Genomic DNA, 72,089 nt, shown 5'->3' with positions numbered 1-72,089 from the left:
GAGTCTTCTTCACATACGATGCTGCTGTTGACACCCTGTGAGGACTGGGAGACAGGCTATCCCAGTGGGGTGTTTTATTCTGAGAGGTGTTTGGATCTCCCAGAGGGAGAAGGCAAACTGATCTTCAATGCTCACATTTAGAGAAACAACCAGGAAGAGGTTCGTGCCATGTTTTCTTCTAATCTAGTTCTTGACGTTTCATTTCTATAAGCACAAATCATAATGGTTGGCCATTTATTTTAAAATTCAGGCCTCTTGTTAGAGTAGTGTGAAAATGAAAGAAATGCAATCTGACATGTCAAAATAGTTCTTAAATTAATAGGATTAATTATATATGGAGTATGTGTTATATTATTATAAATAAAATCTAAATTATACACTAAAGACATGGCTTAAATGAATATTTGGCAATGTTTTAAAAGCACTGATATTTGACCTCAGGTATAATGCATATACTGTCTCCTCATGTCAAATTTGGGATGAACATTAAAAAAAAATCTTTGGCCCATATAAGCATTCCAAATATGGCCGTTATCCAAGTCTCCTCTGAAAATGCAGAAAATTAGAAATCTGGGATGTTTTATAAGAGTTCTAGCAGTTTCTGTTTCTGGTTAAGAAGTGAGTGGTGGGGGACTGGTCTCGTGATGTTCTCCTGCTTCTGGTTCACTCACTGAGGGGTCCAGAGGGCGGGAAGGCTCTCGAGGCATTGAGAAGCTTAAAAGCCAGCTTCGCCCAGACCCGCAGACGTTCCTTGCTGGTGGATGGCGTGCGGGAGGCTCCCTGGGGCCGTAGCGTTTCCCAGTGGTGTGTGATCTACCCTGCATCCATTCTGTTCCCCTCCTGGGGTATCAGGATTCCTGCCAACTTCAGGCAAGGTTTCTGCCTCAGGACAGCCACTGGGACTTTTTCAGTCCCTGTCAGCCCATTTGCATGCCCATCGCTTGGTCCCACAGCTGACCACAGCTGTTTTGCCAGGGGGCCAGCTTTCCCAGTGGCCCATTAAGAGTCCTGGTGACAGAACCCTGCCCACAGCGGTGCTCAGTCTGCACAGCGGGAAGGTTCCCTCCTCCTTTTCAGGACTGTTGAGTGAGAGAATGCATCACCGCAGAGACGTACAGAAGACAGTGAGCAGAAAGCATTCAGGGACAGACCCAGAGGGAATCAGAAGCAAAGGCTGACGTCAGAAACAGCTGGTCAGAGGAGAAGAGCAGGGACAAAAATTACACGGACCATCACATGGTGCAATGCTCGACTGAGGCCAGACGCGGTCTACCAGAGTCCCCGTGCTTACTGAACGTCTGCCATGTGCAAGAGCAGTGCCAGGACCGTCCCTGGGGACAGTGATTTATGTGGATGAGGCCCTGGGGGTGCGGATGCAGGAGCAGGGCCAGTGAGACAGAGACCCAGGCCGCAGGAGCGGTTAAGGAGCAAGGCTGCGTCTCCCACCGTTCACACCCAGGCTCTGACCCGCAGCCCTCACAGGAATCGCGTTACCTCATTCACTTTAGCTAAGCTATTGAGACGATTCGTACGAACTTTTATGCCGTTTATCTAGATGTAACTCACATGTCATCACAATTGTCCAATTACAGCATACAATTCAAGGCTCTTCATTACGTTCAAAGAGCTGTGTGACCGTTTCAGTCAATTTTAGAACATTGTCATCATTACCAGAAGAAGCCCCATATTCTGTAGCTATGGTCCCCCTCTCTGCTCCCCCTTTCTGCAGGCCAGAACAACCACTAAACCTTTGTTTAATTGCCCAGCTGGACCCTCTAGCACGACACAGAAGCTGTGCAGCAGACATACCTCTCCTGATCCTGGTCTTCAGGAGAAAGCGCCCAGACTTCCACCAGCGAGTAAACTGCTACCTGTGGGACTTGCACGGCCGCTCATTATGCAGCTGAGGTTTTTTTCATACAATTCCCTGTTTTTTGAGTGTTTGTTTTTTAAGTCATGAAAGTGTTAGATTTTTGTCAAAGGCTTTTTCTCTGTCTATTGCCATGATCATGTGGGGTTTTTTTTATTCTATTGATATGATGTATTACATTAATTAACTTTCAGGTGTTGAACTAACCTTGTATTCCTGTAGTTGATCCTACTTGGTCATGGTATATAGTTCTTATATATTGCTGAATTCAATTTTCTAGTACTTTTTGTGTGTATTTTTGCATCCATATTCATAAGGAATATTGACCAATAGCTTTCTTTTGTGTGATGTCTTTGTCTCTTTTTGATTTCAGGGTAATATTGGCCTTAAGAAGAACCAGACCACTGGTCTCTCCTCTTTATACTTTGGAAGAAGTTGTATCAGTTCTGCTTTAAATGTTCAGTAGAAGCCAGTGGTGAGGCCTCTGAGCCTGAACTTTTCTTTCTGGGTAGTTTTTATTACTATTAATTTAATCTCTTTGTTATAAGATTATTCAGATTTTCTGTTTCCTCTTAAATAAGTTTTCTCAGTTTTTGTCTCTATAGATATTTGTCCATCTCATGTAAGTTATCTGATTTTTATGCATGACGTGTTCACAGCATCCCCTTGTTATTCCTTTTATTTCTGTACGATTGCTAGAAATGTTGCCTCATTCATTCATGGTTTTGGTAATTTAAGATATCTTTCTTTTTTGTTGTGGATTTTGTTAAATTTTTTAAACCTCAAACTTTTGGTTGTATTGATTTTTCTCTATTGTTTTTCTATTCTCTATCATTCATTTCCACCCTGATCTTTGTTATTTCTTCATTTTGTGTGTTTTAGGTTTAGTTCACTAAACGAAGATCATGGCATCTGGTTCCATCACTTCATGGCAAATAGATGGGGAAACAATGGAAACAGTGACAGACTTTATTTTCTTGGGCTCCAAAATCACTGCAGGTGGTGACTGCAGCCATGAAATTAAAAGACACTTGCTCCTTGGAAGAAATCTATGACAAACCTAGACAACATATTGAAAAGCAGAGATATTACTTTGCCAACAAAGGTCCATCTAGTCAAGGCTATGGTTTTTACAGTGGTCATGTATGGGTGCGAGAGTTGGACCATGGAGAAAGTTGAACGCCAAAGAATTGATGCTTTTGAACTGTGGTGTTGGAGAAGACTCTTGAGAGTCTTGAGATCAAACCAGTCAATCCTAAAGGAAATCAGGCCTGAATATTCATTGGAAGAACTGATGCTGAAGCTGAAACTCCATACTTTGGCCACCTGATGTGAAGAACTGACTCACTGGAAAAGACCCTGTAGCTAGGAAAGATTGAAGGCAGGAGGAGACGGGGATGGCAGAGGATGAGATGGTTGGATGGCATCACCGACTCAATGGACATGAGTTTGAGAAACCTCCAGGAGTTGGTGATGGACAAGGAAACTTGGCGTGCTGCAGTCCATGGAGTTGCAAACAGTCAGATACAACTGAGCAATTGAACTGAACTGAACTGATCAAGCTCTTAATTCCATTTAAATTCATCTCTCAGTGATTTTGGGGGCTTCACTGGTGGCTCAGATGGTAAAGAATCTGTCTGTAATTCAGGAGACCCAGGTTTGACCCCTGGGTGGGGAAGACCCCGTGGAGAAGGGAATGGCAACCCACTCCAGTACTCTTGCCTGGGAAATCCCATGGACAGAGGTGCCTGGTGGGCTGCAGTCCATGGGGTCACAGAGAGTCAGACACGACTGAGCCCCTGACACTTTCACTTTCTTTTTTCTGCGGTGTTTTGTCCGGTGTCCTGTGGTGGAAGGACAATGGCTCTGAATTTCCCCGGGTGCCCTGCTTTTGCCGAGTCCCACAAGCTCTGAGATGCTGCGTCTTCACACTTAACTATACGCCGGGAACATGGTCTCTCCAGGAGCATGTTCCGTCCGCACTTGAGAAGAGTGTGACTTCATTCTGCCGCTGCTGGGTCCCGTGTTCCTTGGATGTCTGTTAGATCTAGTTGGTTAATAGTACTGTTCAAGGATTCTGCTTTGCCTTGTTGGTCTGTCTATATTGGAAAGTGAAGTATTGAAGTTTCCAACTATTACTATTGAATCGTCTATTTCTCCCTTTAGTCTTGTCAGCTTTTACTTCATGTATCTTGGAGCTCCATCATTGATCTTAAAACTATCATGAATTTGGCTACTATGAGCCGTATTAATATTGTTAACTTGAAATATTCCACATCCCTGTAATTCAGGGCTCGCTGAATTGCTTTGGGGCAGGAAGTGTGCCTTCAAGAATTAGTGATGTTGTGGGTTATCTGACCTTGGTTATTGCAACATGCGTTCGTTGCCTAAGGTCTGTTTTCTTGTTTTATCTGAAACACAGTATATATGTTTCATGTGGAGGCTTTTATACCAGCTGTGTTTTGTGGTGGTTAGAAGGGTTGTTTATATTGCTTCCAATCATTCAGTGGATACATGACTAATGAGACTCTTAAAAGGTGAAGTTTTTGTTTCGTATCCTGATTAGAGGCTTCCCAAGTGGCTCAGTGGTAAAGAATCCACGTGTCAATGCAGGAGATGCAGGTTCACTCCCTGGGTAGGGGAGATCCCCTGACCAAAGGAAAGGCAGCTCACTTCAGTAATCTTGCTGGAAAATCCCATGGACAGAGGAACCTGGTGGGCTACGGTCCATTGGGTCACAAGAGTCAGACACGACTTAGAGGCTAAGCCATCACCACCACCATCCTGGTGACGATGGAGGTTATACACATCGGCTCATAGGCTGAAGGTTATAGAGCTGCACATGACGGGAAATTTCAAAAGAGGACTTTGAACAGAACGTCTGTTAGCTCATATTAATGGTTCTGCCAGAAAAGCACAGCTCTTTTACGTATGTGAGTCTGTAAACTCTAAAATTGCAAAGTTAATAAACAGTTACGAAACGATGAAGGGTTTATGAAGTGCTAAACAAATATCAAGTCTATTTAACGCATCTTGGGTTATAGCTTTAGAACAGGTGTTCTTAAGAGTATGAATTAATGACCCAAAACACAGTTCTCCAAAACAAATAGAAAAAAAAAAAAAAAAAAAAGCAGGATTGTCAGGGGAAAGAAGGCATCTCTTAGTGATCCCATCTTCAGGGTCAGATGGCCTCTCCGGGTCTCTTTCCTGTCATCTCCAGGGGACCAGTAGGAAGGGACCTGCCGGAGCTGACCTGTTGTCCTCCTCAGGGCTGGCGTCCTGGCCTGTTTAATCTCCCCTTCCCCGCCGCCAGCCCCCATCCTCACGCCCTGGTGGGTCTCCCTGTCCTGAGTGTGGCTGAACCGGGAGCCATGCTTTTCACGGACAGAACGTGAGGTGATGGCGGCACAGGTTACCGGCAACGCCCTGGCTCTCTGCAGCTCTGCTCACTTGCTCCGTCCGACAGAACAGCTGCTTTGGGAGAGGCCCACAGGCCAGGAGTTGACGGCAGGTTCCAGGCCATCATCCTGGACGTACAGAGTCCTCAAATGACCACGTGGGCGAGCGTGGGGCCAGAGCCGACGGGGCCCACCCTCACACGTCCCCGGGGCCGCGGTCCTGGCTCCACCCTGATTAGGGCTTTGTGAGAAGCCCGGCCGGAGCGTCCGCACCCGCAGAAGCTGTGAGAGCATAATGGTGCCTCAGGCCTCTGTGCTTTGGGGTGGCTTACAGGCCTCAGCTTCCAGGAGGTCTTCCCCCTGCTCCCCGAGACTTCACCTCCCTGCTTCTCCAAGGTAGGCCCTCCTCACAGCCTTTCTTAATGCTTCAGCCGCACTTTCATCGATGTGCTACTGTTTCCCTTATGCATTCCCTGACTCACTCACTGTCTATTTCCATCTCATTTCTTTACTGTGCTGTCAGTGTCTAGCTAATGTACAGGTTCAGTAAATACTAATTGCACGAGTGAATGAATGGGTAGAAGACTCCCAACCTTCCCATCTTACAAAGTTAGATCTCTGTGAAAGGGTGGATGTTTAGTCAGTTGTGCTTCAGAGGAGCCTGGATCACAGGAGATCTTCAGCCAGGCGGCTGATGTTGGGGGCATCCGGGAGGCAGTTCAGAGCTGGGGGCTGGCTGCAACACCCCCCCGAAGGCTGATGTCTGTCACACACGGCTGGAGTCCTCCTGTACCTGTGCTTTCCTGCCAGGCATGGGGAACCAGGGAAGGACATCTCCTTCTTTGCTCTTGACTTAACTTCCAATGTCAGACAGTTTCGTGACTTGTCAGGAGCCACATGACAAGTGACAAAGTGACAAACACGCATGCGTGTACATGTTCCGGTTCTTCCCGGCAACTCCAGAGCCCTTCAGCCCGAGACGTGCAGGTCTTAGCAGCAGGTATACTTTAGAATCGCACGGAGGACCCTGAAGAGCCTGAAGCAGCCATCCTACTTTAGTAGATTCTTATTCTGAACGTCATTTTAGAGTCCACTTTGCGTCACTCTTCTACAAACTTGGGGATGAGAGGAAATTCTATTTTTAACACCACGGCAGCAGCTGAAGCTGAAACTGCAATAATTTGGCCACCTGATACAAAGAACTGACTCATTGGAAAAGACCCTGATGCTGGGAAAGATCGAAGGCGGGAGGAGAAGGGGACGACAGAGGATGAGATAATTGGGTGGCATCACTGACTCGATGGACATGAGTTTGAGCAAGCTCCGGGAGTTGGTGATGGACAGGGAGGCCTGGTGTGCTGCAGTCCATGGGGTCACAGAGTCGGACACGACTGAGCGACTGAAGTGAACTGAGGAGGAACGGAGATGGTTGACAACCCAGGCAGGGAGGGTTAAGCGTTCCCAGCGAGCAGGATCACAGACATCCCGCGAGATAGGCCTGGTGAGCGCTTCGGCGTCTTCCTGCACCAAGAGGCCTCAGATTCACAGCTCAGCATCATCCGGCAAGACTCTCATTCTTCCAACAGACACCCCCCTTTGTTACGGTCAACACCGAAGTCTCCATCCGTTAACCCAGAAAATTGCTCACACGGTACCCTTGTGAAAATTCGGTAGAGGTTTTGGTGCTTAATCAGCAGCAGTTAGGACTTTGTTTTTCATGCAATAAGGATTCTTTTCACCTTTTGATTTTCCTCAGCATTTCTATTTCTCCTTCTTAAAACTAAAATGTGGTACCAAGAAAGCCTTCCGCTTTCCTCATTCTTACTGACTACTGACGCAATGAGAGACCTCTAGAGATTTCTGCCTTTAATGATGGTCAGGCTTCACCTGGAAAGCCTGGTCCGCCTGAGAGGGTCTTCCAGCCCGGGTTCTGTCTTACACAGGCTTGTGGTTTTAGAACAAAGTGAAATAAATGAGAGCATCTCCAGAAAGCAGCCCTGAAGAATTAAAGCTTCTGTGTGGATCAGCTGTCATCTCAGTTTATGAGACCTTCCCAGAAAATTGAGTGTGGTGACAGGGCGAGAGAAATAACACCGCTCACACCTCCAGGGTCTTAAATTACCCGGAGAAAGCGTTTCACCCAGGCCAAGAGCACAGAGCGAGAGCCGGGGCTGAATCGAAGGATTTAGGGGCTGGAGACAGAGCTGCCTTGCCAAAGTCTGTGCCAAGCCGCGCGGCCGGCCCGGCCAGCGGTCAGCACACAGGCCGCTCTGTGCCTCCGCTGGCAGGACCCCTGCGGCGGGGCCGGGCACCGCCCACCTCTGACCCCAGGTGCCCTGGCGGGGCAGCCGCCGTCGGCCCGAGAGCCCCGAGGTCCCGTCGGGATCTGACTTCTCGCTCGGCCCCGGGCGCTGGGCCTGGGGCGCGGCAGGGAGGGACGCAGCGTCGCGTGGACATCAGGACTGGGTTCTCCGGGCTCCTGGAGCAAGCGGGCGGCTGGGGGAGACTCGGGGAGCGCGGATCCGGGTGCCGGCCGCATCCATTTTCTTGGAAGAAGCCGCGGGGATTTGGAAGCAGCTCCTGGGCCCCTGCTGTGTCGCACATGGCAGGATAAACATGGCCCTGAAAGAGTCTATTAGGGATAATTAATCATTTTCGCCCGAGATGGTTTCTGGAAGGGCTCCTATACCTTCACTGCAGGAGGAATTTCTAAATACCTAGCAGAGGCACCATTTTTTTTTTAAACATTTAACAAGGACTGATTCTTCAGAAAGCATTTTCTATCTAAATGCACTGATGGCTGGACCTCAAAAAATGATTTAAGTGTTTTTCTCAAAAACAAGGCCAGCATTTTTCAATGCAACTGTTTTCAGGCAGAACACACTGTGCTTTTTGTGGACTGGGTCTTGATACTTACAGAGATTTTAAAAGAAAATATTTGGGCTGTGGTTTAAGAATCAAACAGTCTTAAGTATGTCAATAACGAGAGGCTGGAACTCTTTCTAAAAAAATATATACTGACTGCTGAATGCAGGGCCAGCGTCTAGAAGCCAGGCTGTGCCAAGGCCCAGCACCCTGACCCTGCTCTGCTGCATAGGCAGCCGGAGGGGTGGGCACGGGCGGGCTGGTCCCTCACGTGGCACCGTCCCCAGAGCGGGGACACAGCCCTGAGGGGAGCATCCCCCTGATTCAGCTCCGCGTCGTCCGTGGAGTGAGCTCTGCCATTTCACTCTCTTCCTACAGGGTACTGAAGTCGCTCAGTCGGGTCCGACTCTTTGTGACCCCATGGACTTGTCCACGGAATTCTCCAGGCCAGAATCCTGGAGTGGGTAGCCTTTCCCTTCGCCAGGGGATCTTCCCAACCCAGGGATGGAACCCAGGTCTCCCGCATTGCAGGTGGACTCTCTACCAGCTGAGCCCCCAGGGAAGCACTCCTGTAGGGTGCGTGTGGGTTAAGACACCTTGCTATCTGAGAGGGACGACTGACTTTTCCTCCTAACCTCGTGGCCGAAACTGATAGATCCCTCTGCTGCGTCACCACTCACGGGAGCCAGGCTGGCCGGTCTGGCCTTCTCCTGCTTCCCCGGGGCTGGGCCCGCGGCAGGCTGGTGGAAGCGGCGATCTGCCTTGGCTCCCCCAGGCCTCCCTTTTGTAGACCCACTTGCCCGAGGGTCAACCCCGCCACTGGCAGGAGGGTCCGCCCCAGTTGCTACTGGCCTTCTGGGTCTGGGGGAGGGGCGGGCGCTGGATCTGCAAAGTTGCAGTGTCTTCAGGTTAGTCACCACGTGGTGATTCAGACAGATCCACACGCAACGCTCCAACAAAACCGGATTCTCCCACAAAGGGGGACGTGGTGGCGGTCGACGGCCCTCACCGGTGTCCGGGGGGAGGGTGTTTGGGTAAGTTTGGGGTCCGTTCATGAGGGCATGACCCTCGTGGCAGGAAGATCCTAGTGGTTAGGATGCTCAGGCCACAGCTTTGTTATAAAAGACAGCCCATTTCGTTCCTCTTCGTAACTTAATTTTGAACCCTGGTTTCAGGATGGGTGAAACAAGATCTGTGTTTACGGAGGTCGCCTGTGATCTCCACAGGATGGGCCTGCTCACGAGGTGCCAGGAGGGGGAGGTGCCTGCCTGGCCGGGGCGTCACCGTGGGCTGGCCATGTTTGCAAAGGTGACCTCGCTCTTGCTGAGCCTCGGGTCCAGCCTTGTCTGCAAAGATGGTCTCCTGCTCGGCCTCAGGTTCGGCCATGTCCGCAAAGATGGTCTCCTGCTCGGCCTCGGGTCCGGCCATGTCTGCAGAGATGGCCTCGCTCCTGCTCAGCCTCAGGCCTGGCCATGTCCGCAAAGATGATCTCCTGCTCAGCCTCGGGCCCGGCAAGCCTGCTCCAGCCTCCTCCTCTGACCAGCTGCCAACCTGTCTCTGACGGTGCGTCTGCCTGCTCTCGGCTCTGGGCACCAGGCCACCCCGACTCTGAGGCTCTGGTCAGCCCGTGACCCCACCTTGGTCTCTACTTGTGGATCAGCTGCGGGAGCTCCAGTTCTGTCTCCAGACCCTCAGTCCGCCCAGGACTCCAGCTCCTTCATCTGAACACGGGCTCTCGGAGAGGCAGGGCCGAGGTCCCAGGGCCCTGCTCAGGGACATGCGTCAGCATGTAGTTCTGGGTTCCCCTCCTTCCCCCCAATTCTCAGGAAACCTTAGCCAGTCAAGGCCAAACACAACTGTTCTGACTCCTCTATCTTTGGGGTCTTGCTTTCAGGATCCAGATTTGAAATTCAAATGTCAGGACTTGGCACATTTCCTTGTTAGGCTTGCTTCAAGAAAGGAACGTGTGTTGGGGGGCTGAGAGGAGGTGGGCACAGAGGAGAATGCATGGTGCTGAATTTACCGGGGGGCCCACCTGGGTCCCCAGATTCACCTCTGGGAGAGAGATGAGTAACGGTTACAAGCACGCTACAAGGACAGAGAGCCTCATTTCAGGTTCTCATGTGAGCAGAGCCTCCGAGACCAAGAGTTAGGCAGGAAACCTGGAAAACAAGCTCCACCTGCCAGGAAGCCAGGCCCTGGGACAGCTGCAGCAGCGCCGGGGAGGCCACAAGCAGCTCAACTGAGTCCTGCTCCCCTGGGGTCGTCACATCCCGCTGGGTGAAGCCAGGCCTCGCAGAGAAGAATTGACCCCTTTCAGCCAAGGGGCGAAGGGCAGAAAGGTGGGAGTCCCCGTGTTCCGTGACAAATTGAGATAATCGTGCAAACACCCACTGTGCTTTGCCTTGCCCTGATACAGCGGTTGTTTTGGAATATATAATCGGCCAAATGACTCAATTTTCCACTTTAGCTTTATTTGTAGATACATTTTAAGATAGGTTTCTAGTTTATACACCAATTCTCCTTGGAGAAGAGAAAAAACAGTGAAGTATGTTTTATGAAGAACACCAATTCCTAGTGACTTTGATCCATATGTGTATCAAAATAGAAAGCTATTTATTTTTTTTGTCCTGCATTTTTAAAAAAGAAAATCAATATTTATTCTTTATCAACATCCAGGAGTCAGCAAGTTGTGAAATTATGTACAAGTCAAGATTGACAACATTTACTTTCTATTAATAATGCAAATAACATAAAACAAGGGAAGCCAAGTGGTATGAGTTGTACACTCGGATTTCAGCTCCAAACCTTTATTCACGCTGACCGAAGTCAGCAACATAATTCCACAGATGGAGAGTAGGATGCGGACAGGGTCTGATGCTGGCAGAAAACAGCAGTGTCTTCAAGGAGGCAGGGAAAGCAGGATGGTGTCATGGTCACAGCCAGACTCACAAGATGATTCATTTCTGCTCTCAATACTAGGCTTTCCAAAACAAGACTTGTAGTATCTTTTGGTTTATGATATGGTTATGACCAAGGAAAGCCAACATTTTTTTCTGATGTCACTGCATGACGAGTCTTCGGGTTGTGTTTTTTCCCTGGAATTCAAGCTCTACATTTCTACTGTACTTCAAGGTTGAAACTCAGATGTACGTTTCTATTTACGAAATGGATTAGAACTTTCAAGGAACACAGATTCAGATATGTTGCCTCCAGTATCACATGCTTAGTTGCGACAGTAAACCTCTGATGCAACATTGTTCTGCACCAGCCGTGCGATGAACCAGGAGCTCAGTGGTCAGATCAGCCTGCTCGTCCTGACCTCCCTGGAGATGAGACAGCAACAGAGCGGCGTCATCACACGGCAAGGCGCAGGCATGCAGAGGAAAGGCGCCTCGGAGAAGAGAGCAGGGAGGGAGAGGAGGACGTCTTCAAAGACAGACCTTCTACTCCGGTTCTAAGACGTCTTAACTCATGTGCCTCTGTAGCAAGTTTTCCTGAAATTAATTCCAACCCCTTTGTAAGAGTCCCATGGACAGCAAGGAGATCAAGCCAGTCAATCCTAAAGGACATCAACTCTGAACATTCACTGGAAGGACTGATGCTAAAACTGAAGCTCCAATGCTTTGGCCTGATGCGAAGAGCCGAATCATTGGAAAAGACCCCGACCCTGGGAAAGATTGAAGGCAGGAGGAGAAGGGGGTGACAGAGGATGAGATGGTTGGATGGCATCACCGACTCCATGGACTTGAGTTTGAGCACACTCCTGGAGATGGTGGAGGACAGGGGGCCTGGCGTGCTGCAGTCCCTGGGGTCACAAGCAGTCAGACGCGACTGAGTGAGTCAGCTACAACAACCGGGGCGAGAGGCTCTCCCTGCTCACGGGGAGCTTCTCCTAGAATGCGCTGCAGCTTCAAACCAAAGTCTAGCCTGCCTCTGCCACTCTATGCCCCCAGGTGCCTCTTCCAAGGAAACCCCTCACCCCGCTGCATTCACATTCCTGGGGAAACATCCCCTGATCTTATGAGGCTGGCCACCACCACAGAGAACAGGCATAGCAGATACATATAAGAGCTCTTTCTAGCGTGAAAGGGTTAGAAACTAGTTTATGCTCATAAACAGCATCTCCAGCATCTAGAAATGGTGTTGGCAAGAGAATATGAAAACGCACACTGGACTTACGGAGAAGTCAATTAGAAAGTAATTAGGACTACAGGGCAGTGGTCAAAAGGCCGAGCGGAAGAGGAGATGAATTATGGCGAGGGTGATTCACGTGTAATCTGTGCTCTGTACAACTTAAGGGCTTCCCAGGGGGCCGGGGGTAAAGAACCCCCTGCCAATGCAAGAGATGCAAGAGACGTGGCTTCAGTCCCTGGATCAGGAACATTCCCTGGAGCAGGAGATGGCAACCCACTCCAGTATTCTTACCGGGGAAATCCCGTGGACAGAGGAGCCTGGCGGGCTACAGTCGATGGGTCACAAAAAGATGGATGTGACTGAGTGAGCGCTAATCGTTTTTAGATGCGTCACTTAGAGACGTGCACACCTTGCAACGCACACAAGTGAAAATGGATCTGATGAGGCCACAGAATTGTCCACCCAACACAACACATGAAGCGAGTATGGTTTCTTCATTTCTCTGCTTTTCTCATGACCGGTCCTTCCAATGTTCCAACAGATTCTTCAGCAGCCTCTCCTCACGCCCTCGGGCACGTCAGTAACGCTTTAATTCCATTTTTCTCCTCTGCATCTCCCCTTCCTGGCCCGCTCTCGCTCTGAGGTGCCCTCGTCCTGCTGGACCTGCCCTCAGGGGCCACCGGGGACGCTGAGCATCCGAGAGGAAGCAGCCCTGCGCCGCGTGCTCCTGACTGATGGAGATGTTGGTGTGGGAAGCGGGTTCAGCCATGGTGAGAATGGCAGGGAGTGGACCCCTGGAAAGAGGGCCCCACCCCACTTGTCAGGAGTTTTGGGGCCCCCAGTAACGGGGGCGATGGAGGCAGCACTTCCTGTGGTCCCCAGGCTTCCTCGTGGCCGGGCGCTGTCAGCTGACTGCCCGGGGGAAGCGGAGGTCGGACAGAGCGATCCGGGCAGACACAACTGGGGATCTTACCAGGGGTGGCCAGGCACTGCCGGGGGGACCTGCGGGGAGGGGCGTGCATGCGTGCGTGTGTGCCTGTGTGTGTGTGTGCCTGTGCATGTGTGTGCGTGTGCGTGTGTGCCTGTGTGTGTGCGTGTGTGCCTGTGTGTGTGTGTGATGACAGAGGGGCTCTGGGTCTGGACAACATCTACATGCTTACAACACGAGTGTGGGTGTCAGTTTATTTATTCAAAACCACACACTCAAAGACTGATGACATCGGTTTATACAGAGTTCCCTATTACTAAACTACCTTATAATGCACACACCACTGCTTTGGCAGCTCAGACCAGCTCCAGTTCCTCAAGGTGGGACCCACCAAAGGGACACTCGGGATCTCAGGGGCTGCTTGGGTGCTGATGACCCTGGTGAGCTCCACTGGCTCCCACACTCCTGTGGGAGACCCCAGCTCCTCTTCTTTCTCTGACCTGGTTCCCTTTGCTCCAGCCGTGCCGTCCCCCTTTGCACACCAGACACGCCTGCCCGGGGCCTTTGCACGCGTCCTTCCTGCCCGGGTCATCTCCCCAAAGACAGCTGCACGACCATCCGCACGCTCCTCGTGGGCGCCCGCTCCCGCCGCTCACCTGCACGCGGCTTCCCAGGCCTCATGTTCACCCTGAGATGCCAGCCCCACCCCAGCGGACTGCCGCCCTCCCCCTCCTGTTTGTCTTCAGTTCTGATCACCAGCGCTGTCCCAACACAGAACAAACGCCGCTGAGTTGCGGCACTTGCATTTCCTCCCATAAACGCTGTTCCTGGAAGGCAGGCTTGTCCCACCCTTTGCTGGGCCGTCACTGATGCGGCATGGGGAGAACCTCGCCGATTCGCCGTCCTGAGCTGGGATGCCAGCCGCAGCTCTGCCCGTCACCCCCAACACGCTTTGCTGAGCCCCTTTAGGGCCCGTGGGGCAGATCTCGGGGTCCACTTTGTGTCCTGCTGGATCCTCCATGTCTACAGCTCGGCCTTTGTGCAACAGGCGCTTGACCAATGCCTGATGGATGAGCAGCGTTGGAAAGCCTGCCTTGGTCTCCAGGCAGCGACTTCACCCACGCCTCTGCGATGTCTGGAAGAGGGTGGGGGAGACAGCGCCTGCTCAGCAGTCGTTTCACCGGCGACCACACCCCATGCTGCAGGAGAACGCACAGAGGCACCTCGGGCTCACAAACGAACGGTCGCCACGCGGATGATCGGGGAAGGACAGAGGGTGAGTGACGAGGCTGCTGACTCCTCTAAACGCAGCTCCGCGCTGCTCAGGATTCCAAAACAGCGATGACGTTTAATCAGAGCACAAATCAAAAGAGTGGACAACTCTTCGTGTATTCAGACATGCTTTTCACATATGAAAGAATTGCTATATTTCACTTGGAAGAATCAGGAAGGGATCACTCAAGAAATTGTACTGAGAAAATATGGCTTTTTATACAAAAATAAAATCTATTTTTAATGCCATTCTTCAAAGTAAATCCCAGACCAAGATTAAGACCAAAAACCTTTTCAGAACCAGACACAAATATGGGAGAATAATCATCTTAAATCAAGATGTGTAAGAACTTCCCCCAAATAAGCTCAAGGAGGAGTAAGAAATATTCATCAATTTAATTTTACAAACAAAAAAGTTTTATATTTAAGTTTTAGTCATCAAACTATCAAACTATAACTGGAAATAATTTCCAATGATATCTAAATAAGTAACATGCAGTAATTATTAAAGATAATAAATCTGCATTAAAAGTTGACAAATGTCATGAATAAAGTATTTACAGAAAGTGCGTAAGCAACTTAAAATGGTTAGAAAGAAACAAAATTCACAGCAAAATGTGCAGAAAATGCAATCTAATACTGTGTGTACCTATGAAGTTAGCAAATAATTGAAAATTATATTCCTCATGGCTAGAGTGAGTGTGTGTGTGAGTGTGTGTGAGTGTGTGGGTGTGTGGTGAGACAGGTACTTCATTTTTTCAGTGGAAAACTTGTTACCATATTTTCTGGAAAATCATTTCACAATGTGTGTCCATTTTCATTAAAAAAGCCATATTCTTTGACCTAATGGCTTCTAGGAAGCTATCCAAATAAAATACCAATACATGAAGAAAAACGCTTATTCACTCAGATGTATATTACAACATTATTTGTCATAGAGCTAATTTTGAAAGAATATGAATGCCTAAATTGGCAGAATATTGTATAAATTTTACTATAGCCATATTATAGAAGACTGTAAATATTAGAGCTGATGTGTTCAAAGGAACTCTAACGTTGTAGGAACATCCTTATGAATATATTAGTAAGTGAAAAGTTTAGACAGAGAACAGCCATGTAAACTTCACTTTCAGTATTGAACTTCATCGGATGTTAGTAGCCATCCTAGCAGAGTTGTGGAATTTACAAGCAATGCTCATTTTCTTCTTTACTTCTGTTTGGTTTTCTATGAAGAGCACTTGTTATGATTTTACTCAGCAAAGCCGTTTACTGTCAATAATTAGAAAGCAGTGAGTCTGTGTCCTCGGCGGGGGGAGGAGCTCTGAGGGGCTCCCCCCCACGTCCTCCTTGTTGCCTTTTCTACAAACGCCTTGGTGACCGTCATGGGCTGGGTGATGGCCCCACCGCACCCCAGAACCTGGCCAGGTTAGAGCCTGGGTCTTTGTGGCGGTGATTAGGTTAAAACAGCGCCATCAGCGTGGGCCTTGATCCAGCAAGACTGGTGTCCCTGTAGGTGGAGGGTCTCAGGACAATACACTTATGCTCACGTTAGGACACGGGGAGAAGGTGGCCGTGTGCACGCCCAGCAGAGAGGCCTCGGGGAGCTGACCTCTGACCCCCGGATTGCGGCATTCCAGTCTCCAGGCTCCGAGACAGAAACGTGCGCTGGTGAAGCCCACGCTGCGCAGTCTGTCCTGACACCCGAGTTACGTTCTGGAATGGCGCGACCTCTGTAGGCAGATGCTTCTGACATCAACAGCATGGCCTGCGTTGGTGAAAATGTTAGTGGCCTCCACTGTCTGGAAGGGGTTCCTGTTTTATTGAGGGTGGTATCTTGAATAAAACTGTTCAAGCTGATACGTGTGTAAGGCTAAAAATGTTAAGCGTGGATATTAATTTTCACCGTTCTGGGCTGAAGAAACAGTGCAGAATGGCCAAACGGATAAATTGCAAGTACTAAATTGACATTCGTGGAGTATTTGCTTTCAAACTTGGGAAAGGGGGGAAACGCAAACACGGGTGCAGAAAGATCAGGCCCTGAAGGCACCGCGCCGGCCGGGTTTCCATTTGGTAAGTCAGTTGGCAAACACAGCGGAGAGATCTGCGGGCAGGTAACGGGTTAGGTTACGGCTGCCGCCGGAAATCTCCAGCTGCGAGGAGACGGCTGAGCAGGAGGGCTGAGCAGGGACCCGCCGGCATGGAATCGCCCTGAAATACGGCCTGCAGGGAAGGAGGGCCTCCCCAGGGCGGGGCGTGGGCCCATGAGCCGCTGTGGTCCTTTCCAGGAGCCAGGGCCAGCGCACTCCCAGACCACTGCGGCTCCAGGGACGGCCTTGTCTCCGCGGCTCTGACCCTCCCTGAAGGTGTGGGTCACCGCCGCGGGGCAGCGTCTGGCAGTTCACCCTCCTCGCCCTTTCTCCCCCTCCCTCACCCCATCAACTGCACGGACGGTTATCCGAACTTCCAAACACGGGGACCGGGGAACACAGCACCACCGTGACCCCCGCAGACCCAGCACGCGGCTACGATGAATGCGCACGTGAGGCTGGTTGTTCCGACACCCCTCCCACCGCCCCTCCCACCCCTGGATTATCTTTAAGCATATTCCAGAAATCATCCTTTGATTTGCCCCGATGCCGTGGCCTTGAGCAGGTGAAGTGGGCTGCAAACCAATGAGCTTCTCCAAGGCAACCACCCCATCAGTGCCAGGTGGCGCCTCTGGGCTCTGACACCTGACTTCTCACTCGCCTTCTGGAAAAGGTGATGGCAGGTGGTCTAGCATGAATGCACTTGAGCTGGTGTTCAGAGGGTTGAGGGTCTTTCTCAGAGGGGGGAACCTTCTTTTAGGGGGCTTACGATGTGTACGATTGGTGGTGTTCTGAAGATACAAACACATGGATGACAGACAGATGAACAGATACACAGGTAGTGTGTGTGTTTAGTCACTCAGCTGTGTTCAACATTTTGCGACCCCATGGACTATAGCCCACCAGGCTCCTCTGCCCGTGGGGTTTCCCAGGCAGGAATACTGGAGGGGGTTGTCATTTCCTCCTGCAAGGGGTCTTCCTGACCCAGGGATCAATCCTGTGTCTCCTGAATTGCAGGGAGATTCTTTACCCACTGAGCCATCGGGGAAGATACATAGATAGATAATTGGAAGATGATAGGTAAATGATAGGTGGATAGAGATAGGTTCTAAGAACCTGTATGTGTATGTCTTTGTACTAAACTCCGAATGCTTTCTATAAAATATTCCTCAACTTTAATTCCCTTAAGCCATGTTCCATTGCCACTTTGCCCTAGAAAAACCATTTTATGACTACTACTTAACAAACATACAGTTGATGAGTTCATTTTTGGATTTGGTGCTAACTAAAATCCATTGATTTCTAAAGTGTTTTCAACGCACAGCATTTACTAATGTTTTTGTGATGTAGGTACAGACCCGCAGCCCACATGGACTGCAGCGTGGCGTGTTGCAGTCCATGGAGTCGCGAAGAGTTGGACACGACTGAGCAGCGAAACAACAACAGACTGACAGGTTTAAATTTGTGCTTTTACAAATCACCTAAAAAGTGAAAGTGAAGGTCGCTCAGTCGTGTCCGACTCCTTGTGACCCCGTGGACTGCGGCTGTCAGGCTCCTCTGTCCATGGAATTCTCCAGGCAAGAATACTGGAGTGGGTTGCCCTTCCCTTCTCCAGGGGACCTTCCTGACCCAGAGATCAACCCAGGTCTCCCACACCGCAGGCAGATTCTCTACCGGCTGGGCCACCCTTGTCAATCAATCGACCCCTCAAGGATGAGGCTGTTCTAACAGATTCCTAGTGATTCCTCCTGTCTCTCCCTTGGCCCATCCCTCCTGTATGCACACACAGATACCTCGTAAAGAGGGGGATTTTATCACGACAGCCTGCTCAGGCTTTCAATGAGGGTGAATGCAAACATAGACAGGAGGGGTCCGTGCAGATGGACACCCAGCTGGGGCTGGACTCCTGCCTCTCTCCGACCCTGAGAACCTCTTTCCCTTCTGACACCCCAGTCACACTGCCTTTATTCCACACTTGGCACTCACGGCTTGATGTTTTAATACAGTGTCCTAGAAGCTGAACCTTAAACTCTCAGATCACAAACCTCTTGGTATCAGAGATAGTACATCTTTCTTTAACTTCTCTACAACAGTCAGTGCATCCAATGAACGTATGTGGTTCATCTGCTGTAACCAGTCAGAGGATTAGAAAACAGGAACCTCACACATGGTGACATCACTAAAAATGTTTAAACACTAGAACTTCACAACTGGTTTGAAAAGAGTGAGCAAATGGTTAAAAGAGAAGGACAGATGACCCAAGAGATGACCACAGAGAAGGGCCAGGCTGGATTAGAGAAGCCTTCCTCGAAGAATTGGCATCTCTCCTGGGATGGAATTTGGATAATTTGAGAAAGTACAGAGTTTTATTTCAATCAATAAAAATAAATGTGTGGTATTCTGAGGAAAAAGCAAACGATCTGTTCTGCTCTACAGGGATGACTGGGTTTCTAACAAAGCTTAATTTGTCAAAAGCAAAGTTTAATGGGATAAAAGGGGCTAGATTCAGAGAATGTGTGATAGGCAATCACAAAGTAGTTTCTCTTCCAGGTATTTTAGCAACAATTTTTAAAATATTAGAAGTAGTTTTAAGCTGCATGGATTCACACTGAAATAATATTTGTTGATACAAATGAACAAAAAATCCTAAAAACATCTGTTGTCCTTCAACTCACACGTTCAGGTGCTCTGGATTCTGCTATTTTGGACCTTGACCTTGACAATGTTTTGTGGAAGAATCCATAGACTCCAGTGATAAACCGTGAAGAGGAGAACCAGATGGGATCAGACCAGAACCTACAGACCAGATCAACACCTAGCCTTGGATATACATTGAAACCTCTCACTGTTGTATAACCGCTCATATGTTTCTGCACTAACTTCAGTGTGAATACTTCAAGGACAAAGAAACAAACAAAAATCTTACCCTTAAAAAATAGCTTAAATATTTTATAAAGAATAAGATTGGCCTTCCATCCTGGCCTTCCAACTTCCTGACTTAAAATTCAGCATTCAAAAACTAAGGTCAGGGCATCTTGTCCCATCACTTTATGGCAAATAGATGGGGAAACAATGGAAACAGTGACAGACTTTATTTTCCTGGGTTCCAAAATCACTGCAGATGGTGACTGCAGCCACGAAATCAAAAGACACTTGCTCCTTAGAAGAAAAGTTATGACCAACCTAGACAGCATATTAAAAAGCAGAGACATTACTTTGCCAATGAAGGTCCTTCTAGTCAAAGCTATTGTTTTTTCCAGTAGTCATTTGTGGATGTGAGAGCTGGACTATAAAGAAAGCTGAGCACCAAAGAATTGATGCTTTTGAGCTGTGGTTTGGATAAGACTCTTGAGAGTCCCTTGGACTGCAAGAAGATCCACCCAGTCAATCCTAAAAGAAATCAGTCCTGAATATTCACTGGAAGGGCTGATGTTGAAGCTGAAACTCCAAAACTTTGGCCGCCTGATGGGAAGAGCTGACTTATTGGAAAAGACCCTGATTCTGGGAAAGATTGCAGGCAGGAGAAGGGGAGGACAGAGGATGAGATGGTTGGATGGCATCACCGACTCGATGGACATGAGTTTGAGCAGGCTCTGGGAGTTGGTGATGGACAGGGAGGCCTGGCCTGCTGCAGTCCATGGGGTCACAAAGAGTCAGACATGACTGAGCGACTGAACAGAACTGAACTAATGAGACTTTCAAAGCAATATCATCTTCTCAAAAATAATAATGCTAATCTGACATCCCTGAAGGTTGGGAGAAGAAAGAAAAAAGTTAAAGTTAAAGTTAACTCTATGAAAGCTCAAAATGGCTTTTACTTAAGAATCATGACTAAGAGCATTTGGGGTTTTGGGTAGAGTTGGGGTCTGTTTCAAAAACTTGCCCTATCACATTTCAGGGTATAATTGAATTGAAATAACAAAGACATGTGTGAATTCAAATGCTAAAATCAAATTATTAATCTTTTGTCTTACCTAAATATACTTCATTTTTTGATTAGTAAACAATTTAGGACTTAACTCTTAAAATGGATTTCTTTCTAGCTATTTTGGGGTTTGTTTTAGGGTTTAGAATTTCCCTATAAGAAAAACTATAGTTTACATTTTGCTTTGCTGGTTTAATAGTTATTCATGCGCAAAGCACAAAAACAGGCCTCAAAACCATCAGCAAATTAACAGGAAGAAATCAGAGAGACCGAAGATTGTAAATGCATCACAAAAGAAGTACCACAGAAAATAAACTTAATGGCATCAAGATGAGCATCCCTAGATGAAACATATTTTAGGTCTGTTTTTTAACTCATTTTTTTAGTGACAAGCGTAATTTGATTTGTTCTCCTTTCTGCATGGATAAAATACTAGGTGAATGTACAAATATGTTACTTAAGTATTTGAGAAATTTAAGAATATGGTGAATAAAACCATATTTTCAGTTTCCTCAAGTTATTCTCTTGTATTGAGCCTCAGGGAAATTTTAGCTCATGGGACTAAACATCATTTACTTCCCTGTTCCGTTTAGTGAAAAAGTCTAAAGTGAAAGTTGCTCAGTCGTGTCCAACTCTTTGTGACCCCATGGACTCCATGGAATTCTCCAGGCCAGGATACGGGAGTGAGTAGCCTTTCCCTTCTCCAGGGGGTCTTCCCAACCTAGAGATCGAACCCAGGTCTCCTGCATTGCAGGCCGATTCTTTACCAGCTGAGCCACAAGGGAAGCATCTCAATAAATCCCAGCTATAGAAGGTGAAACCTCGGAGGGCTAAGGACCTTGATCCTAAATCTGTTTAGTCTCCACAGATCGTTTGACGGCACCATGGGGCTAGTGAAGAGTGCTGTTTATCAAAGCCTCACTAAGCGCTCAGTGTTTTGCATAAATTATTTCCCAAAAGACACTCTTCCAGTCGTAAAAAGGAAGACGCTGAGATCCAGGAAAGCTGTCTGCCCAGGCAGAAACTGGCAGCACGGACTCCGTTCCAGCCAGGCGACTCCAGCTCCAGCTCTTCCTCCTCGCCTCCCAGACCCTCGAGGCTGCAGCTCGCTGCTGTCTCTCCAGTTTAGACGCTGGAGTCTCGGTTTCCCGGCCCAGCGCTTTTCCAGTTATACCTCCATCTCAGATAAGCACACAGTGACTTGGAAGCATGTCACGTCATTGTTCCTCTAGACTATTCTGAAATAACATTAACGCACCTTTCCTGTTTTAAGACAAACCTAAGCTGCTTGCTCCTTGCTTTGAACTAGTGGCTCTCTTACCCACATTGGTGTGAAGGACGTCTCCAAAGAGACAGAGAAATCACACGAAAGAGTAAGACAAACAAGCCAACATAAAGAAGGAAAAATTCAAGCAAACGCTTGCATGAGAAGATGTGGATGGGATCCAAGCCTGTGAAGTAGCACTTGGCATCATTATTTACCAGGGACATGCAAATATAGAAGCGCAAGGAGGGAACACCTCATATCAGCTATCAATGAACATGGCCAATATTAAAAAGACTGACAATACTGAGAATTGAAGGGTTAAAATAAGGAACTAGAATTCTCATTTATTCCCAGTAGAAATGTAACTTACTGACATCTCTTTAAAAAAATCAGCTTGGTAGTTTCCTTTAAAGCTAAAAATACACTTAAAATGTGATCCAGCAATGACCTTCCCAGTTACTTAACAAAGAGGAAAAGAAACAGCATCCATACAAAGGTCTGTATACAACGGCCCATGGAAACGTTATTTATGAGCTAAAACTGGAAGCGCTGCAAGGCCTGTCTGCAGCTGAATGGATGAGCAGGCATGCTGCATCCACATGGTGCGCTGTTACTCACAGAGATTTCTACTGAAACAGGAGCAACAAAGACACATTTCTAAATCATAAGGATGACAGAGAGAACAGAAAAGAGCGCGCACCATGATTCCATTTACATGAGACTCCAAGGTCAGTTCTAATCTCTGCCTGTAGAGCAGGTGTCCATGGCTTCTTGGAGTCAATAGCCTGCAGTGGTGATTGGCTAGAGAGGAATTTTTGAGGTTGGTGAAAAATGTCTCTATCTTCATTTTAATGATGTTTATGTAAATACATACATTTGTCAAAATACACCAAACTTTGTACTTAAAATAGGTACATTTTAGTGAATAAAGCTACCTCAGTAATATTGAGTTAAGAATAAAAAGGAAACGTGTTTATTTGGAGACTTTACTGAGGACGGTGGCCCAGGAGACCTAGGCCAGATGCCCCCAGGAAATGTTCCAGAGAGGTGAGGGGGCGCATAGTGCCTTTTGGGAATTGGATTAATTTGCTAGAGCAGCTTGTAGAACTCAGACCAACATTCCGGTTACTAGATGACTGATGACTGGTCTGTTATAAAAGGGTGAGACCTGGGAGCAGCTGAGAGATGCGAAGGACAAAGTGGGGGAAAGCGTGTGGAGCGTCCATGCGCTCTCGGGGACCCACCCTGCAAGTCCCCCGTGTTCACCAACCTGGAAGCTCTCCAACTCTGTCCTTTTGGGTTTCTACAGAGGCTTTATCAGGCAGGGACAGTTAATCAAGATTAGCAGTTGGTGCTCCAACTCAACCTCTAGCCCTCTGCCTTCCCCAGAGGTTGGGTGAGCACTGGGAGGTGGGATTGGGTTTCAGCCCTCTCTGCTGGCAACAAGCCCCACCCCAGGGGCTTTCCAAAAGTTGCTCTATTAACATAACACAACACACCTTTATAATTCTTATTAGAGGAAATTCCAAGGGTTTAAAAATTCTGTGCCAGAAACAGAAATGAAGACCAAATATATATATGTTTCTTACTGTATGTGTGAGTCACTCAGTCGTGTCCAACTCTTTGGGACCCCATGGACTGCAGCCCATCAGGCTCTTCTGTCCACGGAATTCTCCAGGCAAGAATACTGGAGGCTGGTCCCATTCCTTCTCCAGGGGATCTTCCTGACCCAGGGATTGAAGCAGGTATCCTGAATGCAGGCAGTTCTTTACCATCTGAACCACAAGGGAAGCCATATTATTGTCAGCTACAATCAACGCCCAATGTGAGAGTTGAGAGTTAAGTTTTATTTGGGGCAAAATGAGGAGTGTAACCTGGAAGACAGCATCTCAGCTAACTCTGAGGAGCTCTTCCAAAGTGGCAGCGGGGAGGGGTTCAGCATTACATGCGATTTTCCTGGAGGGGGTGCGTGCCATCAAGCAGCTGGCTTTATCAATCACAGTTTCACAAATCCCAATAGCTCTTCAGTTGCCCCCATGGGGTAGGACTAACAAAGCCTGGGCTTTCCTTTCCAACCCATCTCCCACTTGGTTGCAAAATCTTCCCTTCTTTTGCAGGGACAAGGTACCCTGATATTGAGATGTTTCTAAGACTGGATGGTCAGATGAACCTCTGCAAAACGTTTTATATTATCCACCCTGGAGAAAACAACACTTGAAATAGGTTGTTTGAGACATTGCTACTGACATGGTTGAAACTTCAACTAAATTAAAGATAATATGTCAGAGTTAATTATATATCCATGAAACTTGTATTCTTTCCTAGAAACAAATTCTCTAACTTGATGCAACCTTTACAAATTTCATTTGCAAAATACTTTGCATTTTGACAAATATTGTGTCTCAGTCTAATCCTTCTGTTGCCAAATTCGGGATGACCACCGCTCTCTCATTTTATCCACTTGTCTCCCTGGGTTCAGCTGACGGGCCTTCTCTTTCTTCATAAGTTGTTTGCGATGCTTACTGCAACATTAACTATAATTAAACAACATAAGTACAGACAAATTAGTGTGCCAATCATTACATTTTAACATGACATTCCACTTTGCAGGAAAATGCCTTAGCATTTTGTTTGCTATTTTCGAAAGTTAAATACTGCATTTGAAAAAAGTTGACAATTTTGACACGTATTATACAAAAAGCTCTGAGGTTCCTACCTAAGGGTTATATCCTCATTTGACAACTAAACCAAATCTGTGGAATTTACATGAAAAAAGGAAGACTAATTATGTAATCTGTCACCAATAAACTGCCAGTAGGCAACAAGCAGCCACGTTTTGTGGAGAAAATGACATTACAGAGTCCCAGCTCTTACAGCCCCCAGAACTGCATCCAGTTTTGCTCACAACTCCGCGGGCCTCACCTTTAGCAGGGGTGAGCACACATTTCTAAGTTTAAGGATCCAGAGATAAGAAAGGGAGCTGCAAACAGCAATGAAAAACAGATAGAGTCAGCTGGGACCAAGATGGCAAGGAATCGGACCTCCAACAGACCCCGAGTCTCATCAAGTGCTGGTTTCACTACATTAGACAATTACATGACACACCCACCTTGGTCAGGACCAGGCATTAAAGACCAAAAACGGATAAAAAGGCGGTGGCATCCCACTCCCTTAAAAAGCCTGCCCCTTCCCAGGGTGAGTGTCAAACACATCGGTCTCCCGCGAGCGGGCTCACTCATCCCGGTGTCCTCACGCCTTAGAACCAAGCCCCCTCACCGGATGGGGAGTTGATCTGGCTGAGTGCCCACGTCTCCGTGCTCTGGCCAGTGAGCAGAGCTTGAGCCACGCTCTCTTCGGCTTCAGTTTCCAAGCAGAAAAAGGACCCTTCCCCACCGAGGCGGGGAGCGTCAACTGGGGCTGCGGCAGAGGCCAGTAAGACTGATTTGGTAACATAGGTCCCTCATTTCTATTAAAAGCCTGAATTTTAATACACCATAATTTGAAGAGTATAACTTTGATCCTAATTGCTTTCTCCAACCTTAGGTACCAGAATTAAGGACCTCTTTGTATTTGTGTATTTTAGAAATACATCTCAGCTGTTTGGCCCTTCCTGTGTTTACTTTAGAAAGCTTCCCGATGACTGACTCTTGCGGCTTTGCCAGTATCCCTCTGTTTAGTCTAATGGAGATGAAAAATCAAATTAACCAGGTGCAAGTGTTATGGCAATTAATTGTTTAACAAGTAAAGGTGAAACCTGCAATCAGTGAGAGAGGCCTGGTTTGGAATGATAGTAAAATCAAAGCTCCATCTCATCACTGAAATACATTTTGTCTGAGCTTCAAGAAAAGAAAAGTTAAAAAATTTTTTTCTAGCAAAATGGTAGATTAGATATTCCAATTAACTCTCCCATTATAATTAATCAAAAATTCTAGATAAATATATGCTTGTGCATTAACATGGGCATAAGTGTGTGTGCGTGTCTGTGTGAATGAGCTGACACCTGCTTAGTCACTCAGTCGTGTCTGACTCGTTGTGACACCATGGACTGTAGCCCTCCAGGCTCCTCTATCCATGGGATTCTTCAGGCAAGAATACTGGAGCGGGTTGCCATTTCCTTCTCCAGGGGATCTCCCGACCCAGAAACTGAACCCAGGTCTCCGGCACTGCAGGTGTATTTTTACGATCTGAGCCACCAGGGAAGCCGCCCCCCCACTCCCACACCACACACACACAAAGTTGGAAATACTGGGAAACTCAGAAGCTGGACTTAGTTAAATGCGTCCCTGAAGCCAGCTTTCCCTGGCCCATCGACCGGCCCCAGTGAAACATATGCCTTGGTTGACAGCCTGTCTGTAGTCTGGTGCAGAAAGGGCCCCGCACAGAACCTCACTGCCTCCTTGAGACGGGGAGCGGGCTGGACATTCAGGGAGACTGAGGCAGCCGGAACTTGCCGGGCAGTGAAGGGGGTGCTGCAGAGCCCAAACTCTGGGGGTCTTCACGGGACACGTGTTTTTATGTATGTATAATATATCTTTTTGATTCTGCACCTGAGTGACGGAGTCGCTTCCAAACTGCCTGAGACTGACGGAGGGCAGAACTTTTCCCCCTGTGCTGACTGGCTGGGGGCACGGACTGCTCCCCAGACGGCCGTGCCAGCTTTGGCACCAGATCTGTTTGTCAGAAGGAAACTCCCCGCAAGGGGCTTTGCTGGAGCTGCCAGAGATGGATCCCACCGGCAGCTCGGGGGATGCAGGCCTCGGTCCTCAAGCTGAGCCGTGGGTGAAACAAGCATCTGCCATTGGAATGAAGGGTGATGAGAGGTGTGCCAGGCACACGGAGACTCACAGGAATGTTAGAGTCAGCAGCACATGCTGGTGTTAGTACTGGATAAAACAGACTTTAAATAAAAGAAGATGCATTATTAGAGGAATGGTCGCTATGTAATGAGTAATGCTTAAGTTACAAGTTACAAATAACAATGTTTACATTGAAAATTGTATGCATTGAGTAAAATAACCTCAAACTACATAAAACAAAAATTGAAAGAATTCCTGACATAAACTGGAGAAATACCAATGTAGTGGAAGATTTTAGCATAAGTTCCAGAGAACAGAAAACCAAGTAAGAATATAGACGATACGAAAAACATTCAGAAACAATAACCTAAAGAACACCCAGAGTAATGAATAAACCATAACCATAGACCATTAAAAAACTGACGACATATCAGTCATGAAACAAATCTTTAATAAGTTGAAGGAATTGATTTTATATAAATAACATTATCTACCAGATATATAACTGTTTGAAATCGTATCATATAAAATCTCATAGAGTTGGAAATTTAAAAGTACATTTTAAAATAAATCATGGGTTGAAAAAGAAATCACAAGGGAAAATTAACAAATATTTTGCATGGAAAAACAAACAAAAAAACCCTACATACTAAAACTTGAGTGTTCAACTAAAACAGTACTTTAAGGAAAATGTATAGGCTTAAAGGCTTACAAAAATATAAGAATGACTAAATATTAATGAGAAGTGCATGTAGAATAATCCTGAAGAAAGGAAAGGAAAGTCAAATAGAAAGACAAACAGAAACTAATAAACAAAGCGACCTTACAATAGAGAAGACAAACAAAGCTAAACTAATACATGTGATTTTAAACAGCCAGTAAATAGATGGAGAAAAATATAGAAATGGTATAAATAAACCACAAGATTATTAAAAAGAAACACAGTTATAATGCTGCCCAGATTAATGTTATGAAAAGCTTTATTACATTAAATTTGAAAACATATTAAATTGACAACTTTCCAGAAAAGCGTAACATAAGAGACTTACTGAAAGTGAAAACAATCTTCTGTAAAGATGATCTAACCCGCAGTTAAAAATCCTTCAACAAGAAAAGAACATCACTTTAAATAAATATACTGGTAAATTCAAGGAAATATTCAAAAAAGAAATAACCTTACACTACCTAGAATGTAGAAAGTAAGCTCCCTGTTGTAATTGACAAGGCTAACAAACACTGCACAAAGATGTCATGAAAGTTGAAAATTAAAGTCCACCTTGGTCAGAAACTCAGATGCTAAAATCCTTTGCATCTAGTAACAAACAAAGCAAATGTATCCTATAAAAAATAAAATACATAAGGACCACATACAGCTTATCCCAGGAATGCGAGGTTACCAAAAATCAGTTAACGCTGCCCATGGGATTCTCCAGGCCAGAACACTGGAGTGGGCTGCCGTTTCCTGCTCCAGGGCATCTCCCCAGCCCAGGGCCCGAACCCAGGTCTCCTGCCGCTCTCCCGCACTGAGGGCCGAATCTTTCCCGCTGAGCCACAGGAGAAGCCCCAATTAACTACAGACCAAGTTTAAAGGAGAAATTCCATATAATCAACTCAATTAATGCTAGACTCAATTGTGTTTGATGAGTGTTTAATAATAAAGCATCAATATCATTATAACCATACACTCTGCCTTATTCAGGATGGACCTGCTTTCAAATGCTGCACTTGTGAATCAAAAGGACCCTTTTCCACTGAAAAGTGTCCGGGTTGATGACAACACAGCTTATGGCAATCCAAGTGGAAGACAGCTTTCTAAACCCGCTACGTCACATCCCAGAGGTCCTACAGCAGCTGTCGCACACGGGAGCAAAAATCTCAGGGCTACTCGCTTAAGTTGAGCATGGCTGGCCTCACGTTTCCATTCAGCCTTGCCCTGAGATTTTAACCTGTGAAATTTGGTTTGGGCTTGTTTTTAAAGTGTATGTATAAGGATCGGAAAGCAAGATTTTAAGGTATCATACTTAAGAAGGATGCAATTGTCTACATATAAAACTCAAAGAATCTATAAACTTATCATTAATAAGCCATTGGTCTGGGTTTTGGTAGAAAATCAGTGCAGAACGTTAAGTGCAATGTTATATACCACACATCGTGAATGAAGGTCACTAACGATAACATCTTTTTCTTAAAGACACAAGTGCCTGGGGATAAATATGACAAAGTGTGCCAGTTAGCATAGTGTTGGAATAGGGAAACATTAATAAGAAAATCCAGAAACTGACTCATGGAATTATGAAAATGTTATTTAACACAGGGGCTTCCCAGGGGGCTCAGTGGGTAAAGAATCTGTCTGCAATGCAGGAGACACAGGAGCCACAGGTTTGACCCCTGGGTGGGGAAGAGTCCCTGGAGGCAACTCTTTCCAGCATTCCTGCCTGGAGAACCCTACGGAATAAGGAGTCTGGTGGGTGACAGTCCGTGGGGTCACAAAGAGTCGGACATGACTGAGCAGGACCTCCACACACATGTCTTGCTAGAAACTTCCATCTAAATACATGTGCTTAAAAGAGAAACCTGCCTTTTACAACTCAAAATAAATGACAGCAGGCTGCCAGGATGCGGCGGGCAGGAAGTCTCAGCTGCCCGGGGCGAAGGGCCGCGTGTCAGAGACGCGAGTGGCCAGAGAAGGCTTCCCTCCCAGTGATGCCGCCGGACTCCAAGAGACACCGCTGAAAGCCCCACACACCCGGCGACTCAGCGTGTGGTTAAAATAGAAAGAAGCACGCCTGGGAGGTACATGCAGAGGCCAAAGGACTCATCGCACGGGGGAGGGAAGGCGGTGAGCAGAAGGGGCGCGCGGTCCACGCTGAGGCTCGCTCACTGGGGGACAGCAGACCAGGGGTCAGTGCGGCCGGAGAGGCCCGCCCCAGGGGACGGCGGCCTCCGGAGCTGGTTGTCCTCCCTCTCAGCCCCTTCCACGAGGTGCAGCATGCACGCTGGGTTTGGGAGGCCCAGGGTCACTGTCCACCTCCAGGAGTTTGGGGGAAGTTGACCAACACCCCGAAGGCGGGACGGAAAAGACCCTGCGTCTAGTGTGGCTCCCAGCAAGCCGTACGCCAGCCTCATGGCTCCAGCGGCCCCGGTGGCCGCCGGTAAGGTCACGCTTTGGGTGGAAAACCCTTTGGCCACTGGACCAAGCCCAGGACAGAGACTCACTGGCAGAAGCCCAGGGGAAGGCCGGCTGCAGCAGCGGACCTGGGGGCTCCTGTCAGCGGCGGCAGCACTGGAAAGATCCAGCCAGTTCACACCGTAACCCTGCCAGCCCCCCGGGCCAGGCCAAGGGTCTCCAACCCTGGACGGGGTCTTGTGCTGCTCCGGGGGCACCCCACCAGCTCTGAAACCTCTAACCCCAAATCCAGATACCGCCCACCCTCCTTGCCGGAGTAACCCCCCACACAGATGGAGGAGGCGTGAGTCGGGAAACCTGGGGATCTCCTCTCACCTCCACGAGGGCCTCTGCACCCCCGTCCTGGATCTCCAAGCCTGGTCTGCACGCTTTCCTGAGTCTCCAGCCTCACTGGACGTGGTGACTCAGGAGGAGAGAGCCCCAGGGGCCGTGGTTTCTCATCCTCCGTGTGTCAATATTTGAATGTGTCTCTGTGAAGAAGCCCCAGATCCTCTAAAGTTGGATTCACTTGGCAAGTATCTTTTCTCCAAGACTCCTGCAAGGGCTTTATGGACACGGGAACGTTTGTGATAGAAATTAAGGAAGGTCACACATCATCTGCTTTCTCCGATTGCATTTCCTGTGTCCCACTGACCCCCACATGGGCATCTTTGGTTGGTCTGTAGGCCTTGGTTGGTCCCCATTACCACCCCCCCAGCACTTGGCAGCCAAAATGTGCTTCTGGCCCATGGTTCCTCCAGGGTCTGGACATCTTGGCAGTGTCTGCAAAGCCATGTGCCAGGTGGCAGAAGACAGATTCCCCTTCAAGGACGTTGGGTTGGAACGGATGGATGTGTAGTGAACTTCAGAGTTAGACAGAGGTTGTCAGTCCTCTGGGGGAAGAGGCTGGGGAAATAGGCCCTCTGCCCACTTCCCTGGGCTCACGGCTCTGGAAGAAAGTCCTGCTGGGACCTGCACGTCCCGGGGGAGCAGGTGGAACGGGGATTCCCACCAGGGTTCAGCCTCAGCACTACCCTCTCTCCGGGAGGCGGCGGCCAGGCCCTGTGTGTTGACGTGCAGGTACTCTGGTTTTAAAGCCCCAGAATTAAGGGGGAAACAGTGAAAACCAGAGAGATCAACACTTTTGGCTACAGTCATCATTTTCCTCTTTTCCTTCCTCAGATAACCTTGGTTTTATTCAAATACCTACCCCTCCCCATCCCCGATCTCAGAGGATGCTGACCCCACTGACTGTTCCCTACCTGGGGCTGATGAAGACGATGCTACAGACGGAAGCCTGAACCCTGGAACCCACAGCTTGGCATCTTCAGAGCCTCGACTGCATTTAGAGTCGAGGCCTTGAAGAAGTAAGGAAGGTAGAATGAGGTCGTTAGGATGGCCCCTAACGCACTGGGCTGTCCTTATAAGGTGGAGATCTGGACACAGATACACACAGAGACAATTCGGTGAGGACACGAGCAGCGGACGGCCGTCTGCATGCTCAGGAGAGAGGCCCCGGGGACCCCACCTGCCTTGCCTGGACTCAGCCTTCAGTCCCGGAGACTGTGGGGCGGCCGCATCCGCTGGTTCGGCTGCTGGCACCGTTACAGGGCCACACGGACCACGGGGAGGGCAGGACGCGGGCCACCCCTCCTCCCGTCGCCCACGGCCCGGCACGCTGCCCTCCAGCATCAGAGCCGGCCGGGACGCACGGCCGTGTCCTCTGAGACGGAGCGCTTCACCGGGAGCTGTTGTTACGTGCAGCTGAGCACCTCTAGTGAGTCCTCCTGCCGGGACCAGCGCTGCCACCATCACCGCCCCGACCGGTGCCGTTGGCGCCAGAACGTCACCGCCTCGACGACCACCGCGCTGGCACCGCAGCTGCTGCTCAGCCCCTGCCGCCGCCTCTGTGACTCTCCCCGCTCTCCCTGCTGTCAACGCCACCACCCCTGCTGGCCTGGCCTCACGGGTCAGCTCAGTCGCTCAGTCGTGTCCGACTCTCTGCAACCCCCGGGCCCGGAGCATGCCAGGCCTCCCTGTCCATCCCCACCTCCCGGAGCTTGCTCAGACGCCCGGCCAGCGAGTCAGTGATGCCATCCTTACAAAGCAGGCACCATTTCAAGAACTTGAACTCCAGTCACTCCTGCCTCTCCTGGCAGGCGCCGGCGCTGGGTGCTCTGCTCCGGCTTCCTGGGTCTGGAGGGGTGAGTGATTGTCCCGGGCTGACTCAGAAGAGCCGGCCGCTGGTTCATGGGAACCAGGAAACCTGGGGTTTGGCCACGACCCCTGCTAGTGAGGGGTCCGTGAGGGGACCCAGGGCCCGAGTTTAAAGGCAGGGCAGGCGCGAGGGCGGGGGCCAGAGCGGGGTGCCATTCCTGATGGGGGCCGAGCCAGGACCGAGGGGCGCGAGGACAGAGGCGCGGGGCCTGCCAGGGGCAGCGGCGGGGCCTGCCAGACGGAGCCCGAGGCCTGCGAGCGCCGGCGGGCGGCGGGGGTCGAGGGAAGACGCGCTTGCAGCCCCCTGGCCTGTGGGCGTCCTCGTCCGACGCGTGCTTCGTGGGCGTCTTCCCGACCTTGAAGCGGGCGAGGTGCTCCGGGCTGAGGACAGGCCTGCAGCCTCTTCCTGCGGGAATGAACCGCGATTTCCGCCCCCTCGCGCCCGCGGAAAGGCACGGTGAGGTCCGGCTGCCGCCGCAAACGCTCCGCGAGCCCCGCCTCGGCGGCTGCTCCCGGCCACGGTCCCCGCGGGGGCGGCACTCGGCGCCCACCCGCCCGCGCCGCGGGTCAGCCGGCTCGGCGCCGGGCCGCACCGCGGTGCTCCCGCGAAGTGTCGGGCTGCCCCGTTCTTTGCGCGTGATGTTTGCATGTTTGGGGCCCTGAGCAGAAAGCCGCAGGGACCCTCCGCGGCCGCCGCGCCCGGAGGCCTTGAGGATGGCGGCGGGCACGCGGGATGCTGACCGCAGCTCCCGGCGCGGAGCTCGGGCGGCCCGCCTCGGCCTCCCGGGCGCGGGGACCAGGCTGACTGCACGTCTCCGGGCTGCGGCCGCTCTTTCCGAGGGTCCCGGCAGAGACTTCATAAAGCAGCCGATGGTTCTATCCGGGCTCCCAGCCCTGGTCAGACGCGTGGGAAGCCGGTGTCTTCCCAGCCATCCAGAGGCTCTTTCTGAATATTGGTGTTCAGCACTTGCAAATCAGCTTTTTAGAAGGCCTTTTAAGTGTGGTTGTTTATTATGGGGAAGAATAAACACCGCATTTACAGAGATTCTTCAGAACTGTAAAATATGACATATTTAATGGGGACGGGACAGTGTGATACAACCTCCAAGGCTTCATAAAACTTTAATAAAATTAACACGCATAATTTTTCGTATACCCATGTCAAAGTGCCTTCAGCTTGCCAGAAGCAAGCATATATAATCTCAGCCCTTTTTAAAACCGCACTAAAGTTTGCATTCTTATCTCAGTTTATCAAGTGCTTTTTATGAGGCTGGAATGAAGTCAGGGATGATATGCTTTAATGACACAAACGTTCCTGTTTGATGTTCTCCATCCAGGGAGGTGGGGGGGCAGGCCCTCCTCCAGATGGCTCCTTGGGAGAGTGACTCAGCTGGTCCTCCTTTATCTTGGGCGCTGTTTGCTTGGCCTACTTTTCCCATCCTTTTGCTTTCAATCTGTTTGTGACCTTGAATCTCACGTGTTCAACATCCAGTCTTATCCCACTTCCTTCCCTCCACGTGCCAAGAAAAACAGACAGAGCCCACGGCGGCTTCTCGGTCTCCAGAGGCGGGAGGGTGGCCGGGCTGCCCTCACCCGCGTCTGTGCCGCCGTCTGCCCAGACCCCTTCCCACTGCCGGGCCCGTTTGCGCAAACGCCAGTCCTGTTTCCCGTGTCACAGTCATTCTATTTCTGCGTGAGGACCAGCACTGGGCGAGGCTCAGGTAACAGAGAGAACAAATGAACTGTGTCACCTGGGATTCAGGTGATGGGCTCTTGCCATTCACCTGCACCTGGAACCTTTGTTTGAACAGCTTTTTGAAGTTTACATAACATAAAATTCACCCCTTTCAAGTGTACAAATTAAAGATTTTTATAAATGTACAAACTCATTTATGTTGTACAGCCGTAACCACAATCCAGACCCCCCCCCCCACCCCGCCAAAAGATCTCTTGGACTCAATTACAGCCAACCCTCATTTCCACATAAAGCCCAGGCAATTATTAATATACTTTTTTTATCACTATAAATTTGCCTTTTCTGGACATTCCGTATAAATAGAACACAACACACCGTCTTTTGCATTTAGCTTCCTCAGCTTAGCACAGTGTTTTTTTAGGCGTCTGCCTTGTTGCAACACGTGGTTTATGCTTTCAGTACTGAATTCTATCCCACTGTGTGGACATACCACAAACTTTCTCCATTCACAAGTTGATGATCATTTCGCTTGTTTCCATGTTTTATTCATTATGAATAAAACCACTCTGAGCATTTGTGTGCAAGTCTCCATGCAGACACAGGCTTTTACTTCTTTGGGGGTGAGTAGATTGGAGTAGAACTTCTGGGTCAGATGGTAGCTTTGTATTTCATTTCTAAAGAAACTTTCCAACTGTTTTACAAAATGGATAAGCCATTTTACATGCCAATTGACAACGTGTGAGGGCTCCCCTTGAGCATTTGTGGACTGAGAACCTTTCTTAGCCACTCTGCTGAGTGTAAGGCAATATCTCAGTGTAGTTATAATTAGCATTTCCTTAATAACTAATGAGAGAAGATACCCCTCCTCCAAGGTAAGGAGCAGCAGCCGCACCTTGCTGGAGCAGCCGTGAAGAGATACCCCACGTCCGAGGTAAGAGAAACCCAAGTAAGACGGTAGGTGTTGCGAGAGGGCGTCAGAGGGCAGACAGACTAAAACCATAATCACAGACAACTAGCCAATCTGATCACAGGATCACAGCCTTGTCTAACTCAATGAAACTAAGCCATGCTGTGTGGGGCCACCCAAGATGGACAGGTCATGGTGGAGAGGTCTAGCAGAATGTGGTCCACTGGAGAAGTGAATGGCAAACCACTTCAGTATTCTTGCCTTGAGAACCCCATGAACAGTATGAAAAGGCAAAATGATAGGACACTGAAAGAGGAACTCCCCAAGTCGGTAGGTGCCCAATATGCTACTGGAGATCAGTGCAGAAATAACTCCAGAAAGAATGAAGGGATGGAACCAAAGCAAAAACAATACCCAGTTGTGGATGTGACTGGTGATAGAAGCAAGGTCTGATGCTGTAAAGAGAAATATTGCATAGGAACCTGGAATGTTAGGTCCATGAATCAGGGCAAATTGGAAGTGGTCAAACAGGAGATGGTAAGAGTGAATGTCGACATTCTAGGAATCAGCTAACTAAAATGGACTGGAATGGGTGAATTTAACTCAGATTACCATTATATCTACTACTGTGGGCAGGAATCCCTTAGAAGAAATGGAGTAGCCATCATAGTCAACAAAAGAGTCCGAAATGCAGTACTTGGATGCAATCTCAAAAACGACAGAATGATCTCTGTTCGTTTCCAAGGCAAACCATTCAATATCACGGTAATCCAAGCCTATGCTCCAACCAGTAACGCTGAAGAAGCTGAAGTTGAACGGTTCTATGCAGACCTACAAGACCTTTTAGAACTAACACCCAAAAAAGAAGTCCTTTTCATTATAGGGGACAGGAATGCAAAAGCGGGAAGTTAAGAAACACCTGGAGTAACAGGCAAATTTGGCCTTGGAGTACGGAATGAAGCAGGGCAAAGTCTAATAGAGTTTTGCCAAGAGAACCCACTGGTCATAGCAAACACCCTCTTCCAACAACACAAGAGAAGACTCTACACATGGACATCACCAGATGGTCAACACCGAAATCAGATTGATTATCTTCTCTGCAGTCGAAGATGGAGAAGCTCTTTATAGTCAGCAAAAACAAGACCAGGAGCTGACTGTGGCTCAGATCATGAACTCCTTATTGCCAAATTCAGACTTAAACTGAAGAAAGTAGAGAAAACCACTAGACAATTCAGGTATGACCTAAATCAAATCCCTTATGACTATACAGTGGAAGTGAGAAATAGATTGAAGGGACTAGATCTGATAGACAGAGTGCCCGATGAACTATGGACGGAGGTTCATGACATTGTACAGGAGACAGGGATCAAGACCATCCCCATGGAAAAGAAATGCAAAAAGGCAAAATGGTTGTCTGAGGAGGCCTTACAATAGCTATGAAAAGAAGAGAAGCAAAAAGCAAAGGAGAAAAGGAAAGATATTCCCATTTGGATGCAGAGTTCCAAAGAATAGCCAGGAGAGATAAGAAAGCCTTCCTCAGTGATCAATGCAAAGAAATAGAGGAAAACAACAGAATGGGAAAGACTAGAGATCTCTTCAAGAAAATTAGAGATATCAAGGGAACATCTCAGGCAAAAATGGGTTCGATAAAGGACAGAAATGGTATGGACCTAACAGAAGCAGAAGATATTAAGAAGAGGTGGCAAGAATACACAGAAGAACTGTACAAAAAAGATATTCATGAGCCAGATAATCACAATGGTGTGATCACTCACCTAGAGCAAGACATCCTAGAATGTGAAGTCAAGTGGGCCTTAGAAAGCATCACTACGAACAAAGCTCGTGGAAGTGATGGAATTCCAGTTGAGCTATTTCAAATCCTCAAAGATGATGCTGTGAAAGTGCTGCACTCAGTATGCCAACAAATTTGGAAAACTCAACAGTGGCCACAGACTGGAAAAGGTCAGTTTTCATTCCAGTCCCTAAGAAAGGCAATCCCAAAGAGTGCTCAACTACCACACAATTGCACTCATCTCACACGCTAGTAAAGTAATGCTAAAAATTCTCCAAGCCAGGCTTCAACAGTACATGAACCAAGAGCTTCAGCTGTTCAAGCTGGTTTTAGAAAAGGCAGAGGAACCAGAGATCAAATTGCCAACATCTGCTGGATCATTGAAAAAGCAAGAGAGTTCCAGAAAAACATCTATTTCTGCTTTATTGACTACACCAAAGCCTTTGACTGTGTGGATCGCGATAAGCTGGGGAAAATTCTTAAAGAGATGGAAATACCAGACCACCTGACCTGCTTCTTGAGAAACCTGTATGCGGGTCAGGAAGCAACAGTTAGAACTGGACATGGAACAACAGACTGGTTCCAAATAGGAAAAGGAGTACGTCAAGGCTGTATATTGTCACCCTGCTTATTTAACTTATATGCAGAGTCCCTCATGAGAAATGCTGGGTTGGAAGAAGTACAAACTGGAATGAGATTGCCAGGAGAAATATCAATAACCTCAGATATGCAGATGACACCACCCTTATGGCAGAGAGTGAAGAGGAACTGAAAAGCCTCTTGATGAAAGAAAGTGAAAGAGGAGAGGGAAAAATTTCGCTTAAAGCTTAACATTCAGAAAACTAAGATCATGGCATCTGGTCCCATCACTTCATGGGAAATAGATGGGGAGACAGTGGAAACAGTGGCTGACTTCATTTTTTTGGGCTCTAAAATCACTGCAGATGGTGACTGCAGCCATGAAATTAAAAGATGCTTACTCCTTGGAAGGAAAGTTGTGACCAATGTAGACAGCATATTAAAAAGCAGAGACATTACTTTGCCAACAAATGTCCATCTGGTCAAGGCTATAGTTTTTCCAGTGGTCAAGTATGGACGTGAGAGTTGGACTGTGAAGAAAGCTGAGCGCCGAAGAATTGATGCTTTTGAACTGTGGTTCTGGAGAAGACTCTTGAGAGTCCCTTGGACTGCAAGGAGATCCAACCAGTCCATCCTGAAGGAGATCAGTCCTGGGTATTCATTGGAAGGACTGATGCTGAAGCTGAAACTCCAGTACTTTGGCCACCTCATGCGAAGAGTTGACTTGTTGGAAAAGACCCTGATGCTGGGAGGGATTTGTGGCAGGAGGAGAAGGGGATGACAGAGGATGAGATGGCTGGATGGCATCACCGACTCGATGGGCATGAGTTTGAGTAAACTCGGGGAGTTGGTGATGGACAGGGAGGCCTGGTGTGCTGCGATTCATGGGGTCGCAAAGAGTCAGACACTAATGAGCTACTGAACTGAACTGAACTAATAACTTATGATGTTGAACATCTTTTCATGTCTATTATTTTGTAATCTCTTTTGATAAAGAGTTTATTTATACTTTTGCCCATTTTTAATGGTAGTCTGTATTTTTATTATCGATTTGCAAGCGTTTCTTTTATATATTCTCAAAACAACCCTTTGTAAGAAATAAGATTTGCAAGTTTTTTGCCCAGTCTTTGTGTTGATTTTTATTTTTTTCATGATGTCTTTAAAGCACAAAAGTTGGATTTTGAAGTCCAATTTATCAATTTTTTTCTTTTGCAGATTGTGTATTTGATGCTATATCTAAGAAATATTTGTTTAACCAATTAAAGAAACTTCTGCTTTCTTTAAAAAATTTTATAACTTTGGCTCCTACATTTAGCTCACTGATTCATTGTATTAGGGGCTAATATATGGTCTATGAGCTGAAGAGAGACATTTGAGAAAAGCTCAACTCCTCAGGAAATTGCAGAATCCAAATACTTGGTGCTCTGTGAGCACACATGATGGGCTCAGAACCGTTCCTCGATGTGTAACACCGTGTCCTCTCCTGGGGTCCTGCTGTCTCTGTGTTCGGGGTGCTCCTTGTCTGTTGCTCTGAGTACGCAGGTTTACTCTCCCATCTGGCCGCTCTTCTTTACCATGAAGATGACATATGTGTGTGTATATGTCCTGCAAAGGTGAAACAGTCCATTCTTAATGTTAATTGAGACCCCCTAGGAAGCTGAGACTCAAGGTACTCTGATTTATAGGTCTGGGTGTTTCAGCGGATGTGACACAGTATACACACACACACATACAGGGACATCCTTGGACCGCTTACTGTGGAGGAAGGTGAGTCAGATGGGCCGAGTCTCTCTAGGAGGCAAATGATGGAAAAGAAGGCAGTTACCAGATAAACTGACCTCTGAAGTGATCTACCGCCAGGATCAGAATCCCTGAGGTCAAATCATCGTGAGGGGCCAGCCTGTTAAGTCGCCAAGTTCTGCAGTAAGGCACTGTAGCCGATGGCTGCGTTATAGCCATGGTGAAGCCAGTAGTGTCACCCATGTTCTAGGGAAATCGCAGTCCTGGTTTGAGGGTGAGAAGTTCCCCCTGACACCACCGGCCCTCCCAGCCTAGCGAGTCTGGGAAGCGGATGACGCTGAATGTGGCCGAGCAAACATTTCAGCAGCAACCTGCCCCCAAGCAGAAACACATGTCTGATTTATGACCCTAAAGTTATAGGGGGCTGGCTTCTCATCAAAGACTGTGGCGGTTGTCACCGGGACCCCTGGGGCACCGGCCTCCTGGGGGTCACACCTGGGGTGGGGTCCCCACCATGAATGGGCCTCGGTCTGAGCTCCCAGGTAGAATTCAGGTAGGCCCCTGCTGGAGGGACCACGTGGAAGGAAAGGCCCCAAGAGTGACTTGGAGGGAAACTGAGGAAGCACAGGCAGAGGACAGAGATCAGCTCTGGGCCGGGGGCGGGAGGCTGCCCGCACCCTCCTCCTCCCATGGTGGGGGGAAGACGGGGCCCAGGCACTGCTCGGGGCTTGGCTGTCAGCTGCTGAGAAGCGACAGGAAGCTGGTGGCTTAAGCCACAAGGTGTTGGAGCAGCTTGTTTGCCTCAGCAAATCATAAAACTTGCCTGACGCTTGCCAGCAGGAATTCTGGCCAGGTCAGTGCTTTTGTTGATCCTTAAAGATGATGAAGACTTTGTTCTTGAGATGCTCCATCCTCAAAATGTACCGCAGCTTTCTTTTCCTTTCTTTTTTCTGGAAAGGTTAAAGATTCTCTATATAAACAGAACTAGTCAAGCATGCTATAAAATTAGTAAATGAAATGGGAGGACATTCAGCTTAGATACTAGAGTGTTTTGACTCTAAACACATTTTTCATGTAGCCTCTCTATTCCTGGGGGTTAGAGTCCAGGGCGCTCGGCTGTTCCTGACTCTCAGTTAACTATGCAAACATGTGCACGGCTTTCTGTCTGAGCAGCACAGGAATGCAAATATCAGCCGTGGTACCTCCGGTAAAACCTGCGCGATAAAGCCCCCTGTGTTCAAAGGGGCTGCGGCAGACGGCAGCTGGGTCAACACAGGGGCAAGAGGAGGGTGGGGCCCAGGAGCCGGCCAGAGACCTCCGAAATCAGTGTGTGTGCACGTCGGAAAAGAGGTTCGTGAGTCTACACCAAGCGGGAGCGGCTGAGAGCATCCCAGGAGGGCCTGCATGTATCACCCACGGGGTCCTCTTTGTTGTGAAGAAAAGCTGTAAATTGTTCAACAGTTCCTCCCTCCCTTCTCTTTTTAAAAGCCCGTTTGTGTTTATTTATTTAAGTGATGCTTTAGTGGTCCTCTTAAAGTTTCACAACCTGCTCAAGCCCCCTTCTTAATGTAAGCTATTTTTTTATTTTTAACCTGTAAACCCAGTATTTCATTCCATTTGGTTAGGTCTTAACGTTAGAATTGTGCATTATAAGATGGGGTCCTGGGTTAACGTGAGTCTCTGTGAGCTTGAAATGGACTCAAAGGTCAGTCTGAGTGAAGGCGTCCCGGGCGCTCCTTGTCTCCCGTGAGACCCAGGGGTAGACTTGAGTGTTCCCCTGCGTGCTAAGTCGCTCAGCCTTGTCCGACTCTTTACGATCCCGTGGACCGTAGCCCGCCAGGCTCCTCTGTCCCTGGGATCGTCCAGGCGAGAATACTGGAGTGGGTTGCCATGCCCTCCTCCAGGGGACCTTCCCACCCGACCCAGGGATCAAACCCTCGTCCCTCGTGTCTCCTGCATTGGCAGGTGGGTTCTTTATCTGGAGCGCCACCTGGGAGCCCTGAGCTTCCCTGCGCTCCTCTTGGGCGTTGAATACAGCCCTCTCTGGGGTACAGGTCTGGCGGCAAAGCTAGTGCTGACCTGTGAGAAGCAGGTGGGCCAAGGATGCTGGGCTCTGTGTCCGTAAAGCAAGCGGAGGATGCAGCTTCTGCCGAAAACCAGAACAGAGCACAGGTGGGACGGAAACGGGGATGGGAGGAGAGTCAGACGCCGTCGTGGACGGAGACCCTGTGCTCCCACATCTGGCTCTCCATCAGACCTTCCAAATCCAACTGCAGACCAGAATTGCCCCAGAATCACTCCAGGCCCTGGTTTGCTGGAGCAAAACTGTTCACAGCGGGTTCCCAGAATCTGGCTCTTTGGGGAGCTGACAGCTCACACACGCCTGGCCCAGGAGGAGTCCTCAGACAGCGCTTGGGAATCACAGACAGGAGCCGAAAGGGGCAGTTGGACGTCACAGCTCACAGAGAGCCGTCCTCCAGGGCGATCCGTGACGTGGCGCCCACAGAAACAGCACTCTTGAGAGAGCCCCTCTCCGGCTCCGGGGCTTCTGTGGCTGTTTCGTTACTTTGCATGGATGTTTCCTTTCGTCCCGCGGTCCCGACCTTTGGGAAGGTGCTGGCTGTGACTGCGGCGGCTGTCCTGCCTCTAAGGGGCCCCGCTGTCTGTCTCCCTTCCCATCTCAGGACTTGGCCCGGGGTTCTCCCTGCCTGGAAGTCGGAGGCAGGTCAGCTCCCAGAGCCGCAGCATGCAGAGGGCAGAGAAGGGGGCGCGTAATTTCCACCACTTGGAAACTGAACTCAGAACGGGTCTTGGTCTGTGGGAGTGGCTACAACAATAACAACACAAAAGCTCAGACAGGACAGCTCACAGACAGCGGTCGTTCACTCCTCATGGTCTGGAGGCTGGATGCCCGCCTGGTGGGTTCTGGTGGGGCCTCTGCCAGGTCTTTCTCACTGGGTCCTCCCACGGCAGATGGAGTGAGAGGTCTCTTGGGGGCCCCTTTATAAGGGCACTTATCTCCTTCATGAGGGCTCCACCCCTATGACCTCATCACCCCTAACACCACCACCCTGGGGATCACAATTTCAACATATGGATTTGGGAGGAAAATATTCAGTCCACTACAGAACCATCAAGAAGGAAGAAGGATGGAGCTGGTGTGCAAAGGATGCGTTCTAGGAGGAGCTTTGAGAATTAGGGTGGAGGCAGTGGGGAGGGGTGGTGCTGGAACCTGCCCGTTAGTCACCCTCGTGCAGAAGCGGCTGCGGATGGGGAGCCTCAGTTCTGCGCGTCACTCTTTCTTACACGCGCGGTGTGCTGGGGCTGGGCTGGTGGCGGGGGTGGCTGGGGTGTGAGGAAGCCTCTCTCAGCTTTCCCAGCTATGCTCTTTGCAGCTGAGATGAATCTAGAGCTGCAGTCTGAGTTGCAACATTTGCCCCAGCCTAGGGCAAAGCCAGCTCTCAAATGATGCATGAATAGGGCCTTGAAAACACATAGAAGTTTCTAGCACCTGGTCACCATGGAGATCCCTGGTTCCCGTGGAGACCGGTGATCATCTCCCGCAGATGTCAGCTCCAGCTCCGCGTCTTTCTGAGTTCCCTCTGAATTAGCTGAGAAGAGTCAGGAGCTCACCCCAGCAGAAAAGCCATACTCATGGCTGGGGGACCCAGATGTGAATTTCAGAGGACCGTGACCCCGAGGAACAGCCGGGGGGCTTCTCCGATCAGATGGGTCACTTACCAGTGCTTTTCAACCGTGTGCCAAGCTTTCCAGAGTTGGGCTGAAATCCAACCCTAACCAGAACCACTGTCTCCTCGGTGATGTTCCAGGACTCTGTCCACCAGGGTCCGTGTCGGCAGGGGTGGCCCTCGATTCCCCGGGCTTCCTAGGGGAGGGGGCCCTGCTGGTGGCCTTGTCCCGTGAGACTAAAGAAGCCCGTGGACTCGTTGCTTCCCACGGCTGCCTGCTAACACAAACGAAAGTGGTTAGACTTACAAAACAGAAACAGACTCGCAGAGTGACTTCCAAAGCGGGAGGTGGGGGGCGGTGATAAATCAGGAGGCTGGGAGTAACACGTGCACACTTGGGTCTGCACAACAGACAAACACAGCAGAGGGGCCGCACTCCTGTAATAGCTCATGATGGAAAGACCCTGGAGCAGAACATATGTGTACACACACACACACACACACACACGCGCGCGCGCGCGCGTGTACTGCCGAATCACCTTGCTGCGTACCTGAAGCTAACACAACGCTGTATATCAACGACATTTCAATAAAACTTTCAAAATGAAAGTGGTGAGCCCACTCTATTTTCTTTGTACTGCAAATCTGTGTCACGAATCAAATGCACTCAAGCATCAAGAGTCTGGGCACTTCTTCAGGATCATTGTGATTCAAAGTCCTTCCTACGGTCCGATCTTGAAAACCAGGGTCGCGCTAACCAGCGGCAGTGCACCTGTTGAGGAGCCAGACTCCCTCTGCAAACCGTCGTCTTATCTTCCTTTCTCTTTCTCAGACCCCTGTGATCCGACGGCCCACCGCTCTACCTGCCATCTGTCTGCCCGCACAGGAATCCTGCATTGTTTCTGAGCAGGAACCTCAGCTTTGCTTGCAGCGTGAGTCCCTCGTATCTGTGCCTGCGTCTTCCTGTGAGAAGCTGCGCTCTGCCCCGTCCCGCTGACGGGTCCCGCCCCGAGCTCGTCTTGTCAGCAGAAGTGACCCCAGGGCCAGTTTAGGTGCTTGTCCACTGACCGCCTCCAGGGAGCACGCCCGGTCTCAGCTCGGTGCTTGCTCTTTCCACCATTAGACTCCAGTCTGGACACCACAGGGCGTGGGGAGTTTGGTGCTTATCGTGGGTGTGGGTTCTTCTGGCTGACTTTGGTTTTTGTGGTAAGGAAAGCCGAAGTGGTTACCTTTTGCTGCTTGATTTGTCTTGGAAGCAAACGTTTCTAATATCCTTCGTAAAAACACCAGGTCTAGTTGAATTTGGAAGCGTCCCAGAGTTTGTAGGCGTCCCTTGCAGATCACTGTTTGCAGCTGTGTTTCCGACTCTGTGCCCGCCCGAATTTTCTTGTTACAGTGTCACCAAGACAAAATGACGTGGAAACGGGGATGCTGAGGTTAGACAGAGCAGGCCTTACTAGCAGTTTCCCAGGATCTCAAGTTTCAAATGTCCATCAAAACAGGACCATCATTTCTCAATATTTATAAGTAAATATGAGAAAGTCAAACTAAAAAAAAAAATACTCTTGTGTGTTCAGGCATGTCTAGTTGCCCAGTTGCATCTGACTCTTTGTGACCCATGGACTGTAGCCCAGCAGGATCCTCTGTCCATGGGATTCTCCAGGCAAGAATACTGGAGTGGGTTGCCATTTCTTCCTCCAGAGGATCTTCCTGACCCAGAGGTAGAACCTGCATCTCCTGCGACAGGCAGATTCTTTGACCCCTCAGCGATACGGCAAATGAAAAAGTGTATCAGTCTCTTTTAAGTGTTTCCTGCATGACTCTGTTTCGAAAGTAGGCTCTTTGAAAGCGAGTCCCCCGGACGGGAAGGTGCAAATTGGCAAATACAAAGACTGACTTTGGTGACCTGTGGTCTTGTCTGGTTGAAATCACACCTTCAAAGTCAGGTGGTCTACATAAAACACACGTTTCATGTGCCTGTTAACGTCAGAAGTTTTCACACTCGGGTCCCACAATGGCACAGCCTGCTGGCTGGGAGCTGGGCGGGGGTGGGGGCCACCCCTGGAGCCGCACGTGGGTTTCCAGTCACCGGCCCCCGCCGCCTTCCACGCCCTCGGCCGAGACGGCCCTTCGCCCTTCGCTCAGCTGCGTCCCCTGTGCCCCAGCCGGCGGCTCTCTGAAGGCTTCAGGCCCTGGGGCTGCTGCGAGGTCTGCGCCTGTGTATTTACATTACATAATCTCAGCCTGATGGGAAGCACAGTTTATTTAAGACTCTCGGAGAGCTCTTTGAGATCCCTGGCCACGCAGAGGGACCAGCAGAATCAAGGTCACACGCCAGAGCTCTGACGTGACGCTTCGTCAAGGAGGCCGCGGGCCCCGGAGGGCAGAGCCGCAGTCAGAGGAGTGGGAGCCGTTTACCCAAACACAAAAAGGGTGCTTGGCCCGCGCCCGCGGCCCCAGGGCCAGGCGTGGCAGGCACCTGGCAGCCGGCTGGCCGCTCCCGGGCAGGGCTCTGCCCTGCAGGGTGTTTGAAAGATGCTGTCCAGACTAATCCAGCAAGAATGCTGCCCAGATGTTCGGATGCCTTTTAGCAAAGCAGACATTTGCTGAGATTGTAAACGCCCGAGACCGGCGTCTTTTCCTGTCCTTCCTTCCTCTGCTGAACAGATCATTCCCAAACAGACAGGCGTGGACTGAGCACACCTGCGACACCCCGCCCGCAGCTCCGGGCTGGGAACCTTTGTTGGGTGCAGATCAGGCATTTCCTTGCCTTCCGGCCTCTTTTCTTTCTCCCTGGCACCTCTTCAGTGTACTTGAATGGGCATAAGTCCACGTGTGTCAAGTTCAAAAGAGATTTGAAATCCAGGGATTGCTCTGTTCAGTGTGAAGCGAAATGAAAATTTTGGTATTAATTAGACTTTCATTTAAAATCTCAGGAACTCCTTACATGAAATTTTTTTTCACTGCCATAAAAAGTTGTTTGAGCATTTTCTGCAAGAGTCAATAGTGCCCCCTACTGATTACTTTTAACAAAGGAAGGTTCTGGTTTTACCCCCAAATTGCACACACGGCTCTCTTCTTTCCAGGAAAGCAGTTTTAGCTGCAGTCTTTTCACAATATGCAGAGCATGGGACCTGCTGGGGTGGAGCCGAGGATGCATCCTTCCTCTTGACTTGCTGGGCTCCAGGTGGCCCCTGGCACAGGCTCCACTCAACAAGGATGGAGCCTCTTTGCACTCAATGTTGACTAGTGACACCCGAGCGTTCTCATGGACCGTCCAGCTGCTCACCCCTGCAGGATGGCCGCCGGGGGGCCGGGGCTGGACCGCTGCAGAGAGGATGCCCCAGGACAGCAGGTGTGAAGGGCAGTGTGGGGTGGATACAGAGCTCGCATCCAGGCGGCGGAAGCCTCTGCTTGGACAGAAGTCTCGGCCACTGCAGCGCTCAGACGTCCGTGTGGACAAGACTGCTGCAGCAGAGGGCCCCCGTCAGCAGGTGGGTGGACAGGTCCTGCCCGCTCCAAGGGGTGGAGAGCCCCTGGACGTGGTGGGAGGTGGCCAGGGTGATGCGCAGCAGCAGTGGGTCCCCGGGGCTGATGAGGCTGAGCTCCTGGGGCACAGGTGTGGGGCGGGGTCTGTCTGTGAGCCCCACGGGCAGCCTATGCTATCTCTGGGTTCTACGAGGACTTGGGGGTCCAGGAGCTTGATTTTGGGTGAATCCCCAACTCAGCTCACACCCTCCTCGGGGCAGGTCCCAGGCAGCGTCTGGTATACCACTCAGGGTCTGGCAGAGCTCAAAAACCAGTGGCTTCCTGGGAAGGGCGCCGGAAGCTTTGTTTGTTAATCAAGAAAGTTTCAAGGATTTCTAGCTTCCTCCTGACTCTGAAATCCCAAGTTCAGATTTGTCATGAGACAAAGACTGAACCTTGGGAAACCAACCAAGAGATGTTCGAGATGAGGCAGCGAGAAAGTGATTGCTGTTTCTTATGCTTTATTTAAACTGACAAAGTGAACTCCTCGTGAGCACTGATTTCTCCTGACTTTGGCAGACAAACCAGCTCAGGTGCCTCCCCGTGTCCAGGGAGCGACTCCCAGCGAGGCTGCCCTGGGAGAAACTCCGGGAATAAACACTTGCCGTCTGCCCGAGACTGCAGGGTGGGGACGGCCACACTGGACGGGCCCTCTGGCCCTGGTGTGCTCCCAGGATTTCCGGCGTGCCCACATCTGGCGCCATCACCTGCAGCTGCGCGTCTTCAGTCCGACCCATAACAGCTGCTTTTCATATCAGGAAACTCACCTTTTTATTCGAATGTCTCAACTGCTGGTGTTTAATTTTCAAAATACATTTCTAGGTTTGGTATTGTTCAGAGGAATCCATGCAACTGGTTTCCTTTCCTGCTCATCTGGCAATACATTTTTCAGGGTGAAATGACCCACATCTCTATGGCTGCTACCCACTAACCCCACTCTGGGTTGAACAACTGCCGCTTTAGCAAGGCATCGTTCACGAGGGTTCCTATGTCTTGGTTGGCACCGCGGTTCCGTGAAAGATAGTTTTATCTTAAGGGCAGAATCAGAGATTCTGGAAGGAACAGTGCCCAGGAAGAGGGGCTCTTTCGGGGACAGGAAGGGCGTGCTCACGACAGACAGGGTCCTGGGAGGTCTGCTGGGGGTGGGGTGATGCCAACACGGCAGCATCTCAGGGAGCCCGCAGTTCCACCTGGGCGTGGGCGACCTTGGTGCTGAACCTTGGGCAACTGTTCAACCTGCCTGGCTCGGGACTTCTGAACGGACAGGGATTCTTCATTTGTAACAAACGCCCCCAGGGACTCTGACAGGTGGAAAACCTTCAGAAGCGTCTAGCTGTCATTTTGAGGTTTCCATGCACTCAGAGGCAGGCTGCCCCTTGCAAAGCACGTTCAGTCCAGTCCAGTCGCTCCACTGTGTCCAACTCTCTGCGACCCCATCACCAGTCCAGTCGCTCCATTGCGTCCGACTCTCTGCGACCCCATCACCCCTCTTCCCGCTCAGCCTCTTCCCCTCTGGTGCTCAGGCTTGAACTCACTTTACGGAGTCTGTTTCCAGCCTCTCAGCTAACTCAGCAGCAGTCTTTAGATGAGAAGTTCCCAGGAAGACCTGCTAGCCCTGGTGTCCGGCTGCCCCTCCACGCCCCTCAGCATCGCTCAGCCCGGGACGGGGCGGGCTGCTGGATGGAGGCTGGCCGCGGGCATTTGGAGAAGCGCGCGGACTCAGAGACGCTCTTCCTCACTCGGTTATGCGGGGCAGTTCAGAGTGAATGCGTGCTGGAACCTTCAGGGGAAGCGCCCTCAAAGCTTTCACATCTGTTTCAATGTTGTCCCAGTTGCCCCTGTTTGAACTTACCTTCGTGTAGGTAGGAGGGGATCTGAACAATATTCTGACTGTCACTGTGTTCCAGGGCGAGAAGGAGGGAATCGTGAACCTGTAAAGTGAGACCTTCTGCCAGATTATCCCGAAGAACATGCACACCTTCTGCGTAAAGCAGAGCAGGCAGGGTTTTTCACGTCTAGAGCTGTTTGTGGGGGTTAGACTAGAAGAATCAGGATGGGCTCGACGGCCGTGCCCCGTGGGAACCAGACCACCTTCCTGGTCTCGGTGGCGCTGCTCCCGGGCCCCTGAGCAGCGAGCGGGGCCCCCTCCTCAGAGATGGAGACAGGCCCGCAGAGCCGGCCGCCTGGGACGGGCAGGGTCAGCGGAGGGGAGGGGTCAGAGACGGGGCGCTTCCTTTGCTCTGTTTCCCTACATTGACACTCTTCGGACGGATGCATTTCTGTCCAACGCAGCCCTGAGTCTGCACCCTGAGCTCTCCTGGGTGCCTCACCGGGGTCCTGACGCTGCTGCCCTGAGAGAGGTCGCTTCTGAGACAGCAAAGGGGAGCAGCTGAAGGAAGCAGAGGGGCGGAAAGATCCGCCTCATTTACGAGGCGCGCAGGGCTTCTTCCCAAATGTTCCGAAGGGGGGAAGATTTCAATTTAGCATCTGATGGATCGCAGCCCACCTGTTTCATTTCTAAGCATAACTGCTCACCAGATCCGTTTGCCACTGCGCGGGGTCTGTTCTGAGTTCAGAGCTGGCCAGTAAAAGCCCTGCAGTAAAAACTGCTCTTTGATGTCCAACTCCAGCACATAAAACACCCGAATGTGCTTTTTCTAAGGTGAGTGAGTGAGTGGTTGGGGTTAAATGGGAACAGTTACAAACGTCAGAGGCTTGGAGGGAAAGAAACTCAATTGGATATTTCACTCAAGCCAGGTGTCTGGTTTAAATTTGAAGAAATGTATAAACTAAATGTGCTTTCTTGACCTGTCATGCATGAAATTGCATCCTTACGCATCTGAAAAGGCAGTGGGTCATTTTCTCCGAAGGTTGTAGGATCTCCGTGGTCTTTCCTGGGACCAGTGCCGGCCATTCATAATCCAAGAGCCTCGCTCAGCCTGAGGAGTGGGCTGCTGGCTGTGGCCACAAGGCGAGGGGCCTCTTCACTGGGCCTGGGTGCTGACCGCCTTCGCCGACCCCATACGCTCCCGGTTAAGACTGCACCCCCGGCAGGCAGGTCAGCAGAAAGCCTGCTCTCCCATGTGAAGGGGAGCAAGTCCAGTGGCCCCCCCGGCATCCATCACCCCATCACCCATCCATCATCCATCACCCCTAAAGAAACAGAGTCTGTGCTCTGAGTGAGAGCCCCGGGACACACATGCTGTGACCACGTCTGTGTTTTAAGATGGATTTTTAAAAATTGAGTTACAGAATGTAAAGCAAAATATTTGAGAGACAGTAGCATGAAGTCCAGAGAAGGCAACGGCACCCCACTCCAGTACTCTTGCCTGGAAAATCCCGTGGATGGAGGAGTCTGGTGGGTTGCAGTCCATGGGGTCACGAAGAGTCAGACACGACTGAGCGACTTCACTTTCACTTTTCACTTTCATGCATTGGAGAAGGAAATGGCAACCCACTCCAGTGTTCTTGCCTGGAGAATCCCAGGGACGGGGGAGCCTGGTGGGCTGCCGTCTGTGGGGCCGCACAGAGTCGGACACGACTGAAGCGACTCAGCAGCAGCAGCATAAAGTCAAATGACGGATGTGACATGGAATTCTATAGAAATCACCTTTCCTACACATTGAGCCGACCCTCCATTACATGAAACACACACGAGAGAACAGCCGTGGGTTCATCAGACAGGACGGTTTGCAGCACGTGAAGTCATAAACCAGGTCTGGGAAGCTGCTGCCAGCTTTAGCTTCCATGTCTATAAATAGGGCTGATGAAGCTCAGCCCACAGGACAGCAGGGAAGATGAGCTCATAGGACACATGTAAGTTACTTGAAGTGGAGACAGGAAAGAACGCCAACCGTATTTACCACCACTGATGAAACAGCAATGTCCTGGCACTTCACGTGTCAGAAAAACATCGGTGAGGGGTTAGATTCCCGACACACTCACGCTGATGGTGACCTGGCGGTATCCACCTCTGCCTGGGAGCCCGTGCGTGCATGAGGAAGTGTGTCTTTCATTGAAAATACCTGTCTCTGCCCATGGGCCCCAGTGTCCTTATCTCCATCTCATCCCGCAGCTCTAGCTTGAGGTTTTAGCAGAACACAGTTCCTGTAACGCAAAGACTTTGGCCAGGGAGCATTCATCGAGCTGGATGGCAGTCCCCAAAGTAACAGCCTCTTTCTCATGAGCTTAACATTGGCGTTTGGATGCTTCTAATTCTGAGACCAGCTCAGACGGGGCCAATGCCAGTCCTGGAATCCAGATTCCACTCTTTCTCTTGCTGAGGCCAGGCCTCTGGCGGCCACATGTGCCTCTAACAACAGTGCGGGGAGCCTTCTAATCCTCTAATCAGGCACGTGAACTCCCTGTAGCGGCTATAAACTCGCAGAGGTGACAGCCTTAGCCAAGAGGCTGAAGTGCCACTTGAACTTCAAGTGCTGGGGGCGCTGCATGCATTTGAGGGCTTTTAACACTTAAAGCTGCAATTCACGTGGAGACTCAAAAGCTCCTCTGTAGGAGCGGACCCAGGGGCCAGAGTCAAGCCAGGTGGCGGCTGCTCACAAGAGAAATTCAGGGAAGGAAACACATCACGTGCACTTTAATGCTTTCCATTAAGGATTGCATTAAGCATTGTCAAGTTTCTTTGAAAGATAAAGTTTACACTTACATGAGAAAGAATGGTGTTACCTGTGATAAAAAGTGGACAAAGCCCGCGGTCTCCGTGTGTCCATATAGAGAAGGATGTCTGCTTAGGGGTTCCCCAGACCATGACTCTTGCACTTTTGTCTGCTGGCGAACAGTGTAGGTTTTGCACGCTGTGTGGTCTCTCCTGCAGGGACTCAGCTCTGCCACTGCAGCCGCCAGGAAGCTGTAGACAGCACACAGATGAGCCAGGCCATGTTCAGATAAAACTTTACTTAAAAAAAATCATAAAATGTCAGCTGACCCAAGAGCCATGCTTGGCCTGCACATCTTGCAATTAAAATACTACTTTAGTGATCAACCTTTAGCACTGAAATTCTCTCTCTCCTCCAACTCTAGACAACTGAGTTCAGCCATATGTTTTCCTAAAATGGATTGGTGAATATAAAGAAATAGCAATAGTGAAAATCCCAAAAGATGCACAGAGAGGAATGATGGGGGGGAATACGACAATCTGTCAAATAACGTCAAGAGGTTTAATGTAACTGAGTCTCAGGAGGAGTCAGACAAGAATGTTTGAAAACATAAGAGTCAAACACTTTCCTAAATTTGATGAAAACTCTAAATGGATAGGTCCAGGAAGCTCAATAAATCCTAAAAGGAAGAAACAACACAAACATATATACACAGACAAATAAAAAGTGTCTACAAAGGCATATCACTATCAAACTGCTGAAATCCAACATAAAGCAAACATCTCCAACGCAGCCTATCACACGCTGGGACGCAAAGGTAAGGACGGTAGCAGACTTGACAGGCGCTACGTAAGCCAGGAGATAATGCAGCGAGAGCTTAATGTGGGAAATTCCGTCAGTCAGGAATTCTATACCCAACAAAAATATGCTTTGAAAACAAAGACCCACAATATAAGATAACACCACACACACACACCCACTAGAATGACTACAATCGTTCCAGAAGTCTGGCATTACTGAGGGTTGGAAAAGAGACGAGCTGTTTACACCCTGGTGGGAATGCAAGATAATACAAACATTTTGGAAAAGAGTCTGGCAGTTTCTTAGAAAGATGCATATCTACTTCTTATGATCCAGCTATCAGGCCTTATGAATACATCCCAAGATAAATCAAGACATATACCCACACAAGACTTGCGCCTGGATGTCCATAACTGCCGAAAACGAGGAACAACCCAAATATCCACCAAGAGACAAAGGCAAAAGCAAATTGTGGTGGTATGGATATTGCTTATTAATGAAGAAAGACCAAACCGCCAGTGCATCTGACAATCTGGGTGAATCACAAAAGCGTCAACATTATGCAGGGTATAAGGAGTCAGGCATAGAAGACTATATGTCATATGAGATAATGTACATGAAATTTCTAGAGAAAGCACATGTGTAGAGAGCAGACTGGGGCTTCTGGGACCAGTGACAGGTATTAGTCAGGGTTCTCCAGAGACGCAGACCCCGGAGGGGACCAGGAAACAGGAGGGAGCAAGGAGGCTGGTCTTCCCTGATGGTGATGGGCGCCAGGGACCCGTCACCCCTAGGACTGCGTCCGCCCCCTCAGCAGTGTTAACCATGGGCAGTCCTAGAATATTCTTAATGCCCAGATTAAAGCCACACTCATTCTACTACAAAAAAATTCAACCAGAATCGTCTGCTTAATAAGAGAAATTTCAGGAAATGTTGTTTTTATTTAATATAAAGAAAACAGGTCGTTTTAGCTAACAAAGAGTTAAAAAAAAAAAAGCAGGAATGCTGAGACACTTTAAAATGATCTATATTTGCTTATTCCTCTTGACAGCTTTCCTATTATTTATGGGATTCGGGGAATTGTGGCATTCTCTCAGGTCACCTGTAAAACATCTGGCACTCATTTACGGGGAGCTGGTTCATTACAGGAGCTGTAATTTATTGCGCTGTTTGGCACTGGTCAGGAAACGCTCGGTTGTCAGTGTTCTAGGCGGGTCTGTGGGTGGGTGACTCTGCGGGTGTGTGGTGGCAGCCAACACGCCCCGGAAGGGGGGCCTGGGGTCTCCGCAGAAGGCCGGGTCCACACTGATGGCCCTGGGTTCTCTCTGCTCTGCAGGAACCACAGAAAATGGACCTGGGTTTGGAGTAAATGCCACTTTCAAAATAATCTTGCTACATTCTCACTAGTCATTACTCAGTCCAGTTCAGTTCATTCGCTCAGTCATGCCTGACTCTTGGTGACTCCATGGACTGCAGCACACCAGGCCTCCCTGTCCATCTCCAACTCCTGGAGCTTGTTCAGACTCATTTCTATCGAGTCAATGATGCCATCCAACCAGCCCATCCTCTGTCGTCCTTGTCTCTTCCTGTCTTCAATCTTTCCCAGCTTCAGGGACTTTTCCAAGGAGTCAGTTCTTCACATCAGGTGGCCAAAGTATTGGAGCTTCAGCTTCAGCTTCAGCATCAGTCCTTCCAATGAATATTCAGGACTGATCTCCTTTAGGATGGACTGACTGGATCTCCTTGCAGTCCAATGGACTCTCAAGTGTCTTCTCCAACACCACAGTTCAAAAGCATCAATTTTTTGGCTCTCAGCTTTCTTTATGGTCCAGCTCTCACATCTATACATGACCACTGGAAAAACCATAGCTTTGACTAGATGGACCTTTGTTGGCATAGTAATGTCTCTGCTTTTTAATATGCTGTTTAGATTGGTCATAACTTTTCTTCCAAGGAGCAAGCTTCTTTTAATTTCATGGCTACTGTCACCATCTGCAGTGATTTTAGGGCCCAAGAAAATAAAGTCTATCACTGTTTCCATTGTTTGTCCATCTATTTGCCATGAAGTGATGAGACCAGATGCCATGATCTTGATTTTCTGAGTGTTGAGTTCTAAGCCAGCTTTTTCACTCTCCTCTTTCACTTTCATCAAGAAGCTCTTTAGTTCCTCTGCACTTTCTGCCTTAAGGGTGCTGTCATCTGCATATCTGGGGTTATTGATATTTCTCTCAACAATCTTGATTCCAGCTTGTGCTTCATCTAGACTGGCATTTCACATGATGTGCTCTGCATATAACTTAAATAAGCAGAGTGACAATATACAGCCTTGATATAGTCCTTTCCCAATTTGGAACCAATCCATTGTTCCATGTCCAGTTCTAACTGTTGCTTTTTGACCTGCATACAGGTTTCTTGGGAGGCAGGTAAGGGGGTCTGGTATCCCTATCTCTTTAAAAATTTCCCACATATTAGTCATGACTGATAACCACTAAAACCTATCCAGCAGTCTACCGGAGAACAAAGTGAAGTGCCTGCAGAGACCGACGGTGTGGTTTAATTAGCCGTCACTGACAGAAATGGCTGTTGAAACCACTGTTGATAATGACGTTTCTGTCACATGTAAAAATGGGCACAGGAAGATAGATCACTGAGAATCTTACCAACAAAGGAAGGTGACAACAGAGGCAGCTGCTCATCTCAATTCTGAATAGACTGTAACCCTCCCCCCGCTCAAAAGCTCTGCTTTGTTTTGTTTTTGGCCAAGGGGATAGAAAGACCTGTGTTAATCTCAAGACAGGAAATTACAGAGCGTGAAACATGGTCTACAGGGTGGATTTGGTTTTTTCATCTGATTAAACAGGGCGGGGACCCAAAGAGATAGTTTACCTTCAATTCTTTATGATTGACAGGGGGGGTGTGGATTTCCTTTTTTCCCCTGGATTATGGGGATAAAAGCAAAGCTTGACTGAGATATTGGATGACGACTTCCTCCGCGTGGAATAACATTTCCGATGGTGGCCATGAACTTCAGCCTTGGGGGTTGGAATCGTGACCTAAAGAGCTGACGGTCTCCCGAGAGCTGCCCTTCCACAGCGTAAGGAGGGGAAGGGGTGCACATCAGGGTTTCTAAGAGCTGAGGAAGTTCTCTGAGGATTCTCACTGAAGATGAGTGTCCTGTCTGACAAATGGGAGATGGAGGGACAGAGAGAGATAGAGCGACAAAGAGAGAAATAGAGACATAGAGAGACAGAAATGAAGAGACAGAGAGAGACAGAGAAATAGAGAGACAGAGACAGAATTAGAGAGACAGAGAGACAGCAAGAGGGAAGTGGGGGAGAGACAAACAAAACAACTGTAATATCCTATTTGTTTGCTTGTTTATTTTCCAGGGATTAATCGTGGTCCCCAGGGTGGGACAGGGGAGAAGAACTTGTTAATCTCACAATCAAGTGTTTGATTTTTCTCAGCGGTCAGGATTTATCTAACTTATTAAAAATTGAAATGGATCATAGAATCTGAATAATTTCCTCACAGTAAGAACAAACAGATATGAAACAAATAAAATATAGCAATCAAAAATAGACCTTGGTATAAATAGAAGGTCACTTTGGGAAGCTATTGCCCATCAGCAACATGGAGCGCGGGTGAGCAGGCGTGAGGTCTGCCTGGCTCTGAGGGACACCCGCCTCGGGCTGACTGTCCTCAGGTGACCGTAGCTCATCACTGGGTCCGCCGCCCAGATGGCATGCGCTTGGACAGACATGTGGCTCAGAATGCATCCTCTGATATTAATTTTGTACACTTAGCTTAAATGCAGAATGGTATTTAGTCTGGGATTGAAAATATTAGCCCCAGGGTAAGAGCTAACATTTTTTTTTTTCAATCTTTTTGATACATTTTAAAAGTTGAACAAAAACAGGGATGAATTACTCAGTGGCAGGGAAATAAAATGAACTGATAAGTGGATTGTATCTATTGATATTTAACCTATTAAAATTAATATTGAAGATATTTTAAAACATTTTAAATATTTCATTAAAAACAGCAATAAAATAATAAAGTTGGTTATGTGTATGGATGCTAAGTAGTTTCAGTTATGTGAATGGGTTGCTCACACACATCCCATCCTGACAAAGAAAATGCTAAAAAGATGCAGCCTCGGGGTTGGGGTCGATGGTTTCAGGGCTTTGCCAAAGGCTTTCTCAAGTCACATGGGACAGAAGAACCCAGGGCCCCAGCTCTGAGACCGCTGATTTTGCAGAGCTGTTCCAGGAGAAATCCCGAGGTCCGGGGCAGCTAGGCAACCCTTGGAATGTTCCTGCTCCGTCTCTGCTGTCCTGACGGCTGACATAGGCGGTCCCCGCTGATGCTCTGTGGGTGCTGCATCCAGACACATTAGCAGGAGGAGAAGGAAGTCGAGTGGACCTGTGAAAGCCCACAGGCCTATTCTGGCCCTGGAATATTCTAGAAAGTGGGGAGAATATGCACACCCACAGCGAGTCCTGGCATGAGCCTACAGGGCCTCAGCAGCAGCCCCTCTGCTCTGGAGTGGGGGCGCGAGCTGAGAGGGGGTGGGCAGGTGCCCCCACGGGGCTGGCAGGGCCTTGCCCTGACCCCCCTCCAGCTGCTGGGGTTGCTGCCGATCGCCGACGTCCTCAGCGTGGTCGCCCCGGCTCTGCTCCCCGCCTTCTCTCAGCACGTTTCTGCACCCACAGGCCCCGCTTTAGAAGGACACACTGGATTATGGCTTCCCTGGGGGCTCAGCTGGTAAAGAACCCACCTGAAATGCAGGGGACCCAGGTTCAGTCCCTACACTGGGGAGACCCCCTGGAGAAGGGAATGGCTGCCCACTCCAGCATTCCTGCCTGGGGAATCCCGTGGACAGAGGAGCCTGGCGGGCTGCAGCCCATGGGGTCGCAAAGGGTCAGACGACTGAGTGACTAACACTTCCACGCTTCGCGCTGCACTGGGGCGTCCTCCTGGCTTTACATCTGCAGTGATCCCGTTTACGGAGCAGGCCGCAGACAAGGCTCCAGGGTTTAGGGCCTCGAGATCTGAATCTGGGGACACAGTTCAGCGCACAACACACACCTCAGTGTTCTGATGAAGAGAGCGCTGCTCTCTGGAGTCCTTGGCAAGTTTTAGGAGCCACTCCAGAGCTTGAGAAGCCCTGAAAAAAACATGCGCTTATTAACTGTTATTTCACCATTATTTCTTTTTTGATGAATTTTAAACAGCAACTTCTAATTAACCGTGGTGGTCGTGGGTTAGCAATCTTCCTTTCCGATGAACCGGCCTGTCAGTGATGGCGTTGCGTGGGGGCCCCCCCTCCCTGCCTTCATCCGTGTTGCTAATCCAACGGCGATCTCTTCCACCATCTTAGTTGGATGCTCCTGATGCTCAGGAGACAGAAAGTTTGGGATGCTTAGTTTGTGATCAGCAGCTTGATGGATCATGTCATTCCTATTTTTTTTTCAGTGATGATTTACGAAGCATCCTGGAGAGAGGGTTTGGGCTGTGGTTTAGGCTCGGCTCCTGGGGAAGAGTGAGCCCCCAGAGGAGAGGCCCGCAGCCGCATTTCAGACCGTGGACAGCTGCTCTCGGCATCACCCACAGGGACCAGCGGGTCAGGGCCGCGACCTCCAAGCCCCCGACGGCCGTGGACGGTCACTGAGGGCCTTCTGGCAGCTCCCCGGGGTCACTCTGAGTCCTGACCACCGAGCACCTCCTGGTTCCCGTCCCCCAGGCGGTGCCGTCCACCCGGCAGTGCAACCTCTGCGCTTCCCGAGAGCCTGTCGTGGCCACCCTCTCTGCAGACTTCCCCAGCAGACGGCCCCCGTCGCTGTTTCCAGAGCCCCCAGCCGGCATGGCCTGCAGCGCCCCGCACTTGTCACCAGGCTCGCCCAGCTCCAGCCCCACGGTCCTGGCGTCCAGCCGGGCGCTCCAGGGCTCGGCTCCACATGACTTGGCTCCTCACGGGGTCGGGGGAGCGGGGCTCCAGCGGACGGACCACGTTCCCTGTAGGGGTCCCGTCAGCTTGTTCACTCAGCGTCACCCTGATGCCCCCTCCTTCACTTGCCAAACTTATGAAGTCCTGGCTTATGTCCCTGCCCACCGGGATGTAGAGGCTCCCCTGGCTGGCCTCCCATGGGTTCCTGCCTAATGTCCCCCTTTCCAAGCTGGAGGTTAAGAGCTTAGGACCCTATACTCAGCTGTATCCACATCTACCAGAGCGATAGGGCAGCCCCCAGCCCCCAGCCCCCAGCCCCCAAACCCCAGCCTCCAACCCCCGGCCCCCAGCCCTCAATCCCAGCCTCCAACCTCTCAGCCTCCAGCCTCAGAAATCCAGCCTCAGTGTCTACCTACCTATAACCTTTATGTCCTGTTGACTGGGAGAGATCCTACTTCTGTGTAAAGTTCAGTGCCCAGGCTTTAAGACGATAAATGATTATTTTATTCTAATTATTTACAAACAAGTTGGGCAACTCAAGATATCCAGTTGTGTCTCTGAAGTCAGGCACTTTGGGGAGAACTTTCTAAGCAGTATCACATTTACAGGTTTCCTAGTGGGTTGCACTTGATTTTTACACTCCTGCAATAATAAGCATAATGAGGAAAACAGCCTGGCCATTTTGCTCTGCTTTGTTTAGCTGTAAGTAAATAGAATTCTCAAGGGAAAACAAATGACATTTTAGGTTTCATCTAAAATGGGTTACGGAGATCAGGATACAGAGGAAGGAGTCGTGAGACCCCTGTTCCATCTTGCTTCTGAAGATGCTCCAGGTGAAGCTGTGACTTTTACATTTTCTACAGACAGTTTTGCACCCTGGAAGTTTCCTTGGACATGGAGCTGGCGTGAGATTTCTGATTGGTATTAAATGCTTCTCTGACGAGCGTCAGAGGACCTGCCGGCCTGCAGTGTGGCTCTCTCTGCCCTGACTCACATCCCAGCCTAGACAGAGGAGGCTGTCACAGGGCCTGGGGCCTCGGGCGGAAAGCCTTCTGTCCAGCACAAAGTCAGGGCTCTGGGTCGCTCTGGACTCCTGACCCAGAACAGGAGGTGACAGGACTACCCGCAGATGCGGGCAGCTTTCCACGATTTAAGCTGATCAAAGGGCATCTTCGCATCCAGCCCCCGTTCACTGTTCCCACCAGGCTGGTCTCTGCTTCCACGCGTGACATGTTTTACACATGCTCATTCTCTCCCAGACAGCTGGTCCCCTTCCCACCCCCGGCCCGAGCAGAGTCTGTGACAAGAGTGGCCATTAGCCGGACACTTGCTCCATGATCAGACGTGTCTGCGTGCGGCTCCAGGTCCCAGGCCCGGTCTACCAGCCAGTGATGGCCATCGCTTCTAGTGACTTCTTTTCTTTCTGGTGAAGTAGCTGGCGTTCAGGGTCTTGGCTTTGCTGAGGCTGTGCAGTTGTCAACGAACACGTCCCCTTTTCCCCTCCACCCTCTACTTGCTCCAAAATTCCCCTGCAGAACAAGCTTTTAGGATCTGAGAATATTGAAGCAGGTACTGTGGGAAACACAGGACATTGTAAAGACGTGAATATTTATGGATATAACTCTGTCCAATGTAATTCACATCATATAGTGAAAGTCACTCAGTCGTGACCAACTCTTTGTGACCCCGTGGTCTATACAGTCCATGGAATTCTCCAGGCCAGAATACTGGAGTGGGTAGCCTTTCCCTTCTCCAGGGGATCTTCCCAACCCAGGGATTGAACCCAGGTCTCCCGCATTGCAGGCAGATTCTTTACCAGCTGAGTCACGGTGGAAACTCTCACGTTATATGGTTGCCACTGAAACTAGACTAGACTTTGGATGTTACCTCTTTATAATCTGAGGAGCCCTTCCATGTCGTGGTATCACCTACGTCCCCACCAAGCACAGGGTGAGTGCTTCCCCCGGAGAACTCCCTCACGCCCGGGGGACGTCCCCCGCAGGCCAGCCCGGCTCTCTCACCGCTTCTCTCTCTTTTTCCAAACAGTCACCACCCGTGACCGGTCTGCTCCTGAATTACACTGCAAGATACGCTGTGCATTTTTTCACTTAAATATTAAGCTTCCTCTGTACAATACCAGGACTGAAGAGAAGCAGGAATCCGTCTGGGGTCACCTGCTGACAGCCTTTCCACCTGAGCCCCACACTAAGACCACCCTCCCAGGCAGATCGGGGAGGGTCTTGTTGCGAAACCGCCTTTGATCTGCAGGCCAGCTCCCCGCAACCTTGAATTACAGCCACCGTGATGTCCGTGAAGGCTCGTAGAGCCCCCACTGCGTGGGGCGGGGCGGGGCGGGTGGGGGACAAACGCTCACTCCTAGACTCACAGCACAGAGAGGAGGTGTTGACCTGCCCTTGGCCCACTGGGCTCGCCTCTGGATGAGAAAGCAGGGTGAGGCGGGAGCTCTAAATTCCATCCGCCCCACTTGGCCTGCGTGGGGAGAACTCCAAAGATGCAAATGATGAAGCAAGACATTTCATGCGGCCACAATAAGCTGATCCAAATTCAGTTTGAACAATTTGTTTGGATTAACAAATGTGATCTGAAATGAAGAGGGAGCTATTGTACTTTTGTGCCTTTCCCTTCGGGTGGTTTGCTCAACTTCTCATTTCCACTGGTCCTTTGAAGGAGTCCTGATGAAACCTCTCTCTAAACCTCTCAGCTCTGGTTCTCACTTTTCCCTAATTGTAAAATACTTAGCAGGTTTGCAGGTGAACTTCATTTAGGTATCGTCGCATAAGGGAAACGAATCAGCATGTTCGTTTTTAGGGATACACGAAGTCTTGCAGAACACAGGATCCCCTCAAATTAAATCCCATTTAGCTTGTAATTGATAAGGGATCTTAAGCATCCACTCTGTTAAGCCCCTCAGCCTACTCCCAGGCCTTCACATACCCTAGGGTGAAGGTCAGCGCTTTACGTAGGCGCCCAGGGATTCCCCCTCCTCACCTGCTCATCCCTGTCACCTCACACCACACCCCGTGTCTGTGGTGGACAGCCCCGGTCCCATCCAGAGAGCACAGAGCCGCCACTGGCACAGCGGTGATGCTGGCGAACAGTCACTGCGTTCTTCTCAAAGCCCCGGGACTGTGGGCTGTGCGGGCCCTGTGGGTGGCTGAGCCGGCTGTTCAGAGGCTCGCAGGATCTCAGCTCAGCAAAAGCCCCATCACCCTCTATGGACTAACGCGGAGAACAACCTGCATTCTTCACAGAGCAGTGAAAATTCAATATTCCAAGTCAGCATTGATTTAACTTGAACCAGCTGTCGGCCCACATAGCTTTCTTCCCCTTCTGACATTTCAATGCAGAGAAAAAAAAACAATTGCAAAGGCTTCTCCTTAAACCTCTCCTCCACACTCATAATACAGTTAATCACCCTTGTCCTGCTTTCTCCTTTGGTGATCAGAAGTTACATTACATCCAAATTCAGCTAAGTGGAGAGGATGTTCCCTTTCAAAATCCCATTATTCTGGAGTGGAAACACTTCTGTGTGTATTATGTCAAGACGCCGCAATCAGCAGCGAGAGGTTTCTGAAGAGTGACTGGCGGGGATGGTCCCCACGGCACTCCCTGAGAGCCGGTTGGGTCCTCGGTGGAGAACGCAAGGAGTAGGGCACGTTTCTTCTCTCTTCTCCCAGAAGCCGTGTCTTAAAGGGACAACACAGGCTACTGCATTTCGAGGTGTGAGAACTAACACATCTCTCAGCAGTGTGATACAGATTCAGGGCCTCCGTTACCCAGCGAGAAAAGCTGGGTTATTGATTTCCTGTTTGCTTCTGGCTACACAGTGCAGATACACGCGTGTGTGTGTGTGTGTGTGTGTGTGTGTGTGTGTACATATGTGGTATTCTTGTTGTTCAGTCAATCAGTCGTGTCTGACTCTCTGCAACCCCATGGACTGCAGCACACCAGGCTTCCCTGTCCTTCACCATCTCCCAGAGTTTGCTCAAACTCTGGTGCATTGAGTCGGTGACGCCATTCAACTTTCACCACATATAGTAGCGTAGTGAAGTCACTCAGTCGTGTCTGACTCCTTGCAACCCTATGGACTGTAGCCCACCAGGCTCCTCTGTCCATGGAATTCTCCAGGCAAGAATACTGGAGTGGGTAGCCATTCTGTTCTCCAGGGGATCTTCCCGATCCAGGGATGGAACTCAGGTCTTCCTGCATTGCAGGCGGATTCTTTACCAACCAAGCCACGACATTGCCAGCTATTTAAAGGCAGCTGATGCATCTGACATGGTTCATTCACTGATTCAGGAAGCATTAACTCACCACGTGCACTCACCAGCTCTGGGAACGTGAGCCCGGGGATATTCGTGTCTCTGTTCTTCCCTCTGACTTCTGTCCATGGAACGCAGTGCAGGCCCGGCGTGTTCAGGGGTTTCTCAAGCACCTCGGGTCCCTTTCTAGGAGGACATGATGGTGACAACAGACACATCACCAGGATGCAGAGGAAACTTGAAATCCCTGGGAGGGCTGAAGAGCCTTCCCAGTGCAGGCTTCCTGTGAAGGCTGGGATGCTGTCTGACTCGGTGTCTGGAGAGCCAGGCCCCCCAAAGACTGGCTGGAGCCCTCTCCCCAAAGTGGGTGTCACCTGCGAGGGGCCAGAGGTCTGAGCTGACAAAGCTGGTGGACAGCCTGGGCCACGATGGACACGGGGACGTGAGCTGTGCTCACCGCTCTCCGTCATCAGTCCAAACAGTGAGCACGAAACGCTGCAAACATGGATGGCATGGTGTGTGGGCCCCCGGCCTCTGGAAGCAAAGGTGTCTCTCTCCATTTCTACCGTCTTCTCACGCAGACCCCCAGCCACTGATACACACCGCCGGGTCAGAGGGAGGGCGGGGCAGGCTTGGAATGAATTTCTAAGCGGTCTGTTCTGTCAGATGAGTCGGGGTCGCCCCACGGTGGCTCAGAAGATGGGAGAGGAGGCCTGCACGCCTTCCCGGGTGGGAGCACTAATGAGCCTGTGAGAATCGCAAGCACGTCGCCAGATCTCGGTGGTTCCCTGCACCGTTGCTACCCCTGGAGCATGCGGATCGGAAGTCTGGTCTGCGTTTCAGGAAGCTTGCTACCAAAGCAGACAAAGTGCAGAAACAGGTCCTGATTGAGTGCACTTTGGATGATCAAGATTTCAATAAATCACCTGGTAGAGTCCCGCCTATGGAAAACAGCTAGCGGGTGCTCTTCACCTAGGACGCAGAGTGACAGGCAGGGCTCTCCAGAAAACAGTCAGCAGGGGGGAGGGAGGGAGACTCGATGTAAGGAGCTGGCGCGGTGACGTCTACGGGGCTGACTGGAGCCGCGTCCAGGGCTGGCTCTGCAGCTTGGATCCCAAGGCCCCTGGGGGAGGCTCTTCCGCCTCCTCGGGAGCCTCGGTCTGTTCTCATAAGGTCTTCAGTGGATTGGGTGCAGCCCCCACACCGTGGAGGGTCATCTATTTACTACGGGATGTGGGTCATCTACACAAGCCGTCGCAGGGACCTCTAGACCAAGCATCTGGACCATGGCCTTGCCCAGATGGCTCGTAAGTGAACCGGCCTGACTCACTCCCGGGGTCAGTTCAGGCGTGTGGGCCGCACGGGACAGCACAGGTCATGGGTCGAGCTCACGTCTGAGCGTGTGATTCCGTCGGCACTCAGGCCACATGCCACCCGTGTCTTTTCCTACTTCATCCTCCCGACAAGTCTCAGAGGAAGACTGTTCTTCTCGCCACTTCCCAGAGGTTGATGAGCAACCCGGGTCATGATGGTAAGTGAGATCACTGAGCCAGAGACGTGTCTGCATCCCGGGGGCATCCTTGGCCGCCAGGACGTAACCGGGGGGTCACAGGCAGAGGCAACTTGGGATGGAGGTACCAAGGACGCTTTCCGCTCCGTGATACCTGCTTGCACATCTGCTCTGTCCCGAGCGTCGGGCCGGTTCTTCTCACCAGCACGTGTGAGGGGCCTTTTCCGACCATTCCAGGTTTTGGGACATCTCGGCCAGTTCTGTCCACCTGCCCCAAGGCCGTGCAGTCCTGTCCCCTCACACCACACCTGCTGATCCAAGGCGGGGACCCCCATCCCGAGTGGGAGGGCAGGGGCCGAGCAGGCCCTGGTCTCCCTCCCCCCATAGCTGTGTGCTCCCCACACGTGGGTGGTGTCCTGGTTTCCGCTCCCCGCCACGCCTCACGCGGAGCGCGCCTGGGGCTACAGAGTTAGCAGCCAGCCCGGTGTTACCAGAGGATGCCCAGCACATATGTCTGCATCAGGAAGGAAGTCCCTGCATTCAGAGAGGGACAGAGACGCGGCCTTGGGCCCAGGGCAGCTGAGAGCTGAAACGCTTCTGCCCGTTCTTAGACACAGTCCCACCCAGGCAAGGAAATGCTTGTGAGCACTTGGGGATGATTTTCCCCAGGTGGCAGGTGAGAAAAATGGGGATGTGCTTTTAGAGGATCTGTCACCGGGAACCATGCCCGCTTCTCTGGCAGGGGCTCCAGGGCCGGGCAGCAGGAGGTGAGGGGCCCAGGGCAACGTTCAGGAGTTGGCCCCCAAACTGGGCGCTCTGCTGAATATGGGGCTCAAAAATTGGACTTACATTTTCAAATATGCCTATTTTGTTACCTTTCATTTTTCTTATAATTCACATGGTTTTGCTGTGATGAATTGTGAATTAAAATATACGCAGCTTAAATAAATAAATAAAATAAAACATACACAGCTTAAAATCTGGGCTCTGCTCTGTGGTCCCGAGAACGCTCCCGCTCCACACAGGCCCCGGCTCGGGCCGGCACGGCGTCTGCCAGGGAGGGATGCCCTCCCCATGCGGACTCCATTGCAGACCCTGGGGGGTCCCCAGCATGGCAGAGGGGGTTCTGGGGGTGGAGTGAGTCAGGGCGGCTGGCTCCAGCTCCCCGAGACCCAGCGCAGTCCTTGGGAAGGTCTTTTAACCTCCCCAGGCCTCAGCTTCCCCATCTGGAAAGTGAGGGGACTCCACTGAAAATGTTTCTCTTTTGGGCTCTAAAGTGTGTACAATTCGGGTAGAGAGGCTGGAGGGATTTGTTAGGGGAAAGTTCCGTCTCTCAGGGGCCTCGAATTGCCGGGAGCCTCCAGTGAGGCTGTGTCCCCGTGGCGGGGCGGCCCACCCAAGGCGGGGGCTGGGGTGAGGGTCTGGGGTGGCGTCCGAGCCCCCAGAGGCTCTGACGTTCTGACCAGACAGTGGCCTGCCGCCACCACATCCCGGCCCGCGTGCTGAGCCGACGGGCCCTGCCCTGGGGCTGCAAGCCCATCCCAGCCCTGGCAGGGCGCTAGGGATGCGACGTGCCAGGGTTGGCTCTGGGCCAGCTCCTGATTGTGCCCGTGAGGGGGTCATGCGGGCGGTGCCAAGAAGAGGTGGTTGCCACTCTCTCCAGCTCCCAGCAGGGGCGGACAACCTGCCCGCCACAGGCCACACGCGCGGACACACGGGTGGCTCCCCAGGGAGCCCGGGACGGCAGGATGGGACGGGAGAGGCTGCTCTGAGGAGGCAGGTAGTGATTGTCCCCAGCGACCTCTGGATAGGTTCACTCACAAGTCCATGGCTGATGCCGAGTCAGCTCCAAGTTTCATGAAGTCCTCCCCCTGCAGCCGTCTTTCATCTCCTGCGTCCAGAGATGCTAACGAATTCAGATTCCAGTGCAGCATGGAGGGCAGCGCGTGCGGAGCTGGAGGGAGGAGGGTTTCAGGATGCAAACGGGGACCAGTGAGGGGTTGTAACCAGGGAGAGAATCGTGTGCACCAGGTTTAGGAAGAGAACAGAGAGACAGAGAGAGAGAGACAGAGAGAGACAGATGGACAGAGAGAGACAGATGGACAGAGAGAGAGACAGAGAGAGAGAGACAGCGAGAGAAAGATACAGAGGGATACAGAGGGACAGAGACAGATGGACAGAGAGACAGAGAGAGACAGAGAGAGAGACAAAGACAGAGAGACAGAGCGGCCGATCTCCCCACCTTTCCTATCCTTCCCCCGAAAGCCTCCCAGATGAAGAGAGAAGCGGCTTTCCACGTCAGGCAGGGGCGGTAACCCGTCTCCGAGGCTCAGATGGCGGGACTTGAGGGCCAGCTTGGATGGTGTCCTTTAGGGACAGGTCTGTTCTCTGCGTGTTTTTGACCAAGGAGAGCTCTCAGGAGAGACACTGAGGGCCTCGGGGGCTGGCGGGCGGGAGGGAGCAGAGGAGGAGAGGGTGGTCTGGGGACTAAGCTCTGGGCCTGGAGGACGGGGCCTCGCTGACTGGGGGTGTCAGACCACTAGTCTGCCTCCGCTCCGGCCCCTCCGGAGGCAGAGCTCACACTGCCGCTCCCAGCCCCACCTGGGGACGTCCTAGCGCCTCAGTGGGGCTAGGACCCTGGGGACACCCTGTCCTCCGTGTGCTGACCTCTGACCTGCGGCGGTGCCGCCAGCCTCTCTCTTCAGCTCAGGGCTGGCAGGTGAGGAGCTGCGGAGAACCCCCATCCTCACAATGAAGCTGAGCAAACAGAGCCGGTGACGTCCCCGCCGTTTCAGGGCGGCAAGGCTGTGGGGAGCCTCGCCCCAGAGCCGGGCAACAGCGGGGCCGCCAGGTCCGCCCTGGACGGGGAGAGCCTGGGCGCAGGCTGGCAGGGAGCGGCGCTGATTCCCTCGGGTCCCTGGAGGCTGAGCGAGGACCCCCGAGGGGCCGCACAGACCCCCGGCTTCACCCTCAGTTACCTCGCCGGCTTCCCGAGGCAGAGCAGCGAGGGAGCGACCCCGTGTGTCCCGCGGGGGACGGAAGCGGGGCTGTTTAGAGGCTTACTCTCAGGGGCTAAACTGGCTCCCAGGTCCCTAAGTTGGAGCCTGACCCCCTGCCCTGGGGCTGTTTGGAGCTGGGCCTTTGAAAGTGGATGATATAAAATGACATCATTGGGGGGTGTCCTGATCCCACGTGGCTGCTGTCCCTCTAGGAAGAGGAGATCGGGCCACGGGCACTCACAGAGGGACGGCCACATGAGGACACGGGAGCAGACGGCCGTCTGCATGCCCAGAAGAAGGGTGCGGGGGGAGCTGGCCCTGCCCACAGCAGGAGGCTGGATCCCGGACATCCAGGCTCATCTGCCAGCGAACAAGTGTCTGCTACTTAAGCTGCCTGGTCTGTGCTGTTTGTCCAGTGCAGACACCCAAAATCTTCTAGGGCCGCCTACCCGCAGAGCTAAATCCTGAGGGGCCCTGGCCCACGTGCCTCCTGGAGACGGCGGCTAGTCAGGCTTATTTTGCAGGGTTAACCCATCACTAATTGATCATCCAGGAACCACAGAGCTGGTCCTATTTCTTGACATGCATCATGAACACTTTTTAAAAAATGGTAAACATGAAAAAGACTCACCTTCCTTAAAACACGTATTTTAACCCAGGGCAATAAAGCAACAAAAGTGCACAGCAGAGATGCTTCCAGGAGGCGACCGCTGGAAAACCCAACCAAGTGGCCAGAGGCGCTTCACGAATCACTCAGCTGATCAGAGAAGTTTTTTAAAAAACTGCTTAAACTGCATCTGAAGAGAGCAAATTGTCCTGTGGTATCTCACAAATGCCAGTTTCAACTTGGCAAGTACAAAGTTCAGTCTGTAATAAGTGGAAAACTTAAGCGTTTCAAATTGCTGCCTCGAGTTGGTGTCTGTCCGTTATTAATGGCTGGGGTAAGCGAAAGCTGTAAGCACATTTCTTTGGTCACCTACATCTGCAGGAGTTAGATATATTTAGATATGACGTAAACTCTGGAGCAAAGGAAAGTCGTACTCAAGCCAATAACAAAATTAAATTTAACCAAATGCCTTATCCTAGCATCTGTTTCCTATCCGCTGGGCACTAAAATTCTAAAACTGAGCCAGACCTCGGACTCATCGCTTGCAGGGCAATGGTCCTGTATGATCCCCCCGGGCGGCCTCCGCCAGCCTGGGCTCTGACCGCCAGCGGACAAGGCGATCCGGAAGCTGCGCTATGACTTGCGGTTTCCTGTGGGCCGAAGGATGCTCCTCACATCCTATGACATCCCTCAGCCTCCTCCTCGGACCCGCCCTTTCACCAGGGCAGTTGAACCATCTCCATTTGGTCAAAATCGCTACATGATCAGTTTTCTGAAAATCCCCTGTACCCCATCCTCCGTGGTGCGCCTCTGAGAGCTCAGTATAGACACTCTAGGGCCACGACTGGTTGACCCTCTCATTTCTGCCTTGCTGGAGCCCTGCGACCTTGGGCAAGGTCACTCATCATTTTGTGCCTGGGTTTCCTTTTCTGTAATATTACTCCCTTACAGAGGCATCGTTTTGGCGAGGATTGAATGAATAAGTACATATAAAACACTCAGTACAGCATCTAGCAGTGAGGAGTGTTGGCACTGTCATAATTATAATTTCATTGTTTTTATGAAACAGACCCGGGTGGGATGATGGGGCGGAGCATGAGCTGATGAATGCAGAGGATGAAATCGAGTCAAGCTGTGGAGCCCTGGGCTCACTGTGGACCCCCAGGGTCCCGGCAGAAAGAGTCGCGCTCGCAGCCTGCTTCCTGTTGTGTCCACAGATGTTCCTTCTCGACACACATTCATTTTGGTCTCTAGACTCCCGCTGCCCCCGCATGGACCAGCTGTCTGAACTTTGTGATGAGCTGTCTTGGCTGTTTTCTGTTTCTCGGGCCCGCTTTTGTGTTTACAAATCACCTCGTCTTAGCCTCCTTCCTCCTGGAAAGACCAGAGTTTTCTGCTTTCCACGTGTCCTATCCACAAAGGGTCGTGGTGGTGTGCATACAGCGGGCCCTCAGCAAGTGCATCGCACGGACGCTCTGATTCAGGCCCACAGTGGGTTTCTCCCCGGGACTAACAGGGAAAGGAATACCAGGGCTGTATATTGTCACCCTGCTTATTTAACTTACATGCAGAGGACATCATGCAAAATGCCAGACTGGATGAAGCACAAGCTGGAATCAGGACTGCTGGAAGAAATATCAATAACCTCATACATGCAGATGACACCACCCTTATGGCAGAAAGTGAAGAGAAACTAAAGAACCTCTTGATGAAAGTGAAAGAGGAGAGTGAAAAAGCTGGCTTAAAACTCAATAGTTAAAAAACCTAAGATCATGGCATCCAATCCCCTCACCTCATGCAAATAGATGGAGAAACAATGGAAACAGTGTCTGACTTTATTTTTCGGGCTCCAAAATCACTGCAGATGGTGACTGCAGCCATGAAATTAAAAGATGCTTGCTCCTTGGAAGGACAGCTATGACAAACCTAGACAGCATATTAAAAAGCAGAGACATTGCTTTGTTGACAAAGGTCTGTATAGTCAAAGCTATGGCTTTTCCAGCAGAGGATGAGATGGTTGGATGGCATCACTGACTCAATGGACATTCAGTTCAGTTCAGTCGCTCAGTCATGTTCAACTCTTTGCGACCCCATGGACTGCAGCACGCCAGGCCTCCCTGTTCATCACCAACTCCCAGAGTTTGCTCAAACTCATGTCCATTGAGTCAGTGATACGATCCAAACATCTAGCCCTCTGTTATCCCCTTCTCCTCCTGCCTTCAGTCTTTCTCAGCATCAGGGTCTTTTCAAATGAGTCAGTTCTTTGCATCAGGTGGCCAAAGTATTGGAGCTTCAGCTTCAGCATCAATCCCTCCAATGAATATTCAGGACTGATTTCCTTTAGAATTGAGTGGTTTACTCTCCTTGCAGTCCAAGGGACTCTCAAGAGTCTTCTCCAACAAAGTATCAATTCTTGGGCACTCAGTTTTCTCTATAGTCCAATTCTCACATCCATACATGACCACTGGAAAAACCATAGCCTTGACTAGATGGACTTTTGTTGGGAAAGTAATGTATTTGCTTTTTAATATGCTGTCTAGGTTGGTCATATCTTTTCTTCCAAAGAGCACGTGTCTTTTAATTTCATGGCTGCAGTCACCATCTGCAGTGATTTGGGAGCCCCCCGCAATAAAGTCTGTCACTGTTTTCATGTCAACGGACATGAGTTTGAGCAAACTTGGGGAGATGGTGAAGGACAGGGAGGCCTGGCATGCTGCAGGCCACGGGGTCTCAGAGTCAGACGCGACTGAGCAACTGGGCAACCACCACCTCAGGATGTGTGGTGTCTGGGCTCCGACTTCAGCGACCTCCAGCTTTGGAGCAGCGTTCTGTCCTGGGTTGTCTGTGAACTTCCATCACTCAACACCCACCAGTTTATATTTGTTCATTTCTTCTTTCATTTCTCTGAAAACTTCTTCATGAGGTCCTACTCTGAGCCGGCACTGTGCTCAGAAAAAGGGTAAATAAGCTAGAGTTTAAGGCCATGCCATAGTGGAGGAGCAGTTAGACATGCAAGCGTAGCTGAAGTGGGATTGGGCCACGACCTGATGAGACACTTGCCCGAGGAGCCGTTCACCTGGGCTTGGAAACCTCTGTGGCTGCCCCTGGTCGAGTGCTCGCCGGGTGGGGAGGTCACCCCCGAGCCGCAGCCCTGGGGAGGCGGTTTTTCTGCTGGACGGGGTGGGGGGTGGTGTCTGATGGGAGCCTAGGGGGGCGAGATGGGTGGAGCTCCTGGACGGTCTTCCAGCCTGTGGGCGGTTCAGAGTCTATTCCACATGGAAAGGGAGCCAAAGGAGGTGAAGTCAGCTCGAGAGATGTGTGTTTCCAGAGGGAGCCCCGGAGACCAGGTGTGTGCAACTTGGGGAGCGCAGGGGCTGAGGTTGGGTGTGAGACCCCAGCATCCCGAGAGTGTGACGTGGGGGGTCAGCTTTGGAAGACCCGCAACAGCGGAAGGCAGCTGTACACGGAGCATCCTGACAGCCTCTGTGATGGATGAGGAGGTGGGGCTCGTCCCCGGGGCCCCACACACACGTCCCAGGCCAGGGGGCAGCCAAGCAAATGTGAGCGCTCACAATCGAAAGAGCAGCCCTTTCATAAAGTGGGCTCTTTATGGAGGAGGAGGCTGAGGGGCTTCTGCAGTGATTACTGGGGAATTGTAAAGACTTCCAGAAGAATAAGGCCAGGTATCCAATAAGAAATTTATTGTTCCATGGAGAGCAATCAAACACTTCAGTTTTTAATTGGAAAAAATATACGCCGTGTCGTAATAACACTTTACTTCACATAAATATGGAAGAGACAACCTCCCTGGGAGACAAGAGGTTTATGGAGAAAGACTGGGCGCCGTTCAGAGGGAGGGGTACGTGTGTACACGTGTGTGTACGTGTGTGTGTGTGTATGTGTGTGCGCGCAAGCGCCTCACTCTCCCAGGAAAATGCAGTTTCCCCCAAACATAAACCGCGAGCTCTCTGAACGCCGCATGTGGATTTCAGCAGGGCGCAGTGGAGAAGGGGCGGCGTGTTCCTAACCCAGTTCCCGCAGCTCCTGCTTCTTTTGTCTGACCCTTTTCGTTCTTAGGCCCCTGAAGACCCAGACCGTGAGGCCGCGGTGAGAAGCCGAGCAGGCAGGCGGAGGCCGACGCCAGCGGGGCCTGCAGCCCGCCCGGCGGGGCAGGGCCCACGTCTCCCGCCCGGCTCGCTGCCCCAGACCCTCGCTCTGCGGGCAGGCGCTGCGAGCCCTGCTCACACGCCGGATTCATTAGATTTACTGGGCTTCACGGGCATGGGCGCTCTTGAACTGGTTTAAAGGTCAGCCCCAGTGCCTCCCGTTAACACTTGACTTGAAACTTCGGGAAGCACATGTGAAATTGATTTCGAATAAGTTTCCAATTAGCTCCCAGAGAAGAAAATGCATTTATACTTGGGGTAAAAGTGAGCCAGCGGAGGCGGACGCTCTGTCCACCGCCTGGCTCTGCGGTGGTGCAGGGAGGGAGGGTTAGGCCAGTTCGCATGTGCATGCGACCCTTCAAACCGAGAGAGCGTCCAGGGCCCTCTGACTTCAGTCTCTCGCGCATGCTCAGCGGGTGACGGCAGAGCTGAAGGTCTCCAGGTCCTCGCCGGGGAAGGCTATGCCCCTTCTGTCCTGCGTGTTTGGAGAGCTGGGAGCGGGCCAGGCTGCGGTCTCCGCCTTCGGCCCTCTGTCAGGCGGCACGTGGAGAGCCAGGGCGTCTGCGGACTCCGTCACAGGAGGGGAGAGCGCTGCTTTAGTCTGGGGCCCGCGGGCACAGTCTGTGGTTCGCTGTCACTTCTGCAGACAGTTCAGTGACCGCTGGGCTTCCCGTGTGGAAACAACTTCCAGAGCCTTTGCCAACCACTGTCCCTGTCCACTGGCCATGACGCAAAGGGCCAGCGTGGACCTGTCCTCTGGGTCTGGGCTCGGGAAGGAGTGAGGCTTGAAGGGACCGATTCTTCAATTGTTAGCAGCTTCAGTCAACCCCAGTCCAAGCAGAAGATCTCTTAAGATGAGAATATTTTGTGAAGAAGGCAATGATAAACACATAGCATATACATAGAAAAAAAAATATATATATATTTATAATGTGCGAAACAGAATTCACCACATCCCCAGAGTCAGCAAGGTGTAGACTGGGAGCAGAGTCACTCAAAGCAAGGGTCGCTTCCATGGAGTCTCATGTTTCATGATCATCAATTAAATTACAATAAAACTATAAATTGCGTGCAGCTATGCAGACTGAGTTTTCTCTCTGTTCTCTCTAGAGGAAATGACATTAAAATAGAAAAATACTCATTGGCACGTGAAAGGTGGTTAAATAGTATGTGGAACATTGGGAGAAATTTGTTGTGTATTTGGTTCGGTTCAGTTCAGTCGCTCAGTCATGTCTGACTCTTTGCAACCCCATGGTTGTTGTACGTTAGTTAGTTAGTAATTGACATGTATTATTTTG

Source organism: Muntiacus reevesi, chromosome 3 (assembly GCF_963930625.1).
Source record: "Muntiacus reevesi chromosome 3, mMunRee1.1, whole genome shotgun sequence".
Classification (NCBI taxonomy): Eukaryota; Metazoa; Chordata; class Mammalia; order Artiodactyla; family Cervidae; genus Muntiacus; species Muntiacus reevesi.
Note: the sequence above shows the minus strand (reverse complement) of the source record.